This window comes from Mytilus edulis, chromosome 7, assembly GCF_963676685.1.
Source record: "Mytilus edulis chromosome 7, xbMytEdul2.2, whole genome shotgun sequence".
Taxonomy (NCBI): domain Eukaryota; kingdom Metazoa; phylum Mollusca; class Bivalvia; order Mytilida; family Mytilidae; genus Mytilus; species Mytilus edulis.
Window position 1 is genome coordinate 19,242,316 of NC_092350.1, and position 71,916 is coordinate 19,314,231.

The following is a 71,916-nucleotide window of genomic DNA, read 5'->3' on the forward strand; positions in this document are numbered from 1 at the left end:
ATGAAAAGAAAAATGGGTATAATAGGGCAAAACATGTTAACCTGCATCGTAGGGAAAAAACAAGGAGTCCAAACAGCTGACACAAATTCCTGAAATCTGTTCCTTTAATGTATATTTATGATATGTGTAATACATAAATGGCTACCATATCACATCTCAATATTTTTATATAATGTATGTATAAGGAACAAATTTCAGTATTTGTATTTTAAATCATGATTTAACAGTAATGACACGTCTTAAAATATTTAATAATTCTAGAAACCATAAAATCGACAAACTGTTTTTTATACATGTATAAGGCCGTTAGTTTTCTCGTTTGAATTGTTATTTCGGGGCCTTTTATTGCTGACTATGCGGTATGGGCGTTGATCATTGTTGAAGGCCGTACAGTGACCTATAGTTGTTAATTTCTGTGTCATTTGGTCTCTTGATGAGAGTTGTCTCATTGACAAGCATACCACATCTTCTTTTTTATATGTAAACATTTCATTTATATCGATCGTGAAATATATATGAAAAAAAAACCATGTGTATGTCATAACTTGAACAGTTCACCATTATTCTCTATTCTTTATTTTTTCGCACCCCATTATTCCCTTTATATTTTAGCACATCATTATTCTCTATTCCTTATATTTCAACACCCCATTATTCGCGTAATTTGGGGAGGGACAGTACTAAGTGACAGAAACTAATATATATATATTTACTAGGTCTTTCACCATAAATGTCAACAGAGAGAGATAAAGAAAAATCTAGCACCCCATCCCCTTTTAACACTTCTGACCTACCATTTGATTTACTCGTATGATTTATTGTTATGCAATAATCTTATGCAAAATCAACTCAGAACTGGTTTCTCACCTTGTTTGAATGCTGTTTTTTGTCAGTCTATACGATAAACCTGTTTCTGTATCAAAACTGTGCGACACAAAAACCAAATGTGAAAGCCATGATTTATCCAGTAAGCGAATGATGCTATGACGTTGACCATATAATGGCGCAAAAACGTGACGTTAAATTACGAGGCAAGTTTGATAATGTTCAAATGACAGGTGGCGGATCCACTTTGATCGCCAAAATATATCTCGTGTTTCTCACACTTTATATATGATTTTTGATGAATTCACATTGAGGTTAACAGACAAGTTTTTCTCTGACTGTTTATGACGTCTTTACACTAACTCCATTGGATGTTGGATATGTACTGATTGATAATTTAGTCTTATAGATGCATGCTTTTTTTTAGTTGTTAGTGGCTTTGAACTAGCTGCCAGTAACTGCAAGTACTCTCAAATCTGTACTTAGTGTCTTTTTATTGTTGGGGTGTATAAGTACCCGCCAACGTCCACATGTATTTGCAGTACTAGTATTTGTATTTTTATCCATCTGATGAGTTAAGCCTTTTTCAACTGACTTTTATAGTTCGTTCTTATGTTGTACTGTTACACCACTGTCCCAGGTAACGGGAGGGTTGGGATTCCGCCAACATGTTTTACCCCGCCACATTCTGTATGTATATGTCTGTCCCAAGTCAGGAGCCTGTGATTCAGTGGTTGTCGTTTATTTATGTGTTACATACATGTATTTGTTTTTCGTTCATTTTTGTCAAGCCTTCGACTTTTGTCGAAAAAGCGAGACATAGCGATCCTACATTCCGTCGTCGACGGCGGCGGCGGGGTCTATAAATATTCACTCTGTGGTTAAAGTTTTTGAAAATTAAATAACTTTCTTAACCTATCCTGAATTTCTACCAAACTTGGACAGAAGCTTGTTTATGATCATAAAATAGTATCCAGATATAAATAAGAAAAAAATTAACCAGGCAGAAGCTAGCGAACAATAGCTAGCGAACAATAAGCCAGCGAACAATAAGGCGATATATCGAGAAACCAAAAAACAGAATAAGACAACAACGGCCGTTAAATAAAAAAATATTTAAAAAGGCAGAAAATCAGTTAAAATATAGCAATTTAAACTCAATTTAGAAATGGTTTTTATCCAATCTATTGATTTAACAAGTCGCATAACTTTTTAGGCTAATATTCAGTACCACAATAACTATGCATCTATCAACGGATTATTTGTAGGTGTAGGGCCACCTATGCACCCTCTTCAATTTAGAACGTATGTAAAAGTAGTCCTACCCTGTAAAATATAGCACCTTTTATGTCATTGTTTAATCTAGAGCTCAAAATTTGAAAAAAATGTCAAAAAATTAGGAGGGTCGGCCTATTCCAGGGCTTCTAGAGAGAAATAATGAGGGGTGTCACGGGGAATGACTATATAGGTCTTGTAGAGGAGAAACAGGCGCTTCTTTTGCGCTAGGTATCGAAGGGCGCTATGTTCAAAAATCTGAAACTAGAGCTCAAAATTTGAAAAAAATGTCAAAAAATTAGGGGGGGTCGGCCTATTCTAGGATTTCTAGAGAAAAATAATGAGGGGTGTCACGGGGTATGACTATATAGGTCTTGTAGAAGAGAAACAGGCGCTTCTTTTGCGCTAGATATCCAAGGGCGCTATGTTCAAAAATCTGAAACTAGAGCTCAAAATTTGAAAAAAATGTCAAAAAATTAGGGGGGTCGGCCTATTCTAGGACTTCTAGAGAAAAATAATAAGGGGTGTCACGGGGTATGACTATATAGGTCTTGTAGAAGAGAAACAGGCGCTTTTTTTGCACTAGGTATCGAAGGGCGCTATGTTCAAAAATCTGAAACTAGAGCTCAAAATTTGAAAAAAATGTCAAAAAAATAGGGGGGTCGGCCTATTCTAGGACTTCTAGAGAAAAAAAATGAGGGGTGTCACGGGGAATGACTATATAGGTCTTGTAGAGGAGAAACAGGCGCTTCTTTTGCGCTAGGTATCGAAGGGCGCTATGTTCAAAAATCTGAAACTAGAGCTCAAAATTTGAAAAAAATGTCAAAAATTAGGGGGATCGGCCTATTCTAGGACTTCTAGACAAAAATAATGAGGGGTGTCACGGGGTATGACTATATAGGTCTTGTAAAGGAGAAACCGGCGCTTCTTTTGCACTAGGTATCGAAGGGCGCTATGTTCAAAAATCTGAAACTAGAGCTCAAAATTCGAAAAAAATATCAAAAAAATGGGGGTAGGGTCGGCCTATTCCAGGAGTTCTAGAGAAAAATAATGAGGGGTGTCACGGGGTATGACTATATAGGTCTTGTAGAAGAGAAACAGGCGCTTCTTTTGCGCTAGGTATCCAAGAGCGCTATGTTCAAAAATCTGAAACTAGAGCTCAAAATTCGAAAAAAATGTCAAAAAATTAGGGGGGTCGGCCTATTCCAGGGCTTCTAGAGAAAAATAATGAGGGGTGTCACGGGGAATGACTATATAGGTCTTGTAGAAGAGAAACAGGCGCTTCTTTTGCGCTAGGTATCGAAGGGCGCCATGTTCAAAAATCTGAAACTAGAGCTCAAAATTTGAAAAAAATGTCAAAAAATTAGGGGGGTCGGCCTATTCTAGGACTTCTAGAGAAAAATAATGAGGGGTGTCACGAGGAATGACTATATAGGTCTTGTAGAGGAGAAACAGGCGCTTCTTTTGCGCTAGGTATCGAAGGGCGCTATGTTCAAAAATCTGAAACTAGAGCTCAAAATTTGAAAAAAATATCAAAAAATTAGGGGGGTCGGCCTATTCTAGGACTTCTAGAGAAAAATAATGAGGGGTGTCACGGGGTATGACTATATAGGTCTTGTAGAAGAGAAACAGGCGCTTCTTTTGCACTAGGTATCGAAGGGCGCTATGTTCAAAAATCTGAAACTAGAGCTCAAAATTCGAAATAAATGTCCAAAAAATGGAATAGGGTCGGGTCGGCCTATTCAAGGAGTTCTAGAGAAAAATAATGAGGGGTGTCACGGGGTATGACTATATAGGTCTTGTAGAGGAGAAACAGGCGCTTCTTTTGCGCTAGGTATCCAAGGGCACTATGTTCAAAAATCTGAAACTAGAGCTCAAAATTTGAAAAAAATGTCAAAAAATTAGGGGGGTCGGCCTATTCTAGGACTTCTAGAGAAAAATAATGAGGGGTGTCACGGGGAATGACTATATAGGTCTTGTAGAGGAGAAACAGGCGCTTCTTTTGCGCTAGGTATCGAAGGGCGCTATGTTCAAAAATCTGAAACTAGAGCTCAAAATTTGAAAAAAATGTCAAAAATTAGGGGGGTCGGACTATTCTAGGACTTCTAGAGAAAAATAATGAGGGGTGTCACGGGGTTTGACTATATAGGTCTTGTAGAAGAGAAACAGGCGCTTCTTTTGCGCTAGGTATCGAAGGGCGCCATGTTCAAAAATCTGAAACTAGAGCTCAAAATTTGAAAAAAATGTCAAAAAATTAGGGGGGTCGGCCTATTCTAGGACTTCTAGAGAAAAATAATGAGGGGTGTCACGGGGAATGACTATATAGGTCTTGTAGAGGAGAAACAGGCGCTTCTTTTGCGCTAGGTATCGAAGGGCGCTATGTTCAAAAATCTGAAACTAGAGCTCAAAATTTGAAAAAAATGTCAAAAATTAGGGGGGTCGGACTATTCTAGGACTTCTAGAGAAAAATAATGAGGGGTGTCACGGGGTATGACTATATAGGTCTTGTAAAGGAGAAACCGGCGCTACTTTTGCACTAGGTATCGAAGGGCGCTATGTTCAAAAATCTGAAACTAGAGCTCAAAATTCGAAAAAAATATCAAAAAAATGGGGGTAGGGTCGGCCTATTCCAGGAGTTCTAGAGAAAAATAATGAGGGGTGTCACGGGGTATGACTATATAGGTCTTGTAGAAGAGAAACAGGCGCTTCTTTTGCGCTAGGTATCCAAGGGCGCTATGTTCAAAAATCTGAAACTAGAGCTCAAAATTCGAAAAAAATGTCAAAAAATTAGGGGGGTCGGCCTATTCCAGGGCTTCTAAAGAAAAATAATGAGGGGTGTCACGGAGAATGACTATATAGGTCTTGTAGAAGAGAAACAGGCGCTTCTTTTGCGCTAGGTATCGAAGGGCGCTATGTTCAAAAATCTGAAACTAGAGCTCAAAATTTGAAAAAAATGTCAAAAAATTAGGGGGGTCGGCCTATTCTAGGACTTCTAGAGAAAAATAATGAGGGGTGTCACGAGGAATGACTATATAGGTCTTGTAGAGGAGAAACAGGCGCTTCTTTTACGCTAGGTATTGAAGGGCGCTATGTTCAAAAATCTGAAACTACAGCTCAAAATTTGAAAAAAATGTCAAAAAATTAGGGGGGTCGGCCTATTCTAGGACTTCTAGAGAAAAATAATGAGGGGTGTCACGGGGTATGACTATATAGGTCTTGTAGAAGAGAAACAGGCGCTTCTTTTGCACTAGGTATCGAAGGGCGCTATGTTCAAAAATCTGAAACTAGAGCTCAAAATTCGAAATAAATGTCCAAAAAATGGAATAGGGTCGGCCTATTCCAGGAGTTCTAGAGAAAAATAATGAGGGGTGTCACGGGGTATGACTATATAGGTCTTGTAGAAGAGAAACAGGCGCTACTTTTGCACTAGGTATCGAAGGGCGCTATGTTCAAAAATCTGAAACTAGAGCTCAAAATTCGAAAAAAAATCAAAAAAATGGGGGTAGGATCGGCCTATTCCAGGAGTTCTAGAGAAAAATAATGAGGGGTGTCACGGGGTATGACTATATAGGTCTTGTAGAGGAGAAACAGGCGCTTCTTTTGCGCTAGGTATCGAAGGGCGCTATGTTCAAAAATCTGAAACTAGAGCTCAAAATTTGAAAACAATGTCCAAAAAATAGGGGGGTTGGCCTATTCTAGGACTTTTAGAGAAAAATAATGAGGGGTGTCAAGGGGAATGACTATATAGGTCTTGTAGAGGAGAAACAGGCGCTACCTTTGCGCTAGGTATCGAAGAGCGCTATGTTCAAAAATCTGAAACTAGAGCTCAAAATTTGAAAAAAAGGTCAAAAAATTAGGGGGGTCGGCCTATTCCAGGGCTTCTAGAGAAAAATAATGAGGGGTGTCACGGGGAATGACTATATAGGTCTTGTAGAGGAGAAACAGGCGCTTCTTTTGCGCTAGGTATCGAAGGGCGCTATGTTCAAAAATCTGAAACTAGAGCTCAAAATTCGAAAAAAATGTCCAAAAAATGGGCGTAGGGTCGGCCTATTCCAGGGCTTCTAGAGAGAAATAATGAGGGATATCACGGGGTATGACTATATAGGTCTTGTAGAGGAGAAACAGGCGCTACCTTTGCGCTAGGTATCGAAGAGCGCTATGTTCAAAAATCTGAAACTAGAGCTCAAATTTGAAAAAAATGTCAAAAAATTAGGGGGGTCGGCCTATTCCAGGGCTTCTAGAGAAAAATAATGAGGGGTGTCACGGGGAATGACTATATAGGTCTTGTAGAAGAGAAACAGGCGCTTCTTTTGCACTAGGTATCGAAGGGCGCTATGTTCAAAAATCTGAAACTAGAGCTCAAAATTCGAAATAAATGTCCAAAAAATGGAATAGGGTCAGCCTATTCCAGGAGTTCTAGAGAAAAATAATGAGGGGTGTCACGGGGTATGACTATATAGGTCTTGTAGAAGAGAAACAGGCGCTACTTTTGCACTAGGTATCGAAGGGCGCTATGTTCAAAAATCTGAAACTAGAGCTCAAAATTTGAAAAAAAAATCAAAAAAATGGGGGTAGGATCGGCCTATTCCAGGAGTTCTAGAGAAAAATAATGAGGGGTGTCACGGGGTATGACTATATAGGTCTTGTAGAGGAGAAACAGGCGCTTCTTTTGCGCTAGGTATCGAAGGGCGCTATGTTCAAAAATCTGAAACTAGAGCTCAAAATTTGAAAACAATGTCCAAAAAATAGGGGGGTTGGCCTATTCTAGGACTTTTAGAGAAAAATAATGAGGGGTGTCAAGGGGAATGACTATATAGGTCTTGTAGAGGAGAAACAGGCGCTACCTTTGCGCTAGGTATCGAAGAGCGCTATGTTCAAAAATCTGAAACTAGAGCTCAAAATTTGAAAAAAATGTCAAAAAATTAGGGGGGTCGGCCTATTCCAGGGCTTCTAGAGAAAAATAATGAGGGGTGTCAAGGGGAATGACTATATAGGTCTTGTAGAGGAGAAACAGGCGCTTCTTTTGCGCTAGGTATCGAAGGGCGCTATGTTCAAAAATCTGAAACTAGAGCTCAAAATTCGAAAAAAATGTCCAAAAAATGGGGGTAGGGTCGGCCTATTCCAAGGCTTCTAGAGAGAAATAATGAGGGATATCACGGGGTATGACTATATAGGTCTTGTAGAGGAGAAACAGGCGCTACCTTTGCGCTAGGTATCGAAGAGCGCTATGTTCAAAAATCTGAAACTAGAGCTCAAAATTTGAAAAAAATGTCAAAAAATTAGGGGGGTCGGCCTATTCCAGGGCTTCTAGAGAAAAATAATGAGGAGTGTCACGGGGAATGACTATATAGGTCTTGTAGAGGAGAAACAGGCGCTTCTTTTGCGCTAGGTATCGAAGGGCGCTATGTTCAAAAATCTGAAACTAGAGCTCAAAATTTGAAAAAAATGTCAAAAAATTAGGGGGGTCGGCCTATTCTAGGACTTCTAGAGAAAAATAATGAGGGGTGTCACGGGGAATGACTATATAGGTCTTGTAGAGGAAAAACAGGCGCTTCTTTTGCGCTAGGTATCGAAGGGCGCTATATTCAAAAATCTGAAACTAGAGCTCAAAATTTGAAAAAAATGTCAAAAATTAGGGGGGTCGGCCTATTCTAGGACTTCTAGAGAAAAATAATGAGGGGTGTCACGGGGTATGACTATATAGGTCTTGTAGAAGAGAAACAGGCGCTTCTTTTGCGCTAGGTATCCAAGGGCGCTATGTTGAAAAATCTGAAACTAGAGCTCAAAATTTGAAAAAAATGTCAAAAAATTAGGGGGGTCGGCCTATTCTAGGACTTCTAGAGAAAAATAATGAGGAGTGTCACGGGGAATGACTATATAGGTTTGTAGAGGAGAAACAGGCGCTTCTTTTGCGCTAGGTATCGAAGGGCGCTATGTTCAAAAATCTGAAACTAGAGCTCAAAATTTGAAAAAAATGTCAAAAATTAGGGGGTCGGACTATTCTAGGACTTCTAGAGAAAAATAATGAGGGGTGTCACGGGGTATGACTATATAGGTCTTGTAAAGGAGAAACCGGCGCTTCTTTTGCACTAGGTATCGAAGGGCGCTATGTTCAAAAATCTGAAACTAGAGCTCAAAATTCGAAAAAAATATCAAAAAAATGGGGGTAGGGTCGGCCTATTCCAGGAGTTCTAGAGAAAAATAATGAGGGGTGTCACGGGGTATGATTATATAGGTCTTGTAGAAGAGAAAAAGGCGCTTCTTTTGCGCTAGGTATCCAAGGGCGCTATGTTCAAAAATCTGAAACTAGAGCTCAAAATTTGAAAACAATGTCAAAAAAATAGGGGGGTTGGCCTATTCTAGGACTTTTAGAGAAAAATAATGAGGGGTGTCACGGGGTATGACTATATAGGTCTTGTAGAGGAGAAACAGGCGCTTTTTTTGCACTAGGTATCGAAGGGCGCTATGTTCAAAAATCTGAAACTAGAGCTCAAAATTCGAAAAAAATGTCCAAAAAATGGGGGGTGGGTTGGCCTATTCCAGGGCTTCTAGAGAGAAATAATGAGGGATGTCACGGGGTATGACTATATAGGTCTTGTAGAGGAGAAACAGGCGCTACCTTTGCGCTAGGTATCGAAGAGCGCTATGTTCAAAAATCTGAAACTAGAGCTTAAAATTTGAAAAAAATGTCAAAAAATTAGGGGGGTCGGCCTATTCCAGGGCTTCTAGAGAAAAATAATGAGGGGTGTCACGGGGAATGACTATATAGGTCTTGTAGAGGAGAAACAGGCCCTTCTTTTGCGCTAGGTATCGAAGGGCGCTATGTTCAAAAATCTGAAACTAGAGCTCAAAATTCGAAAAAAATGTCAAAAAATGGGGGTAGGGTCGGCCTATTCCAGCAGTTCTAGAGAAAAATAATGAGGGGTGTCACGGGGTATGACTATATAGGTCTTGTAGAAGAGAAACAGGCGCTTCTTTTGCGCTAGGTATCGAAGGGCGCTATGTTCAAAAATCTGAAACTAGAGCTCAAAATTCGAAAAAAATGTCCAAAAAATGGGGGTAGGGTCGGCCTATTCCAGGAGTTCTAGGGAAAAATAATGAGGGATGTCACGGAGAATGACTATATAGGTCTTGTAGAAGAGAAACAGGCGCTTCTTTTGCGCTAGGTATCGAAGGGCGCCATGTTCAAAAATCTGAAACTAGAGCTCAAAATTTGAAAAAAATGTCAAAAAATTAGGGGGGTCGGCCTATTCTAGGACTTCTAGAGAAAAATAATGAGGGGTGTCACGGGAAATGACTATATAGGTCTTGTAGAGGAGAAACAGGCGCTTCTTTTGTGCTAGGTATCGAAGGTCGCTATGTTCAAAAATCTGAAACTAGAGCTCAAAATTTGAAAAAAATGTCAAAAATTAGGGGGGTCGGCCTATTCTAGGACTTCTAGAGAAAAATAATGAGGGGTGTCACGGGGTATGACTATATAGGTCTTGTAAAGGAGAAACCGGCGCTTCTTTTGCACTAGGTATCGAAGGGCGCTATGTTCAAAAATCTGAAACTAGAGCTCAAAATTTGGAAAAAATGTCAAAAAATTAGGGGGGTCGGCCTATTCTAGGACTTCTAGAGAAAAATAATGAGGGGTGTCACGGGGTGTGACTATATAGGTCTTGTAGAGGAGAAACAGGCGCTTCTTTTGTACTAGGTATCGAAGGGCGCTATGTTGAAAAATCTGAAACTAGAGCTCAAAATTTGAAAAAAAATGTCAAAAAATTAGGGGTGTCGGCCTATTCTAGGAGTTCTAGAGAAAAATAATGAGGAGTGTCACGGGGTATGACTATATAGGTCTTGTAGAGGAGAAACAGGCGCTTCTTTTGCGCTAGGTATCGAAGGGCGCTATGTTCAAAAATCTGAAACTAGAGCTCAAAATTTGAAAAAAATGTCAAAAAATTAGGGGGGTCGGCCTATTCTAGGATTTCTAGAGAAAAATAATGAGGGGTGTCACGGGGTATGACTATATAGGTCTTGTAGAGGAGAAACAGGCGCTTCTTTTGCACTAGGTATCGAAGGGCGCTATGTTCAAAAATCTGAAACTAGAGCTCAAAATTTGAAGAAAATGTCAAAAAAATAGGGGGGTCGGCCTATTCTAGGACTTCTAGAGAAAAATAATGAGGGGTGTCACGGGGTATGACTATATAGGTCTTGTAGAGGAGAAACAGGCGCTTCTTTTGCACTAGGTATCGAAGGGCGCTATGTTCAAAAATCTGAAACTAGAGCTCAAAATTTGAAAAAAATGTCCAAAAAATGGGGTTAAGGTCGGCCTATTCCAGGAGTTCTAGAGAAAGATAATGAGGGGTGTCACGGGGTATGACTATATAGGTCTTGTAGAAGAGAAACAGGCTCTTCTTTTGCGCTAGGTATCGAAGGGCACTTTGTTCAAAAATCTGAAACTAGAGCTCAAAATTAAAAAAAAAAAAGGCAAACAATTAGGGGGGTCATCCAGTAGCGGCATAACACAAAAAAAAACTCATCATAAATACCAGACGCGCGTTTCATCTACAAAGACTCATTAGTGACGCTCGAATCAAAATAATGATTGAAAGGCCAAAATAAAGGACGAAGTTGAAGAACATTGAGAACATAACATTCCTAGTAGTTTTTTGTAAAATACAGGTAAGGCAGTCTATTCCTGGTGTAGAAAAACCTTAGTTTTTTCAAAAATTCAAAACGGTGTTAATTTATAAGATTATATCAATGATAAGCCAAGTCAACACAAGTGCTGACTACTGGGCTGGTGATACCCTCGGGGAAATAAATCTCTACCAGCAATGGCGTCGACTCAGTGGTTGCATTTTAAGTTTTAACTCATCATAGATACCAGTATTTAAATTTTATATTTACGCCAGACGCGCATTTCGTCTACAATATATCAGTGAATGTCCTGTGAAGGGAAAACAGGCGCATCGTTTGCGTAAGACTTCAAAAGGTGCTATAGAAAAAGGAAGATGTGGTGTGAGTGCCAATGAGACAACTCTCCATCCAAATAACAATTTAAAAAGTAAACCATTATAGGTTAAAGTATACGGCCTTCAACAACAAGCTATAAAGAGCCCCAACATTACTAGTGTAAAACCATTCAAACGGGAAAACCAACGGTCTAATCTATATAAGCAAAACGAGAAACGAGAAACACGTATATATTACATAAACAAACGACAACTACTGTACATCAGATTCCTGACTTAGGACAGGTGCAAACATTTGCAGCGGGATTAAACGTTTTAATGGATCCAAACCTTCTCCCTTTTTCTGAAACAATAGCATAACATCACAACATAGAAAAACACACGATAAAATATCAATTGGTAGACTTAACTCAATCAAAAAACGTATGATTACACAATGAACGAATATATTTGATCTGCAACATCTGAATACAAATGCATAGTTAATTAAATATTAGAGACAAAAATTCATGAACAAAAAGCTAACAAACAAATTTAAACAAAGCCATGGCAGGACATCACTGAGAAATATTTAACCCTTCGAAAATATTGATCAATATTCACTTTAGAAAAAAACCGGTTTTAAAAAAAATAATTATAATCTTGAAGTTTATACAAATGTAGTAAGAATAATGCTATGTTCAATTTTGTCGAAAGGAACTAAAAACTTTTAATGAAAAACTCAACTGTCAGACAAGAACGCGAAAACCAAAAAAAACATATCATAGTCAGCAAAGACTAATTTGCAATTTCTTGTCATATAAAGTCATAATTTCCCCATCCGAATAACATGATAAAAGAGTTTGTAAAATGTGTTATGTAAATACTGATAAAAAAATGCTGATTACTGGCTGATTTTCTTTTTCAAGGGTATGTTGAAAAGAAAACGACGAAGATAAAAAGAACTTTCGTGCGAATGGCAGCTGGTATATAACCAAATTGGAATTGAAATTAAAAAACACTCTTTATTTTTCTATGATATAATTTGTTAAAATAGAACTAGTTAAACACTATTTAAATATCACCTGAGTTTGATCAATAATTATCGACTCGATAAGTTCTTATCTGCACATGCAGCTACTGTACCCGTACACAGCAAAACATGTGTTTCATCCTCATTGTTTTCAACACTTTAAATAACCAAGTTTATAAAGTTATGTGATTGACACCTTGAAATAGGTCCTCCACAACTCATAACAGCAGCAAGATGGCAGATTATCAGCATGAGAGAGGCAGGAATGTCGCTGTGACAATTGCACGTATTGTCGTTCATCACTTTTCCACTATAAGTCGTTTAGAGAATAAAAATTAGGCAATACACGATATAAAAGACTATCCGAGACCAAAAAGACCCCCTATGCCACCTGCTAGGGAAAATCAAGCATGATGAAGCTTAGTCAGAAAGAAACCCATTGCATACAATACAATCCTGAAAAGAGAGAGGTGGGCATACAGGAGCCTTTTAACAATAATTGTTCGAGATTGAATCATCTCTACTGGTTATTGTGCGATAAGACCATTTCAGGGACGTTTGCTTACGAACAGACACACAGTTATCCGTATCAAATGTAGTGCAGAGCTCGCCAAAATTGGAAATTAGCATCTTGGAGGAAGATCCAATGTTCAAATGGAATTCGGTTCATCTTCCTTGGCCAGATCGTAGCCCGGATTTGAACGATATCGAGCATATTTGGGACACTATTGGGCGGAAAGTGCACAAAAGGACACACCAGTTCAAACACATCATGAAATAAACAATGCCCTTCATCAGAAATGGTTGCTGCTACCTTTACATTACTTTATTAGCCGATTCATGGCAGGAATCAAAAGACGTTGAGATGCGGTAATTCGTTTGATTGGAGGCTGCGCACAAAGTACTAATTCTTTGGCGTATAACGACCAACCATGATGCGAACAGTCATCTGAAGATTAATTTTGAAATACCTGACATTGTAAAGTTCGACTACAGTAAAAGTTGAAAAATGCATTTTTTGTACAAAAAACACTACATTTTGTTATTAAAATTGTGGTTGCCAATGTTATCATAAACTATGTTTCAATAATATCCTACACATATTTTATTATATTTCATCCAAAAAAAGAGGCTGATTTTTCAAGTTTTAAAAAATCAAGGTGCTGCAATACTTTTTTCAATGTGTATATATAATACAGCCGTGCGTAAGATGGGTCCATTAGGGTTGTTAACTAAGCGTCTTTTTGAAATAAGTCACTCGCCTATTGCAAATAAGCAGTCGATGCTCAACATAAGAATACAACGACTCGCAACTATGTGAGTTAAAGAACATAGGTTGTTAACTATGCACTATATAACCGACTTCATCTAGTCAGCCGTTTAACAAACCTCATCTTCACAAAAGTACAAATCGGTCTAGGTGTCTCTATAGAAAAGTTTGTTAAACGGATAAAATATTTCGACGTAAATTCGAGAAACGATGCTTGATCGTTGTTCGTTTGAGTGAAACTTGGATTACAGTTCTGTTTCAACAAAATAAAGAATTCACGTTTATTCTTCGCATCATTTATGTTTTACTTGCCAATATGACTAAGTGCCGCCCAAGACCAAGAAGTTATGATGATCCAGGTTGCTTTTCATTCCATATTCAAGTCAAGCATTTTCATAAAACTATGGACGGAAAAGATTACCGAATTCAACAACAAAGAGATCAAAGTACTATGTATAATACACTGCGTTGATGTCTACTCTATCGATCCCGTAAGATTTGAGGAAACTCGAGTTTTTCTCGATAACTGAGATCATACCATGATGGGGAAGATGAACTAATACTTTAAAGCCAAATATATTCGCACTTGCGTGATTGGTACTTTAGATGATCTCTTAACCAACAAAAACACCACCAAACAGAGACCGACTTAGGACATGTGGCCGCAACTTATAAGAAATATGAAAGATAATAAGGTGAAGTGTAACTTGTATGCAGACATACTAATTATACAGCAGGGTCAGTTCCGCGTGATTACCAATTCCAGAATTTTAACAATGAGGAAAAACAGGGTTCCCGAACTTCTGAATACCGCGTATCGCATCTATAATCGTATAATTGGGGTGATGTAAATGATCTCTTGGAGGAATGGAAAGGTATTCTCAGTCATTTATTTCTTGGTTCAAACAATAAGACATGGAGTCACAACCTCTATTTTCAAACACAAAGGTTCGTGGTTCCATATCCGTTTCTGGGAGACAATTTCAGGGACCAAATTTTCGGCTCTTCATTCACACCATTTGCGAGTATTATCTTCTGGAACAACGATAGTCTGTCGGAAGGATACGCGACTGATCACGTGTTAAAAGAGAGCCATACCACTTGCACGTAAAAGACAACTTGTTAGCTTCAAAAAAAAGAGCAGGCTAATGGCGCTACAAGGCAGCACTCGCACAATAAAAGTAGAAAGGGGTATGATTATTAGTAATTTAACTCATAATAACTTGTTTCCGAAATAACTATGATTAAACTAACATCTCTAGAAGGTCTATATTCTTGATGATTCTCCAAGACTGTAAAGGTTATGAGAATGTAAAGGTTACTACTTGTAACCAGTGATTCAGCGGTTTTCTCTGATAAATCAGAGTAACTACTATGAATATATGCTGCATTCTATTAAACAAGAGATGTCGACGTGCATCAATTTAATTTGCGTGCATGCCGGTGCTATTGAGAGGAGTGACTTGCGTGTACACATTGTCTGTAGGTGAAATTATGATATGTATTCTTAAAAAAACGATAATATTGACGGGTAAGTTATAACTAGATGATTGTGAGGATTGAATAAAAAAAATATAATTTGACAGATTTCTTAATCTTAACGAACATTTACGGATTTGTTTGCTAAATCTCTTCCATCACCTCTTTATAAGAGGAATCTTCTGCAATTTTATCATGATGACCTATATAAATGTCATTTTTTGTGAGTATGAATCTAAAATTTCTCAATTTTTATATCGAAACTATCCAGTTATGTATCCAAAATTATTCTAAAGTCTTGTAAGTGCTCGTTCATTTCCGGAACAAATGGCTTTTAGCTTTGTATTACTTTTCCTTTCTTAAAATAGAAATAAAGGACTTCTTAACTATGTGAGAGATGTATTAATCATAGAAAGATGTCAAAGTGACGTGACATTACATTGAGTGTGGCACATAGTAAACGCCATGTGTGTGGTATTTACGAGAGGTATGAGTATGATGCAACGTATTACCCTCAATTTTTAAGGTTTCAATATCTACTCTAGTTTGTCTCAACACATCTCACTCCGTGAATCTATTCAATTTCTCTTTCTTGTTCTTCTTGTTTTGCTTACCAAACATTCATCACCTGGATCTCAGCTGCCGTTTTATTTTCGTGAAGTTAACAAATCAATGGTTCTGCATGTTTGAATTTGTGGTCATACTTGTCCAGCTTGTTCATTATTTTATTTTCACGTTCTTTTATTGCTGCATCATATTTTATTTGCATCCATTTTATATCCGTTTCATACATGCTTTTGAATGAACCAACATTTCATTACAGAATCCGAAATGGCCCTCAGAGGTTTCAGGATGGTGATATTGTGGTAATTCATGTTCCAGTATCTGAAGAAACTATTCTTGATCGTCCTTTTTATCAATGACCCTTTCTGTTGTTACTTTCCCTGAAAAGTATTATTCAAGTTGGATGACCGTTTCCGATGGATTTGGGCTCTTTTTGGTGAGTCGTCCAAGTTCGTCCCAAAGATGTCCCATTGGCGATAATCTGAAGACAATACTGGCCACGGCAACACTCGAATGCGATTATTCTCCAAAATTCATTAAAATGTGTTTACAACGGGCGTTTTCTGTTTAAAATGTAGTTTAACGATGCCTTCGGAGAAACGGGAGAACTAGTGGAGCCAGAATTTCGTTCCTATACCCTTTTGCATTTAGGTTTCCTTCACTAATTGTCAGATCGGGGCGTTCCTGGTAGGTTATCCATTCCATACCATTAATTCGCCACCCTAAAGCCAATTTGTTTCCTGTACGCACGCATCAAAAAGAATGCCTTGTACCTGCGGCAGACCATGTCTCTGCCATCGATAAATGTCAAGTTGAATTCCGATTCAGCGGTAAAAAGGATTAGTCTCCATGTTAGTCTATGTCATCGAATCCGTACCCTCTCCATTCAACTCGCGACATCCTTCGATTCTGCGTAAGGATAGATCACTTCAACGAACGACGAGCTCTTAGGCTGCCCAGATGAAGTCGGTTACAAACTGTTTGCGCATATAGCCTATTTTTGTTTCTTCCATGAGTTTCTCCAAATCGATTACGGAGATAAATAATGCGGATTTGCCAATCTTCACATAACTTCGTTTCATGTGAGTTGAAACCTCGGGGACGTTAAAATGTTGCACCAGTATCTCTAAGACGAGTCTTTAGCGCCTTTCAAAGTCATTCTAGAGACATTAAATAGTGCTCGATACATTTAATGATCAAAAGGACAACTCAGTTCCATCTCTATAAAGGTAAATGGTTGAAAAAATGCGTATTTGTTTGAAATCGGAAAATTACGTAAAGTTATCTTCGAATTTAAAAGAAAATACTAAATGATCATGAATAGATTATTCAGGTCATTAGTTTTAATCGTGAAAATATTACAAACTAATATATTAAATATATTTTACTTAAAAAGCAAAGTAATGTTTCTTTTTTTATATATACACATGGAAAAAAGTATTGCAAAATATTGATTTTTTAAAACTTGAATAATCAGCCTTTATTTTGGACGGAATATGATAAAATATTTGTAAAATAATATTGAAACATAGTTTATGAAAACATTGGCATTTTAACGAACAAAAAATGTTTGAAAAAAAAAAATATTTATCTAACCACAATTCTAAAAACAAAATGAGGTGTTTTTTTGTACAAAAAACTGCATTTTACAACTTTTACTGTAGTCGAACTTTACAATATGTCAGACATTTCAAAATTAATCTTAAGATGATTGTTCACATCATGGTTAATCGTTATACGCCAAAGAAATAGCACTTTGTGCGCAGTCTCCATTTAAACGGTCAACCGCCACTTAACGTCTTATGATTTCTGCCATAAATCGACTAATTTGTTGCTTAGGTAGCAGCAACCATTTCTGATGAAGGGCATTGTTTATTTCATCACGTGTTTGGACTGGGGTGTCCTTTTGTGCAAATTACGCCCAATAGTGTCCCATAATCCTTGATATGGTTCAAATCCGGGCTATGATTGGACCAAGGAAAATAAACAGAATTCCATTTGAACAATGGATCTTCCTCCACGATGCTTATTTCCAATTTTGGCGAGCTCTGCACTACATTGGATACGGATAACTGTGTGTCTGTTCGTAAGCAAACGTCCCTGAAATGGTCTTATCGCACAATAACCAGAAGGAATGATTCAATCTCGAACAATTATTGTTAAAAGGCTCCTGTATGCCCACCCCTCTCTTTTCAGGATTGTATTGTATGCAATGGGTTTCTTTCTGACTAAGCTTCATCATGCTTGATTTTCCCTAGCAGGTGGCATAGGGGGTCTTTTTGGTCTCGGATAGTCTTTTATATCGTGTATTGCCTGATTTTTATTCTCTAAACGACTAATAGTGGAAAAGTGATGACCGACAATACGTACAGTTGTCACAGCGACATTCCTGCATCTCTCATGCTGATAATCTTCCATCTTGCTGCGGTTAAGAGTTGTGGAGGACCTATTTCAAGGTGTCAATCACATAACTTTATAAACTTGGTTATTTAAAGTGTAGAGGTTTAAACGTATTCGGATGTGTCTACTTTTGTGTTTCAAATGTCTGGTTATGTAAATGTATTTCAGTTGTTTCCTGTAATTAGTTAATACTTCAGCTTTATCATGTACATCTTTTGAATATTCATTTTATTAAATTTACTGTTTGCAAAAGTATAAATTACTCTAAATTATAGGGATTTTCTGGTAACTTAACGGAAAACCCTTGCCGTTTTTGGCACAACCTTTTTGATCTTTTGGTCCTCGATGCTGTTCAACTTTGTACTCGTTTCGGCTTTCAAACTTTTGTATCTGTGCGTCACACATAGGTCTTGTGTGGACAAAATACACTTCTGGCGTATTAAAATTTTGAACTTGTTGCCTTTTGTTGGCTGTTGTTCGTGTGATTCTTTGTCTATTGTGTTCTCCAATTTATTTATATTGTAGTCCTATGTTGTCATTTTGATGTTATATTTCACATGGCCATAAAAGTGCGAGGTTTGGCATGCCACAAAACCAGGTTCAACCCACCATTTTTTCCTTTAAAAATGCCCTGTACCAAGTCAGGAATATGGTCATTGTTATATTATAGTTCGTTTCTGTGTGTATTACATTATAACGTTGTGTCGTTTGTTTTCTCTTATTTTTTAGTGTAAATTCACATTGCGATAAGACGTGTCACGGTACTTGTCTATCCCAAATTCATGTATTTGGTTTTGATGTTATATATATATGTTATATTTGTTATTCTCGTGGGATTTTGTCTATATGTGTTACATTTTAGTGTTATGTCGTTGTTCTCCTCTTATATTTAATGCGTTTCCCTCGGTTTTAGTTTGTTATCCCGATTTTGTTTTTTGTCCATGGATTTATGAGTTTTGAACAGCGGTATACTACTGTTGCCTTTATTGAAAACAATGAGGATGAAACACATGTTTTGCTGTGTACGGGTACAGTAGCTGCATGTGCAGATAAGAACTTATCGAGTCGATAATTATTGATCAAACTCAGGTGATATTTAAATAGTGTTTAACTAGTTCTATTTTAACAAATTATATCATAAAAAAATAAAGAGTGTTTTTTTAATTTCAATTCCAATTTGGTTATATACCAGTTGGCAATCGCACTAAAGTTTTTTTTATCTTCGTCGTTTTCTTTTCGACATACCCTTGAAAAAGAAAATCAGCCAGTAATCAGCATTTTTTTATCAGTATTTACATAACACATTTTACAAAATACTTTTTTCCATGTGTATACATGTACATCTATTTTTATCAGACAACACCCGCACGTGGACGAGGGTACTTATACCGTCTTTACGGTTGTGGAGCTTGTATTGTCATTGATAAAGTTAACTGGTCTGTATGTAGTTTTACTATCATACTTTTTTAACAATGCAGTATTCTTTGCTGATTTTGGTTATCTGGTACAAAACCTCCGATATGAAAAAAACTTTTGAAAGAATAAAAAGTAGACTGTCTATTAAGTATAAAAGTGTATATAGAACTTTAGGTTATATACCAGCTGGTATTCGCACTAAAGTTCTTTCATCTTCGTCGTTTTCTTTTCGAAATACCCTTGAAAAAGAAAATCAGCCAGTAATCAGCATTCTTTTTATCAGTATTTACATAACGCATTTTACAAACTCTTTTATCATGTTATTCGGATGGGGAAATTATGACTTTATATAACAAGATTTTGAAAATTAGTTTTTACTGACTCTGATATGTTGGTTTTTTTTTTTTTTTTGGTTTTCGCGTTCTTGTCTGACAGTTGAGTTTTTATTTTTTTTTAGTTCCTTTCGACAAAATTGAACATAGCACCTTTTGAAGTCTTACGCAAACGATACGCCTGTTTTCCCTTCACAGGACATTCATTGATATATTGTAGACGAAACGCGCGTCTGGCGTAAATATAAAATTAAAATACTGGTATCTTTGATGAGTTAAAACTTAAAATGCAACCTCTGAGTCGATGCCACTGCTGGTAAAGATTTATTTCCCCGAGGGTATCACCATCCCAGTAGTTGGCACTTGTGTGTTGACTTGGCTTATCATTAATATAATCTTATAAATTAAAACCGCTTTGAATTTTTGAAAAAAAACTAAGGTTTTTCTTCACCAGGAATAAACTGTCTTACCTGTATTTGGCAAAACTGCTAGGAATGTTTGGTTCTCAATGATCTTCAACTTCGTCCTTTATTTTGGCCTTTCAACCATTATTTTGATTCGAGCGTCACTACTGAGTCTTTTGTAGACGAAACGCGCGTCTGGTATTGATGATGAGTTTTTTTTTTGTTATGCCGCTGCTGGGTGACCCCCCTAATTTTTTGACATTTTGTTCAAATTTTGAGGTCTAGTTTCAGATTTATGAACATAGTGCCCTTCGATACCTAGCGGAAAAGAAGCGCATGTTTCTCCTCTACAAGACCTTTATAGTCATACCCCGTGGCACTCCTCATTATTTTTCTCTAGAAGCCCTGGAATAGGCCGACCCCCCTAATTTTTTGACATTTTTTTCAAATTTTAAGCTCTAGTTTCAGATTTTTGAACATAGCGCCCTTCGATACCTAGTGCAAAAGAAGCGCCTGTTACTCTTCTACAAGACCTATATAGTCATACCCCGTGACACCCCTCATTTTTTTTCTCTAGAAGTCCTAGAATAGGCCGACCCCCCTAATTTTTTGACATTTTTTTCAAATTTTGAGCTCTAGTTTCAGATTTTTGAACATAGCGCCCTTCGATACCTAGCGCAAAAGAAGCGCCTGTTTCTCTTCTACAAGACCTATATAGTCATTCTCCGTGACACCCCTCATTATTTTTCTCTAGAAGTCCTAGAATAGGCCGACCCCCCTATTTTTTTGACATTTTTTTCAAATTTTTAGCTCTAGTTTCAGATTTTTGACATAGCGCCCTTCGATACCTAGTGCAAAAGAAGCGCCTGTTTCTCTTCTACAAGACCTATATAGTCATACCCCGTGACACCCCTCATTATTTTTCTCTAGAAGTCCTAGAATAGGCCGACCCCCCTAATTTTTTGACATTTTTTTCAAATTTTGTGCTCTAGTTTCAGATTTTTGAACATAGCGCCCTTCGATACCTAGCGCAAAAGAAGCGCCTGTTTCTCCTCTACAAGACCTATATAGTCATTCCCCGTGACACCCCTCATTATTTTTCTCTAGAAGTCCTAGAATAGGCCGACCCCCCTAATTTTTTGACATTTTTTTCGAATTTTGAGCTCTAGTTTCAGATTTTTGAACATAGCGCCCTTCGATACCTAGTGCAAAAGTAGCGCCTGTTTCTCTTCTACAAGACCTATATAGTCATACCCCGTGATACCCCTCATTATTTTTCTCTAGAAGTCCTAGAATAGGCCGACCCCCCTATTTTTTTGACATTTTTTTCAAATTTTGAGCTCTAGTTTCAGATTTTTGAACATAGCGCCCTTCGATACCTAGTGCAAAAGAAGCGCCTGTTTCTCTTCTACAAGACCTATATACACTGGTATTAAAGAGATAATAGTAACTGCAATTACGATTATCCCAATATGGCGACGGTAGATATAGGTAAAATCTTTACACTCGTTTTTCTTAAATGTAGCATGTTTTTGTCAACAGTTACTCAGCTGCAAGGTTTATCTATACCATTACATCATATTTGAATCGTAACGGTGCACTGGAATTGTCTAAGAGCTGTGAAAATAGCTGTTGAAAAATTCGGGATGATAATCGTAACTCTATGGTATTTTTCTTCTTTGATAATCGTAATTTTCTTTATATGATAATAGTAACTGAAACATAATAAATGTGTCTTTCAGCATTTCAATGGTATTTTGTGTGTTAAAAATGTAAATGCCCAGTTAAACGATGACATTAACGCATATAAAAATAAATGAAGAAACTTACAGGTTAATATCTAGGATAAATTTACCTATATATCTCTAATTGATGAGAAAAGGGATGGATTAGCTATATCCCATATTCCAAAAGTGCAATCCTTTCAATTCATTGCTCAAAATGAAAGTCACGTATACCACATTTTCATGTGTCAAAAAAGATATATGCCTGTTTCATTGATTTCAGGAAGGCATTTGATACTATTAATAGAGATGCCCTCTTTTACAAATTGTCTTATTACAACATAGATGGTCCCTTTTTTTAGTATAATGAAAGATATGTATAAAGAGGTTTTGTACTTGGTAAAGATCTCGGAAGGTATCACTGATTTTTTTAATTCCTCAGTTGGGGTAAAACAAGGGTGTATTTTAAGCCCTACATTATTTTCTTTATATATTAATGATTTACCATCTATTTTTGACTCAACATGTGAACCACCCAAGTTAAATGATAATGATATATCATATCTGTTATACGCTGATGATTTAGTTCTTATCAATAAATTCAGCCGTCCATATTTTTCCTTTGGATTCACTTTTTTCTATTTTATACTGATATATGATTTTAAAAATTAAATTCAAATGTTTTGATCAAATTCCCATGTATTTTAGGACGTTTCTTTAAACAGTGTGGATGGTAAAGGATCTAGAATAGTTACCAGTTTATTGTTACTATTGTTTATTGTCACTTTTGTTTTTTGTTACTTTTGTTTTTTGTTACTTTTGTTTATTGTTACTTTTATTTTTTGTATTTATTAGCCTTACCTATAGTCTTACGAAGCATTTGACAGACGAAAAAAAGACCCACAAATATGTATATTGATAAATTACATCAAAGGGCCAAACATGTAGATTATCACAGTCGGAACTGGTTTAATTACAAAGATTTTTATAGATTTTAAAACAAATATTTTGTGCTTCAGAAAAATGCATGAAAATTAAAGGTTAGTGCTAACTTCTTATCTTTCTTCCTAAGAAGTTCCTGCATGAAGTCAGCCTCATAATATAATAAAGAAACAAGTCGGCAAGTAGAGGGGCACAGTTTGTTCCCATTGGAATGCCGACAGTCTGTTGAAAAACACGTCCCCCGAACGTAACAAATATATTGTCAATCAAAAATCAAGCATCTTGATAATATTAGTTTCAGAGAATTTTTTGTTCGAATCAGAGTGATCCTTTACAAAGTAGGATTTATCCCTCCCTAAGACAAGATACTTGTATCTACGTTGGCCATTCTTTTTTACGAAGCAAAGCAATACCAACTCTTTCAATTTGTCTTTTAGTTTGGAATGTGGAATACTAGTGTACAGAGTAGAAAAGTCAAATGTTTTAATACTGTTACAAGATGAAAGAGAGTTAGATTGTATGTACTCTAAAAGATCTTTGGAATTTTTAAGTATCCACATCTGATTCACACCCCCTCTGGAATAGGCAGTTTCACAATAACTTTGAAGCCCGTCTTTGATTGCTGATAAAATAGATGTTAATAATTTAGAAAGAGGTTTCGTGGAGCACTTGGAAGACCCAGCAATATACCGTTGTTTGTAAGGACACTTATGTAGTTTAGGTATCCAATACAGTGATGGCAGATCCAGTTCTTCATCTTTGGTTGAAATTACTATATTTACTATTTACTTCAAATTATTTTTTGTTTACTGTCTTAATCAGAAATCTGATGTAAGGTGACACATGCGTGTCGCCTGACAATTATTGTCATGTATCATAATTTCCATCGCTCATTCACATATTTTGTGGCATACCTAGTTTTATAAATTTCTGTATATTAACAAAGTTAGTGTTTTCCCATTTCCAAATTTCTTGAAGCTTGTTCACCCTTCCAATTTTATAATATACTAGTATGTAGCTGTTTTCATAAGAACAATTAATTATATATGCATAAAAAGAAATGTCATAAGATGTTGGGACGTTTCGTAAATAATTCATCGCCATAATTTCATAATATGCTATCAGATATACGTTTTTAGTGTCAATATCAATAAAACAGTTTCCAGTTACGATTATCTTTTTTATTTTTAAATACCATAATTACAATTATCTTTTTTACGAGTTACGATTATCATCCCGAATTTTTCAACGGCTATTTTCAGAGCGCTTAGACAATTCCAGTGCACCATTACGATTCAAATATGATGAAATGGTATAGATAAACCTTGCAGCTGAGTAACTATTGACAAAAACATGCTACAATTAAGAAAAATGAGTGTAAAGATTTTACCTATATCTACCGTCGCCATATTGGGATAATCGTAATTGCAGTTACGATTATCTCTTTAATACCAGTGTATATAGTCATACCCCGTGACACCCCTCATTATTTTTCTCTAGAAGTCCTAGAATAGGCCGACCCCCTATTTTTTTGACATTTTTTTCAAATTTTGAGCTCTAGTTTCAGATTTTTGAACATAGCGCCCTTCGATACTTAGCGCAAAATAAGCGCCTGTTTCTCCTCTACAAGACCTATATAGTCATTCCCCGTGACACCCCTCATTATTTTTCTCTAGAAGTCCTAGAATAGGCCGACCCCCCTAATTTTTTGACATTTGTTTCAAATTTTGAGCTCTAGTTTCAGATTTTTGAACATAGCGCCCTTCGATACCTAGCGCAAAAGAAGCACCTGTTTCTCTTCTACAAGACCTATATAGTCATACCCCGTGACACCCCTCATTATTTTTCTCTAGAAGTCCTAGAATAGGCCGACCCTATTCCATTTTTTGGACATTTATTTCGAATTTTGAGCCCTAGTTTCAGATTTTTGAACATAGCGCCCTTCGATACCTAGTGCAAAAGAAGCGCCTGTTTCTCTTCTACAAGACCTATATATTCATACCCCGTGACACCCCTCATTATTTTTCTCTAGAAGTCTTAGAATAGTCCGACCCCCCAAATTTTTGGACATTTTTTTCAAATTTTGAGCTCTAGTTTCAGATTTTTGAACATAGCGCCCTTCGATACCTAGCGCAAAAGAAGCGCCTGTTTCTCCTCTACAAGACCTATATAGTCATTCCCCGTGACACCCTCATTATTTTTCTCTAGAAGCCCTAGAACAGGCCGACCCCCCTAATTTTTTGACATTTTTTTCAAATTTTGAGCTCTAGTTTCAGATTTTTGAACATAGCGCCCTTCGATACCTAGCGAAAAAGAAGCGCCTGTTTCTCTTCTACAAGACCTATATATTCATTCTCCGTGACACCCCTCATTATTTTTCTCTAGAACTCCTGGAATAGGCCGACCCCCTTAATTTTTTGACATTTTTTTTCAAATTTTGAGCTCTAGTTTCAGATTTTTAAACATAGCACCCTTCGATACCTAGCGCAAAAGAAGCGCCTGTTTCTCCTCTACAAGACCGATATAGTCATTTCCCGTGACACCCCTCATTATTTTTCTCTAGAAGCCCTGGAATAGGCCGACCCCCCTAATTTTTTGACATTTTTTTCGAATCTTGAGCTCTAGTTTCAGATTTTTGAACATAGCGACCTTCGATATCTAGCGCAAAAGAAGCGCCTGTTTCTCCTCTACAAGACCTATATAGTCATTCCCCGTGAAACCCCTCATTATTTTTCTCTAGAAGTCCTAGAATAGGCCGACCCCCCTAATTTTTTGACATTTTTTTCGAATTTTGAGCTCTAGTTTCAGATTTTTGAACATAGCGCCCTTAGATACCTAGCGCAAAAGAAGCGCCTGTTTCTCTTCTACAAGACCTATATAGTCATATCCCGTGACACCCCTCATTATTTTTCTCTAGAACTCCTGGAATAGGCCGACCCTACCCCCATTTTTTGGACATTTTTTTCGAATTTTGAGCTCTAGTTTCAGATTTTTGAACATAGCGCCCTTCGATACCTAGTGCAAAAGAAACGCCTGTTTCCTTTCTACAAGACCTATATAGTCATACCCCGTGACACCCCTCATTATTTTTCTCTAGAAGTCTTAGAATAGGCCGACCCCCCAAATTTTTTGACATTTTTTTCAAATTTTGAGCTCTAGTTTCAGATTTTTGAACATAGCGCTCTTTGATACCTAGCGCAAAAGAAGCGCCTGTTTCTCCTCTACAAGACCTATATAGTCATACCCCGTGACACCCCTCATTATTTTTCTCTAGAAGTCTTAGAATAGGCCGACCCCCCAAATTTTTTGACATTTTTTTCAAATTTTGAGCTCTAGTTTCAGATTTTTGAACATAGCGCCCTTCGATACCTAGCGCAAAAGAAGCGCCTGTTTCTCTTCTACAAGACCTATATAGTCATACCCCGTGACACCCCTCATTATTTTTCTCTAGAACTCCTGGAATAGGCCAACCCTACCCCCATTTTTTGGATATTTTTTTCGAATTTTGAGCTCTAGTTTCAGATTTTTGAACATAGCGCCCTTCGATGCCTAGCGCAAAAGAAGCGCCTGTTTGACTTCTACAAGACCTATATAGTCATACCCCGTGACACCCCTCATTATTTTTCTCTAGAACTCCTTGAATAGGCCGACCCTACCCCCATTTTTTGGACATTTTTTTCGAATTTTGAGCTCTAGTTTCAGATTTTTGAACATAGCGCCCTTCGATACCTAGCGCAAAAGAAGCGCCTGTTTCTCTTCTACAAGACCGATATAGTCATTCTCCGTGACACCCCTCATTATTTTTCTCTAGAAGCCCTGGAATAGGCCGACCCCCCTAATTTTTTGACATTTTTTTCAAATTTTGAGCTCTAGTTTCAGATTTTTGAACATAGCGCCCTTCGATACCTAGCGCAAAAGAAACGCTTGTTTCTCTTCTACAAGACCTATATAGTCATACCCCGTGACACCCCTCATTATTTTTCTCTAGAACTCCTGGAATAGGCCGACCCTACCCCCATTTTTTGGACATTTTTTTCGAACTTTGAGCTCTAGTTTCAGATTTTTGAACATAGCGCCCTTCGATACTTAGTGCAAAAGAAGCGCCTGTTTCTCCTCTACAAGACATATATAGTCATACCCCGTGACACCCCTCATTATTTTTCTCTAGAAGTCCTAGAATAGGCAGACCCCCCTAATTTTTTGACATTTTTTTCAAATTTTGAGCTCTAGTTTCAGATTTTTGAACATAGCGCCCTTCGATACCTAGCGCAAAAGAAGCGCCTGTTTCTCCTCTACAAGACCTATATAGTCATTCCCCGTGACACCCCTCATTATTTTTCTCTAGAAGCCCTGGAATAGGCCGACCCTCCTAATATTTTGACATTTTTTTCAAATTTTGAGCTCTAGATTAAACAATGACATAAAAGGTGCTATATTTTACAGGGTAGGACTACTTTTACATACGTTCTAAATTGAAGAGGGTGCATAGGTGGCCCTACACCTACAAATAATCCGTTGATAGATGCATAGTTATTGTGGTACTGAATATTAGCCTAAAAAGTTATGCGACTTGTTAAATCAATAGATTGGATAAAAACCATTTCAAAATTGAGTTTAAATTGCTATATTTTAACTGATTTTCTGCCTTTTTAAATATTTTTTTATTTAACGGCCGTTGTTGTCTTATTTTGTTTTTTGGTTTCTCGATATATCGCCTTATTGTTCGCTGGCTTATTGTTCGCTAGCTATTGTTCGCTAGCTTCTGCCTGGTAAAAAATTAATCATTTTTTCCCTGAATTTTACTTACAAATGGACTTTCCTTGCAGAAAAACTATCCTTGATTTGTACAAAACTTAGACAAAAGCTTGTTTATGATCAAAAGCTAGTGTCTAGAAGGAAATTTTATTAACATTTTGTACCTGTCTTTTCGTATTTTACTAATAAATTATTATAGACTTAGTTTTTCTTCCAGTTAATATTACATTACTTATAGTCTGCAGTTAAAGATTTGAAAACATTTATTAAATTCATAAACTATCATGGATTTTTACCAAACTTGGAAACTGTACCTATACGCCTTAATTTAAGTCCAAATTTTTAGTATTCGTATTGTCATCTTAGAAAGTCATAGTGATTAAAATACTACAATAGGGAACAATGTGACAATGGTTGAATTTAGTAGTTTCAACCCTGTGGTTATGACCCGTGTATATAGCAAAATTCTAAATACACCGTATGGTCATGGTGCGCCTGTTAGATGCGGAACGTACAGTTAAGGTAATAGGTAACAGGTGAATATACTATTGGTATCGGTATCGGATTCGACGCGGAACTTGTTAATTATTGGCAATATTAATTATGTGGACTGCAAAAGGGTCTGGAGTGGTGTAATTTTTAATCAACACCAATGTCCTATATTAGCTATATATAAAGTTGAATTCTTTGATTTGCCGTTTTTACCTGATGAAGGCTGACAAATTGGACCTCGTCAACTTAGTATTAAAGATGTATTGACTTGACTATAAGCCAACAGCCCCTACCTTTCCCATGAATATGAAATCAACATATTTTTTACCAATAAACTGTTGTTATAAGTCTCGCTTTTTCGTAATTTTGATGGTATCATGCACATGTTGAATTGAATTGCCGTTTCCTTATCTGTAAACTCTAAAAAGTCAATGAACCGTGAATGAAGTCACAGGGTCAAATAATCTTCATGGACAAGAGAAATGCAAATGCATACCGAATATCATTGATTGATCGTCACTCCCCTTAGATTGAATTGATCTCAAACTTTAACATGTAAACTAAGCGAAAGTTTCAAAGTCAAGTGTTTATCATTCTTCTTATGTTGTTCCTTTTAATTCTTTGGTTTAGTTTCATAAATATACGCAGAATTGGCAAGTACCTGTTTGCATATTTTAATTTTAAAACACCCCTATAGCCTGTAAGGCCTGTACTCTTTTTTTTTTATCCAAGGAAAATTATAGCAGTATTTATCATAACTCAATTTGCAATGTTCAATGAAGATTTGGATATAATGAAAAATGCTTTGCTGTTCGTCGATGGTCGTATTCGCTCACGAATTTGTCCTTAGAACAAAATTAAAATTCCTAAACTTACTGCACAGTATAAAAAAAGGGAGAAACCTACCAAAAAGACAAAATAGAAAATGAACTTATATGGCAAGAAAACTTAAGATTGAAAACACGACCCCATGAAAAACCGGGGTGATTTCAAGCGATCCGGAAGAGTAAGCAGATCTTCATCCACATGTGACAGCCGTCTTGTTGCTCTTAATTAAGTACAAAAACTGTGACAGGTATTATTCGGTTGGTCACACTCGTTGTAAAGGAGGACGAGCTTGTAGTTAAGACGGTCGTCATCTATGAAACATATATGCCATAACGCTCAATTCGTATTGTTTTAAAAAAGTTAAAATAGTATAGTGTTAACTTTGTGTCAAAATGCTTATTGAGATTATCCACGGTGTAATGCAAAGACATTTCACCTTTCATATGACCGATGTTTCTTATTAGAAGCAGACGATATACTTTGCTATTATTTCTAAAAGTGAAAAGACAACATTTAAAGTCAATAAATTGATTTGGACAAGAATCCAACAACAGCCTCACGCACTCGTGGTGTTCAATAGTTCACTAATTTTTTTGTCAAGCTAAGAATAATATTTTCGCATGTTCCGAACAGTAAACCTGTAAATATCGATATCGATATATCGATCGTTAATCATTGGATGGCGGCCATGTTGAACTGTAAAATCGGGTGCTGATTTTTTTTTCATGTTTAAGGTCGGTTCAAGTGTTAGATTAAACATAAGAGGATCTGGTATAAATGAAATGAGACATCTCTGGAACCAAACCCAAAATGACGAAGCTAAATTTGAAGCGTAGGTGGCTATGTCGAAAATAATTTATCAGGTAACGATAACTTTCAACAGAAATAGGTTTCATTTCCCGCCAATTTTTCAATGGTTTTTATCTCGAAAGCAAAGTATATTTCATCATCATTTTTTTTTTAAACAAGGAGAAACATTTTCTTATGAATTATTCAAAAATGCTTCAACATTTGCATACATTTGAATACATCGTGGCAAATGTACAGTGACGGCGGCTATGCTGAATACTACCGTTCGAAAATAGTAATGGCACCATTTGAAATCTATTTTTAAACAGAATGAGTACGTATATCCAGAAAAACTGTTTTGTTCTTGTTTTTATTGTAGAACGTTGCAAATTTAGAAATTTTAGTATGGAGAGAATTATACTTCCTTGTCTTGAAACCCAATATATTTAGTTATTATTATATGACCAAAAGTTAGAAAAAAGTAATCCATCAACAGATATGTACATATATATTTCACGGTGTGGCGAACCTATACTTTAAAATACTTGTACTCAATGAATCATATCTCAATGCAACATGAGAGAAATTACTGCATTGAAATTTGATATAGAATTATGTATTTGTCCCAGTAAGGTATAAATTAACGAAATAAGACGTTTTTGCGCATTATAATAACAAAACTAAGTGTTATTTGCCAGTCCTACTTTCCCGAGAAGATCTTAATAAAATGTAATGTTAAAGAGCAGTCGGATTAAATTCTGAATAAATTTCTTACATTTTATAATTGAATAGCTAAGAAGGATTTGAAAAGCAAATGTTATAATATTTTTAACGTCTGTAAATTATGTACAATAGATAGATACATTGCAGAATTAACTGCGCAATTAAAACAAAACACGATGTATTTTAATCAATATAGCACCACTTACATACTAGTTTGTCAATTTAAAAATATAAAATGCCTTAATGAGTTGCTGCATAATACGCATCTAAAATGTCAGCATATACATTTTTCTGGTCTATTTCCTGTGATAAATCAGATTTCTTCGTGAATGTTTTCATGAAATTAGTACAGTTTCCAAACAAGACGGTTACCCCAACCTGTTTATATTCGGAGTTGATCTGTATTAAAGCCTTCTTACCATTCATGTCGATATAGTTCATAGACGAACAGTCAATAATAATATGGGTAAGAGGTACGACGGGTTTTCCGTTTTCTTGATTTATTTTTGACAAGGAAATTCCTTTTTCATTGTTACCGTCATCTTTGCTCGGATTAATGATAATTTCAACATTTAAATCCGGTTGTTTTCTATAGGCTTTCGGATTTAAAGTCTCTTTGTATAGATCCTTGATGAATTTATCAGAGGTAGCAAAGTAAAGAGATGATTCCATTCGAAATATTGCAACTTTCGGGTTACATAATGGAAAATCGTGAGTCTTTTGATCAAGAAGACGATCTTCTTGCTGAACTTTTCCAATGGTATACGACGATGATTTTTGACTTTGTACAACAACTGTTAAAAGACAAAGTTGAACTCCTACATACAAAGCGTAAGGAAAATCAATAAAGACACCACTTATAACTGTACCAACAAAGATAACGAAATCATAACGGTTTACTCGCCATAGCATCGGTAGGTCCTTGAACTGATATAACAGATTTTTAATAGCTGCTATGATTATACTTGCAAGAACAGCTTTTGGTAATGATTCAACATATTTTCCTATGAACATAATCACAAGAAATACAATAACAGCTGATACTATACCATTTAATGTTGTTTTTGCTCCCATACTACTCAAAACAATTGTACGAGGTGGTGCAACGCATGCTGGAAAGCAGGAGAAAAAAGAGCCACCTAGATTTGCAATGCCATATGCGACGAGTTCTTGATTGTCGTCAACTGAATATCCGTGTTTCACTTCACAAAGTCGGGCCATTGAAATCGTAAGCACAAACACGATTGTAGCTACGACAGCACTATGTCCTATGATATTTACAGACACTAGAGGGAACTGGGGCGTTGGCAGTCTAGCTGGTATTTCTCCTACTACACCTATACCAAAGTTGTCATGAAATTTTGCAAAGTACGAAATAATTGTTGCTACGACAACTAAAATAAAATCGATTGGTATTGGCATTTTCATTCTGTTTTTACATCTCTCATTAATGACATCTTTTACCAATACGAGTATTATTAGGCATGTTATAGAGACTAAAAATGTAGCAACATGAAATTTTGGAAATGCTTTAAATATTTCAATATATACATAGATCAGCTTTCCTGGTTTGTTGATAGGTTGAATTGTTATACCAAGGGCATTAGGGATTTGACTGGACATGATGTGAATTGCACCGGTTGTCGTAAAAGCCGCAATGAACGAAGATGACAAATAAGATGTAATGAAACCCATTCGGAACAACCCCATGATGAACAGCAACAATCCAACAATAAATGACGAACCTGCTGCTACTGACGCTTTGTACTCTAAATCAGAATTTTCGGTGTCCTGTAAAGATGTTAGATTATTATCCATGGAACCGTTAAGGGTTGACTTATGACCTGTCAAATCATACTGTTCTAACTGCAATTCTACCAGTTCTGCTGTCAAAATAGCAATCACAGCATTTGTTCCAATCGAAACGTGCTGCGATGTTCCGAAAAAAGCATACAGGAGCACAGGAAAGCAGGATGTGTACAACCCATACGCCGGTGATAATGATGCTAAGATGCCCAATGCAAGTCCCAGAGGTACATGAAGGCAAGCTACAGATAAGCCACTTATAATATCATCTAAAATATACACACGGAACTTGTATGTTTTTAAGACATTTATGATTGGAAATAATGACAGTAATAACTGGCATTTTTTTGAAAGTTTGCATTTGTCTTTAAATTTCTCCGTAAATGACTTAGGCGAGGGCTTCGGTTTGCCATAACATTCAGTCAACTCAGACTGTGTTTTCATATATCTGGAAAGCTGTAAAACGAGAGACGACATCTTGCAGACGCCGTCGGTAGACGAATTTGACCCAGTAGAATTTATTACCTAAAACGGAAAGAAATAACAGAGTAAACTTTTTAATTTTTACTAAGTATACATCGAAACCATAAAAAGGATATATACATCTTATGTCAAACTCTAAATATTTCAGGAGTCTATAAAAATATGGATAAATTAAACAGCCTATCAAAGATATGCAACTGAAACCAACTTCCTTATTTGACAAATGTCCGTTATTTATTTACAATCACAAAATTTCTCTATGCTGTTCAACTCTTGTGCTGTTATCCTCCGAAGTAAACTTAAATACTTAATTGATAAAGGAAGCCACTGAGGTACTAACCCCATCCTTTTCATGTTATTTAGATTTTAAACATGTATAACTTTTCATATATTGCGTAGATAAAAATGTGTACCTTTTCATAAATTGCGAAGTTAAACATGTATACCTTTTCATATATTGTGTAGTTAAAAATGAATACCTTGTTATATATTGCGAAGTTGAAAATGTATACATTTTCATATATTGCAAAGTTGAAAATGTATACATTTTCATATATTCCGTAGTTAAAATTGTCACCTTTTTATATATTGCGTAGTTAAAAATGTAACCTTTTCATATATTGCGAAGTAAAACATGTATACCTTTTTATTTATTGCGAAGTTGAAAATGTATATCTTTTTAAATATTGCGAAGTTGAAAATGTATACATTTTCACATATATTGCGATGTTAATAATGTATACCATTTCATATATTGCGTAGTTAAAAATGTATACCTTTTTATATATTGCGAAGTTGAAAATGTATATATTTTCATATATCGCGAAGTCAAAAATGTATACCTTTTCATATTATAATGCGATGTTAAAAATGTAACATTTTCATATATAATGCATAGTTAAAAATGTAACTATATATATTACGTAGTTAAAAATGTAACCTTTTCATATATTGTGGATTTAAAAATGTAATCTTTTTCATATATTGCGTAGTAAAAATATGTACCTTTTCATATATATCGAGTTTAAAAATGTATACCTTTTCATATATTGCGTAGTTAAAAATGTTTAGACAATATACGTATAGTGTCTTGAAATATGAAATTTATTTGTATGAGGCTTAGAAACGGGAAAATGCGAGGTTCTACCGAGCATTTTCCCGTTTCGTGCCGAATACAAATAAATTTCATATTTCAAGACACTATACGTATATTGTTTTTATACTGAAATCGATAAAATAATAAAAAAATAATAAAAATATGAAACAAATATTATTAAAAAAAAGTGTTTGGAATTTCCCCCTTGGGGTACCATTTTGGGGTATTTCCCTATGAGCGTAGTCTAGGCGGTAAGCATTGACAATTTACGGAATTAGAAAGGGAAAAGGAATTTAATTAATAGCATTTGATAAACATGGTATATAAATTACCAATTTGAAGACATAACAGGTTTAAATTCATAAAAGTTTGACCATTGTTACTACACGTTGTCATGGTTGTGACGTGACGTTGTAAGTAGGCGGGGCTTATAGGTGAGTTGAGGTCATTGACGTATAAAGCTAACGTTTATACGTATAGCTTTATCTGTATAGTAAAATAGCTGATTGCAGTATAAATACCTTTTCATATATTGCGAAGTTAAAAATGTTTACCTTTTCATATATTGCGTAGTGAAAAATGTACACCTTTTCATATATTGTGAAGTTAATATATATATATTTTTATATATTGCGAAGTTAAAAATTTATACCTTTTCATATATTGCGTAGTAAAAAATGTATACTTTTAGTAGAGTAGTGGTTTGTTACACCCCTCCCCAATATCATACATGGACATGACTCATTAACGGCAGATATCTTTATTTGGGGTTTATAATATGATGGGGTTTATAAATTTTAGGAATATAATTACCACGTTATAAACACCTGTTGGGGGTCATAATCTTAATGTCATCAAAGTCCGTTGGTTCAAAATACATTTACCTGTGTTTTCTTCTTCTATTAATAGATGTAATCATAAAGATGATTACTATATATAGAAATCAGTCTCGGTTTTTTTTTATCTATGCAATTGATGTAAAATGTCAAACGTTCTTTCAAAAGAAATTAAAATGGTGAGTAAAATATCAATGAAAAAAAATAAAAACAGTTTTCCCCTTCATTATTTTTATTTACTTTTTTTGTTTTGTCTTTAATTTTTCCTTTCTTAACTGTGAAATTGTAAAATATATTTTCGCCCTCAAATTTATTATAATAAACATTTTTTTAAATAGTTTTCCCCCCGTGTGTTTAATATTTTACTTCTCTTATCTTTATCTTTATTTTATTTTCTTAGCCGTGGATTATAAAATATCATAATGTGTTATTTTTGTTGAATATTGTTTTTATTTCGCCCCCAATTTATTATGGTAAAAAAATATTTGTGTCGCCCCCAACTTTATAATAGTTTAAATCTAATTCTTTGTAGGTTCGCTTTCTATCCGATGAAACAATTAAAGAAATCCACCCCATGATAGTTTGGTCGTTTGCAAACCGCGAGGCACGAAAAGGGCATCGGATGACATACGCCGTTGATGTCGCTCAATTTAGGCGACGTATTTTTACAATGGAGAAGATATGTACCCCCAATATTGTCCCAGGACCACATACAAAGGGTGTATAAAAACTTACGATCTTCAGATATTATAACCCCAATCCGTAGATTTTCAGCCCCTAGCACCTGTTCTCGCAGATAATTATAATTACACGTCTGGAATTGTTCAGTGTATCAGAATAAGAAGTACAATTCAATCGCCAACATGCAGGAAGCACACAGACAGTCCTTACAGAGACATTACGTGAAATTGGTAAAAGAAACACCAACTGATCCTGTTGTTGATCATTTACATCAGAACGGGATCCTGACAGATGAGATGAGGGAAGAAATTTTACAGAATTCAAACTCTTATTCGAAAACTAGACAACCCATTACAAGGGGCCAATGGGCATTTGAATGTTTTTGTACAGCACTGGCTGATGAAGGCAATATAAAAAAAGATGTGGTATGATTGCCAATGAGACAACTGTCCACAAGAGACCAAAATGACACAGACATTAACAACTATAGGTCACCGTAGGGTCTTCAACAATGAGCAAAGCTCATACCGCATAGTCAGCTATAAAATGCCCAGATAAGACAATGTAAAACAATTCAAACGAGAAAACTAACGGCCTTATTTATATATATAAAAAAATGAAAGAAAAACAAATATGTAACACATAAACAAACGACAACCACTGAATTACGGCCTCCTGACCTTGGACAGGTACAAACATTAATAATGTCAAGTTTAGTACATATTTTGAAAGAGTCAAAATAAAGTCAAGTTTAGTAAATATTTTGAAAGAGTCAAAGATTGAATCAGAAGTATCAAAAGATAGAGCCATGTTACCTATAGGAGGTAATATATTTGTCGTCGTCAATGAATGGCGTGAGAAGGTGTTGTTTCACATCCGTAATTACGAAAAGAATTCAGCAGACACATATGTTCCTACAAAAAAGGGAATCGCACTGGATTTGAACCAATTGCAGCCATTAGAAATATATGTTAACGAAATCAAAGAGGCTATAAGTCAGATGATTGATGACGTTACAGCCCGGGGGTTCCTGAAATGACTTCTTGGTAGAGGTGTGTTCGTTTCTGTTAACAAAACGTACCCAACTGTTGATGTCAGACAACGCTGGAAGATCCCTGAAACCAATTAGATAGTTTCAACAAAGAAGGGTATTTCTCTCACATATGCCAAGTGGGAAACTTTAAAAGGGAACTTTCCTGACGTCAGAGAGAGTGTTCCTGCAATAGAAGATACGACCCCTTGTATTTTATCAGAAGACCATCAACACCAAGGAGGGATGCTTATGTGTTCAAACTGTAACCCATTCGCCGAACCGTTATGAAGGACGAGGAATAAAAACGTTAAAATTGTCTGAGTGATCAATTGCGTCTCCTGTTGGTTCAGAACACAACATGAATTCACGAGACAGCGTTCGAATCTGAAGAACGAAACGAACCTTTTAGGCTTAATATGGGGCGTAAAATGCCGTTTCAGTTAAGTTTGGCGTCCAACATTTCCTCCATGTATGAAAAATATGCAATGCATTTAGGACTGGTGTCGTTGTACTGGTTGCTCTGATGTCATCAAGTTTAGCTGTAACCAGTGAAATATCCCGGAGAGTATCCTATTAGCAGACAGATTGTAAATGAATTTCGATAGATCATACGAACAGACATATGATGATGATGAACAATAGGACATGTAGATATTTTGAACAATGTGATCTCCCGGGATACTATAAAATCACTGTATGTTCAATCAGAAAACAAGTCTGGGTGGATAAAAGAGATTTAAAAAAGTGCGGTATAGAGTTCAACCCTAAACAATGGAAACATTTGCAGAGATTGAATCCAAATATAAACAGTGCTATGAAAAGAGCTGGTGAAGAACTGAGACAAAAGACATGATAAATTTGTTTGATTATGATTATTTATGTATTTTTTTCATTTTGTAGATAATAAATAAATTTTGGTAAAAAAAAAGATTAAATGTTTTGTATTTATTAAAACTGTTACGAAAGCTTTGTGTCATTCGGTATACAAAGACAAAAGCAGTCACAAAATGGAAATATGCAACAGAAATAACAAAATCTAAAAAAAAACGTATGGAAGTATCTTTCGAACCAGGAGGTAAACACGTATTATTCTCTTAACGTCATGAAATGTGCAATTGTCGAGAGAAGCATTCGAACTGTTAAGTCCATTTATTCATGTATTTCAGACACAACCAAACGTATAAGCTCGTAAATGTCATTCAAGATATGGTCAAGGGGTGTGACGCAAGGCAGCATCGTACACTTGGTGGTTTCGCACCGGTTGATGTGACTAAACGCAATGCAGATGAAATGTGTTTAAGCGCCTATCTTGCTCGAAACCCTAAAAACAACAGAGATCAAAAGAAGGAAAAAAGGCGTTAGGTTTAAAGTAAATGATCATCCATTTCAACGTGGATATCTACAGAAATGGACAAAGAAGATATTCAAGATTTCACGTCGGTATTTTCTACAAAATCTTAGTCTGTATAAGGTCTTTGGCCTTCAAAATGAAGAAATTGAAGGGACCTTCCAAGATAATGAAGTTCAGAAAGTACGGAAGGATGGCGATACCATATGGAAAATAGAAAAGGTTGTTAAAAGACGACAAAATAATGGTGTTAAACAGGTATTGGTTCGCTGGCTCTGCTACCCTAAACAAATGACTCATGGGTTCCCGCGTTGGACATCCAGAAATAAAAAAAATAACACAACTTCTTTTAACAAAACGTCATTTTTTTTCTCCATCAAAATGAGTATGCGTATGGTTCTCAAGTCGTCCGATGGTTCCGATTTGTTTGAAAAGAACATGGCTCACAATTTCACTGTACATTGGATAGGCATATAAATCTTAAAGCATACTGGGTAGTGGCATTGACAGAAATCGATCTGACTTATAAAAGCTCGTCAAAATATATAGAAAATGTTTACGTCTATTCAAACATTTGTGAAGAGAGTTTTGTCGGATCTACTGATAAACCAATCCTACGTAAAAATTTACATCAGTAAAGACGCAACGGAAGCACATGTCATCAACAAGAAAAAACACTACAGGTCATATATGATCTTTAACAATGCTTATTATGTTCCTGTACGTTTGGGGCAATTGAGCCAAGTTCATATCTTTTTAAACGTCGACACGGGGCAACCGCGTTCAGTTGTCAATTTGGAAGGCTGTGTAACACTTTACTTAAAAAAGTATTCCTTTCTGTAGAGATGTCTAAATCTGCCTACACCAGTGATGCATTGGTATGACAAGAGGCCATAAATCAAGCGAAGTTTAAAAAAAACAACACAATAATCAATTAGGAAAGGGTTTCCTAGACGTTACGGCAAAAACTTACATAAACTTTCCTCCTCAAGATGTATCTACAGTAGATTTTTTCGTTTCTGGACAAGGTCCCAAATACGTGGATGACCGTTGGTTTTCCCGTTTGAATGGTTTTACACTAGTAATATTTGGGCCCTTTATAGCTTGTTGTTTGGTGTGAGGCAAGGCTCTGTGTTGAAGACCGTACATTGACCTATAATGGTTTACTTTTTTAAATTGTTATTTGGAATGAGAGTTGTCTCATTGGCACTCACACCACATCTTCCTATATCTATATAAGACTAAGTAGATTATATGTTCGTGCAAAACTTGTCAAGCCGATGGAACGGCACTTGACGATACAGATATGTCGAGTATTGTAAACTTGCCTCTTCAAGCTATGTGGGCATAAATGGGTGTGTATATGAATAATAAACTAGTGTCTTTGAATACGCCAAACTACCCATGGAGAGCCTATTTTAACACTATTCTTACCAGTGGTACCGATGAACAGAAATCACAACTTCAGTCACAATTGTTCATGAAAGATTCCGGTGATTTAGCGTCTACGGATGGGAAGGGTGGACCAAACAGTGGATTAATTATTCGTCACGATTTAATCAAGAACAGCAGAGAATTTAAAATGGAGGGACCGCTGTTTGAAGATATGTTTTCACTGGATCGACATTTATTACAAGGCGTTGATTTGTATATAAAACTTTATCGTTGTAGCGACCATGCAGTTTTTTTTGTCATTTCGGGTGAAGACGCCCTCACCTACAAGTAACAGTTGTTAGATTGTGTTTATAAGGTATGTAAAATTAAAGTCGATCCAAGCATTATTGTTAACCATATGAAACAGATAGAAACCAAACCTGTCCGTTACTATTTTCAAAGGACGGACGTGAAACGAAACACTATCAATAAAGACTCAAAGGAGTTTATTTGGGACACTATGTTCAACATCCGCCCAAGTACTCTGGTCTTAGGGCTAATCTCCCAAGAAATTGGAAATGGTACGAACGGTACTAACCCCTTCTTTTTCAACCATTACAATGATGCTGATGTAGGACTGTACGTAAACGGAGAGAGCGTTCCAGCGAGACCGTTAAAGCTTGATTTTGGTGATAATCGACAATATGAAACGGCAAACACTAACTTATTTGAGGCCTGTGAAAAAATGAATAGAGACGCAGCACTCACAATTACTAGAGAAGACTATGGAAAAGAGAACATGCTTTTCCATTGGACCCGAAAGGACTTAGAGATGACTATATAATCTTGGTGAAGCATGGGAATATGAGAGCTGAAATAAAATGCAAGACGGTACTACCCTCTGCCGTCACGTGCATATCATTTGGAGTTTTCGATTCGTTTCTAGAGATAGACCATTCCCGCAACGTTCGCTATATACAGTCATGAATGGGAAGGAACTATAATGTGCCATTTGATCCAATTCATGTATAACATGGCAAGTGAAAGGAATATTTGCAAAGAACAATTTACAAACAGGGAAAATACATTACCCTCAGTGTCTACATCGTTAACAACCATACGGGTGATATGCAAGGAAACATTGGATGGCAATTGTGTTACAAAGTTAATCACACGGGGTGTTTTTTCAACAGTTTTGAAAAACCACCGGAATTCTATAGAGAAGAATTAAAACATTTTCTGAACTGTAACGTGAAACAATACGAGTGTTTTAATGTTCAAGTGCAACCAAAGTCGTCTTCTCATTGTGGATTGTTTGTGTTAACTTTTCTCATGTTGAATATATGTTTTTAATATTGGTTAGATTGTATTGTCAATATTTTTTATTCAAACGTTTATGCTAACGACCATTTTGTATTTAATTTTGTCAACACTTATTATAGTTTGTGTCAACAAAATATATATGCATGTGTCCATCGTGTTAAATTATCTGTTCTGCATCAAATGCTCTCATACCTTATCCGGACGTCAAGCTGACAACTTCACGCGATATTTTACCTTTTCAAAGTCCTTGCACTTTCATGATATTGGGAGCGACTCAAAGTGGAAAAACTACATTTCTTATGAAATTACTAAGACAAGCATCTGTCATGTTTAATACCCCAACGGTACAAGTAGTTTACTGTTATACGAAGTTTCAACAATAAAATTGAGAATGGAAATGGGGAATGTGTCAAAGAGACAACAACCCGACCAAATAAAAAACAACAGCAGAGGGTCACAAACAGGTCTTCAATGTAGCGAGAAATTCCCGCACCCGGAGGCGTCCTTCAGCTGGCCCCTAAACAAATATATACTAGTACAGTGATAATGAACGCCATACTAATTTCCAAATTGTACACAAGAAACTAAAATTAAAATAATACAAGACTAACAAAGGCCAGAGGCTCCTGACTTGGGACAGGCGCAAAAATGCGGCGAGGTTAAACATGTTTGTGAGATCTCAACCCTCCCCCTATACCTCTAACCAATGTAGTAAAGTAAACGCATAACAATACGCACATTAAAATTCAGTTCAAGAGAAATCCGAGTCTGATGTCAGAAGATGTAACCAAAGAAAATAAACAAAATGACAATAATACATAAATAACAACAGACTACTAGCAGTTAACTGACATGCCAGCTTCAGACTTCAATTAAACTGACTGAATGATTATGATTTCATCATATGAACATCAGGCACAATCCTTCCCGTTAGGGGTTTAGTATCATACTATCATAACATATATGAGAAGAACCCATTTTTGACCAAGTTCAACAAACTATACCCAATGTTTTAATGTAAGAGGGCTTCCCAACACAAAGTGACATTATTGAATGGACCAACCAGGACAAGCACACACTCCTTGTTCTGGATGGCATGATGAAATAGATCAGTAAGAGTGACGAGGCTTCACACCTGGCAACCGCGCTATCACATCATAGGAACTGTTCGGTGATTTTCATAACCCCAAACCTGTTTGAAAAGTAACACATTTCAGATCGATAACTGTAAATACCCACATTTTTGTACTCATGGCCAATAACAGCGATAAAAAAAACTTCTCGCCTTTGCAAGTCAGGCATTCCCTGATGAGACGAAATATTTCAAAGAGGTCTATGATAAAGCCATCAGTTGTGTTTCAGTTGGGGATATCTTGTATGTGACTTATCCCCTTATACAGCTAAAAAGTATCGCTTGCGTACTTCTATATTTCCAACCGTTACGTCACCATTGTATTTGCCTCAAAGAAATAAAACCGGAGACGAGCAGACGTACAGCACCAGTTGACAAAAAAAATGCCGTCAAGGATCACCTCATACAGTATATTTCTGAAATTCATATATGAAGCTAACCCTAGACAACAGAAAGTGTTAATTCAGGCAGCTTCGAATGATCTAATGGATATGCTATCGGAAATAGCATTAGATATATATAGAGGAAGCTTACGGTCAGCCCCTTTCATATAAGAAAGCTTAGATCTTACATCCTACACATTCGTTCCTTGTCATCCAGATCGATCACATACACACGGAAAGTAATATTTTAGTGAGACATCCTACACTGACTTGCCTTTTAATTAAACCGGTTTTGTTATTTCTGATCGAACAGTAATGACACAAGAGCTGAATACTCATGTCTAGGAAAAGATACGAACGTCTCATGAATCAACCAGAAAACTCACCATCAAACAGACTTGGGGGGAAAAGAAAGATTGAAAAACGACCACGACAAAAAACCCATAGCTAATTTTATGCCAATGATAGATCGTTTTTTACCCCCGAAATTAAAGGAACGTTCGACCGATCTTTAAAGATTCGTTTTAGCTCAAGACAACAACCAGTTAAATCATAACGAACAAGACGAATTATTATTAAACGGGAAAACGATGACTGGCTCGCACATTGTAAATCTTATTCACCACTTCGTGTCAGCACGCCATAGAAGAAAACCAATTGGAAGTACGGAGTTTCAAGACCTTTTGAGGAAACTGAATGTACCTGAATGAGATTATTTGCAGAACGGAGGTTAAACCTTTAATACAGACGGGAGGCTTATTCGTACAGGGGAAGGGAAGGAGAAACGTCATTCCTGGCATATCACACAAAAAAAGAACAGATTCATTGGATAAAGTACTGACTTTATTTTTACAACATATACAATATTTTTATTCAATAAAATCATCGTGTAATAGCCTTTTTCTTTCATTCTATATATACCCATAAGGGACTGTATCGAAATTGTCAAGAATAACACGTTTGTCATACGCGAATTTATACTTCTTTGTTTTTCTTTTCTGCTGAATATTTTTCTCTTGTGAGGTAGTCGACTTATTTAAGTTGGATTTTGTTCCCCTTCTTTCACATGGAAAAACATTTTTTTACAGCCATGCCAAAGACACTGAAACAGAAGACAAAACAGTAAATGACAGTTCATTTTTTTATATGAGTAAACGGTTATCAATGACACCCCAATGGTAACGTTTCCAACAATACGCGTATCTAAGTTATCCGTTCAAACGCGTATAAATAACCTGCGCGCAGCGGCGGCGGGCGGCATCCCCAAAACTCAGACTTCATTGGTCTTTTTGCTACGGAGGGGAAGGCCGCCCGCCGCCGCTGCGCGCAGGTTATTTATACGCGTTTTAACGGATAACTTAGATACGCGTATTGTTGGAAACGTTACCATTGGGGTGTCATTGATAACCGTTTACTCATATAAAAAAATGAACTGTCATTTACTGTTTTGTCTTCTGTTTCAGTGTCTTTGGCATGGCTGTAAAAAAATGTTTTTCCATGTGAAAGAAGGGGAACAAAATCCAACTTAAATAAGTCGACTACCTCACAAGAGAAAAATATTCAGCAGAAAAGAAAAACAAAGAAGTATAAATTCGCGTATGACAAACGTGTTATTCTTGACAATTTCGATACAGTCCCTTATGGGTATATATAGAATGAAAGAAAAAGGCTATTACAAGATGATTTTATTGAATAAAAATATTGTATATGTTGTAAAAATAAAGTCAGTACTTTATCCAATGAATCTGTTCTTTTTTTGTGTGATATGCCAGGAATGACGTTTCTCCTTCCCTTCCCCTGTACGAATAAGCCTCCCGTCTGTATTAAAGGTTTAACCTCCGTTCTGCAAATAATCTCATTCAGGTACATTCAGTTTCCTCAAAAGGTCTTGAAACTCCGTACTTCCAATTGGTTTTTTTCTATGGCGTGCTGACACGAAGTGGTGAATAAGATTTACAATGTGCGAGCCAGTCATCGTTTTCCCGTTTAATAATAATTCGTCTTGTTCGTTATGATTTAACTGGTTGTTGTCTTGAGCTAAAACGAATCTTTAAAGATCGGTCGAACGTTCCTTTAATTTCGGGGGTAAAAAACGATCTATCATTGGCATAAAATTAGCTATGGGTTTTTTGTCGTGGTCGTTTTTCAATCTTTCTTTTCCCCCCAAGTCTGTTTGATGGTGAGTTTTCTGGTTGATTCATGAGACGTTCGTATCTTTTCCTAGACATGAGTATTCAGCTCTTGTGTCATTACTGTTCGATCAGAAATAACAAAACCGGTTTAATTAAAAGGCAAGTCAGTGTAGGATGTCTCACTAAAATATTACTTTCCGTGTGTATGTGATCGATCTGGATGACAAGGAACGAATGTGTAGGATGTAAGATCTAAGCTTTCTTATATGAAAGGGGCTGACCGTAAGCTTCCTCTATATATATATAATGCTATTTCCGATAGCATATCCATTAGATCATTCGAAGCTGCCTGAATTAACACTTTCTGTTGTCTAGGGTTAGCTTCATATATGAATTTCAGAAATATACTGTATGAGGTGATCCTTGACGGCATTTTTTTTGTCAACTGGTGCTGTACGTCTGCTCGTCTCCGGTTTTATTTCTTTGAGGCAAATACAATGGTGACGTAACGGTTGGAAATATAGAAGTACGCAAGCGATACTTTTTAGCTGTATTATGGGATAAGTCACATACAAGATATCCCCAACTGAAACACAACTGATGGCTTTATCATAGACCTCTTTGAAATATTTCGTCTCATCAGGGAATGCCTGACTTGCAAAGGCGAGAAGTTTTTTTTATCGCTGTTATTGGCCATGAGTACAAAAATGTGGGTATTTACAGTTATCGATCTGAAATGTGTTACTTTTCAAACAGGTTTGGGGTTATGAAAATCACCGAACAGTTCCTATGATGTGATAGCGCGGTTGCCAGGTGTGAAGCCTCGTCACTCTTACTGATCTATTTCATCATGCCATCCAGAACAAGGAGTGTGTGCTTGTCCTGGTTGGTCCATTCAATAATGTCATTTTGTGTTGGGAAGCCCTCTTACATTAAAACATTGGGTATAGTTTGTTGAACTTGGTCAAAAATGGGTTCTTCTCATATATGTTATGATAGTATGATACTAAACCCCTAACGGGAAGGATTGTGCCTGATGTTCATATGATGAAATCATAATCATTCAGTCAGTTTAATTGAAGTCTGAAGCTGGCATGTCAGTTAACTGCTAGTAGTCTGTTGTTATTTATGTATTATTGTCATTTTGTTTATTTTCTTTGGTTACATCTTCTGACATCAGACTCGGATTTCTCTTGAACTGAATTTTAATGTGCGTATTGTTATGCGTTTACTTTACTACATTGGTTAGAGGTATAGGGGGAGGGTTGAGATCTCACAAACATGTTTAACCTCGCCGCATTTTTGCGCCTGTCCCAAGTCAGGAGCCTCTGGCCTTTGTTAGTCTTGTATTATTTTAATTTTAGTTTCTTGTGTACAATTTGGAAATTAGTATGGCGTTCATTATCACTGTACTAGTATATATTTGTTTAGGGGCCAGCTGAAGGACGCCTCCGGGTGCGGGAATTTCTCGCTACATTGAAGACCTGTTTGTGACCCTCTGCTGTTGTTTTTTATTTGGTCGGGTTGTTGTCTCTTTGACACATTCCCCATTTCCATTCTCAATTTTATTGTTGAAACTTCGTATAACAGTAAACTACTTGTACCGTTGGGGTATTAAACATGACAGATGCTTGTCTTAGTAATTTCATAAGAAATGTAGTTTTTCCACTTTGAGTCGCTCCCAATATCATGAAAGTGCAAGGACTTTGAAAAGGTAAAATATCGCGTGAAGTTGTCAGCTTGACGTCCGGATAAGGTATGAGAGCATTTGATGCAGAACAGATAATTTAACACGATGGACACATGCATATATATTTTGTTGACACAAACTATAATAAGTGTTGACAAAATTAAATACAAAATGGTCGTTAGCATAAACGTTTGAATAAAAAATATTGACAATACAATCTAACCAATATTAAAAACATATATTCAACATGAGAAAAGTTAACACAAACAATCCACAATGAGAAGACGACTTTGGTTGCACTTGAACATTAAAACACTCGTATTGTTTCACGTTACAGTTCAGAAAATGTTTTAATTCTTCTCTATAGAATTCCGGTGGTTTTTCAAAACTGTTGAAAAAACACCCCGTGTGATTAACTTTGTAACACAATTGCCATCCAATGTTTTCCTTGCATATCACCCGTATGGTTGTTAACGATGTAGACACTGAGGGTAATGTATTTTCCCTGTTTGTAAATTGTTCTTTGCAAATATTCCTTTCACTTGCCATGTTATACATGAATTGGATCAAATGGCACATTATAGTTCCTTCCCATTCATGACTGTATATAGCGAACGTTGCGGGAATGGTCTATCTCTAGAAACGAATCGAATACTCCAAATGATATGCACGTGACGGCAGAGGGTAGTACCGTCTTGCATTTTATTTCGGGTCTCATATTCCCATGCTTCACCAAGATTATATAGTCATCTCTAAGTCCTTTCGGGTCCAATGGAAAAGCATGTTCTCTTTTCCATAGTCTTCTCTAGTAATTGTGAGTGCTGCGTCTCTATTCATTTTTTCACAGGCCTCAAATAAGTTAGCGTTTGCCGTTTCATATTGTCGATTATCACCAAAATCAAGCTTTAACGGTCTCGCTGGAACGCTCTCTCCGTTTACGTACAGTCCTACATCAGCATCATTGTAATGGTTGAAAAAGAAGGGGTTAGACTAGTACCGTTCGTACCATTTCCAATTTCTTGGGAGATTAGCCCTAAGACCAGAGTACTTGGGCGGATGTTGAACATAGTGTCCCAAATAAACTCCTTTGAGTCTTTATTGATAGTGTTTCGTTTCACGTCCGTCCTTTGAAAATAGTAACGGACAGGTTTGGTTTCTATCTGTTTCATATGGTTAACAATAATGCTTGGATCGACTTTAATTTTACATACCTTATAAACACAATCTAACAACTGTTACTTGTAGGTGAGGGCGTCTTCACCCGAAATGACAAAAAAACTGCATGGTCGCTACAACGATAAAGTTTTATATACAAATCAACGCCTTGTAATAAATGTCGATCCAGTGAAAACATATCTTCAAACAGCGGTCCCTCCATTTTAAATTCTCTGCTGTTCTTGATTAAATCGTGACGAATAATTAATCCACTGTTTGGTCCACCCTTCCCATCCGTAGACGCTAAATCACCGGAATCTTTCATGAACAATTGTGACAGAAGTTGTGATTTCTGTTCATCGGTACCACTGGTAAGAATAGTGTTAAAATAGGCTCTCCATGGGTAGTTTGGCGTATTCAAAGACACTAGTTTATTATTCATATACACACCCATTTATGCCCACATAGCTTGAAGAGGCAAGTTTACAATACTCGACATATCTGTATCGTCAAGTGCCGTTCCATCGGCTTGACAAGTTTTGCACGAACATATAATCTACTTAGTCTTATATAGATATAGGAAGATGTGGTGTGAGTGCCAATGAGACAACTCTCATTCCAAATAACAATTTAAAAAAGTAAACCATTATAGGTCAATGTACGGTCTTCAACACAGAGCCTTGCCTCACACCAAACAACAAGCTATAAAGGGCCCAAATATTACTAGTGTAAAACCATTCAAACGGGAAAACCAACGGTCATCCACGTATTTGGATCTTGTCCAGAAACGAAAAAATCTACTGTAGATACATCTTGAGGAGGAAAGTTTATGTAAGTTTTTGCCGTAACGTCTAGGAAACCCTTTCCTAATTGATTATTGTGTTGTTTTTTTTAAACTTCGCTTGATTTATGGCCTCTTGTCATACCAATGCATCACTGGTGTAGGCAGATTTAGACATCTCTACAGAAAGGAATACTTTTTTAAGTAAAGTGTTACACAGCCTTCCAAATTGACAACTGAACGCGGTTGCCCCTTGTCGACGTTTAAAAAGATATGAACTTGGCTCAATTGCCCCAAACGTACAGGAACATAATAAGCATTGTTAAAGATCATATATGACCTGTAGTGTTTTTTCTTGTTGATGACATGTGCTTCCGTTGCGTCTTTACTGATGTAAATTTTTACGTAGGATTGGTTTATCAGTAGATCCGACAAAACTCTCTTCACAAATGTTTGAATAGACGTAAACATTTTCTATATATTTTGACGAGCTTTTATAAGTCAGATCGATTTCTGTCAATGCCACTACCCAGTATGCTTTAAGATTTATATGCCTATCCAATGTACAGTGAAATTGTGAGCCATGTTCTTTTCAAACAAATCGGAACCATCGGACGACTTGAGAACCATACGCATACTCATTTTGATGGAGAAAAAAAATGACGTTTTGTTAAAAGAAGTTGTGTTATTTTTTTTATTTCTGGATGTCCAACGCGGGAACCCATGAGTCATTTGTTTAGGGTAGCAGAGCCAGCGAACCAATACCTGTTTAACACCATTATTTTGTCGTCTTTTAACAACCTTTTCTATTTTCCATATGGTATCGCCATCCTTCCGTACTTTCTGAACTTCATTATCTTGGAAGGTCCCTTCAATTTCTTCATTTTGAAGGCCAAAGACCTTATACAGACTAAGATTTTGTAGAAAATACCGACGTGAAATCTTGAATATCTTCTTTGTCCATTTCTGTAGATATCCACGTTGAAATGGATGATCATTTATTTTAAACCTAACGCCTTTTTTCCTTCTTTTGATCTCTGTTGTTTTTAGGGTTTCGAGCAAGATAGGCGCTTAAACACATTTCATCTGCATTGCGTTTAGTCACATCAACCGGGGCGAAACCACCAAGTGTACGATGTTGCCTTGCGTCACACCCCTTGACCATATCTTGAATGACATTTACGAGCTTATACGTTTGGTTGTGTCTGAAATACCTGAATAAATGGACTTAACAGTTCGAATGCTTCTCTCGACAATTGCACATTTCATGACGTTAAGAGAATAATACGTGTTTACCTCCTGTTTCGAAAGATACTTCCATACGTTTTTTTTTAGATTTTGTTATTTCTGTTGCATATTTCCATTTTGTGACTGCTTTTGTCTTTGTATACCGAATGACACAAAGCTTTCGTAACAGTTTTAATAAATACAAAACATTTAATCTTTTTTTTTACCAAAATTTATTTATTATCTACAAAATGAAAAAAATACATAAATAATCATAATCAAACAAATTTATCATGTCTTTTGTCTCAGTTCTTCACCAGCTCTTTTCATAGCACTGTTTATATTTGGATTCAATCTCTGCAAATGTTTCCATTGTTTAGGGTTGAACTCTATACCGCACTTTTTTAAATCTCTTTTATTTTGTTTTCTGATTGAACATACAGTGATTTTATAGTATCCCGGGAGATCACATTGTTCAAAATATCTACATGTCCTATTGTTTATCATCATCATATGTCTGTTCGTATGATCTATCGAAATTCTTTTACAATCTGTCTGCTAATTGGATACTCTCCGGGATATTTCACTGGTTACAGCTAAACTTGATGACATCAGAGCAACCAGTACAACGACACCAGTCCTAAATGCATTGTATATTTTTCATACATGGAGGAAATGTTGGACGCCAAACTTAACTGAAACGGCATTTTACGCCCCATATTAAGCCTAAAAGGTTCGTTTCGTTCTTCAGACTCGAACGCTGTCTCGTGAATTCATGTTGTGTTCTGAACCAACAGGAGACGCAATTGATCACTCAGACAATTTTAACGTTTTTATTCCTCGTCCTTCATAACGGTTCGGCGAATGGGTTACAGTTTGAACACATAAGCATCCCTCCTTGGTGTTGATGGTCTTCTGATAAAATACAAGGGGTCGTATCTTCTATTGCAGGAACACTCTCTCTGACGTCAGGAAAGTTCCCTTTCAAAGTTTCCCACTTGGCATATGTGAGAGAAATACCCTTCTTTGTTGAAACTATCTAATTGGTTTCAGGGATCTTCCAGCGTTGTCTGACATCAACAGTTGGGTACGTTTTGTTAACAGAAACGAACACACCTCTACCAAGATGAAAAGCCATTTCAGGAACCCCCGGGCTGTAACGTCATCAATCATCTGACTTATAGCCTCTTTGATTTCGTTAACATATATTTCTAATGGCTGCAATTGGTTCAAATCCAGTGCGATTCCCTTTTTTGTAGGAACATATGTGTCTGCTGAATTCTTTTCGTAATTACGGATGTGAAACAACACCTTCTCACGCCATTCATTGACGACGACAAATATATTACCTCCTATAGGTAACATGGCTCTATCTTTTGATACTTCTGATTCAATCTTTGACTCTTTCAAAATATTTACTAAACTTGACTTTATTTTGACTCTTTCAAAATATGTACTAAACTTGACATTATTAATGTTCGTACCTGTCCAAGGTCAGGAGGCCGTAATTCAGTGGTTGTCGCTTGTTTATGTGTTACATATTTGTTTTTCTTTCATTTTTTTATATATATAAATAAGGCCGTTAGTTTTCTCGTTTGAATTGTTTTACATTGTCTTATCTGGGCATTTTATAGCTGACTATGCGGTATGAGCTTTGCTCATTGTTGAAGACCCTACGGTGACCTATAGTTGTTAATGTCTGTGTCATTTTGGTCTCTTGTGGACAGTTGTCTCATTGGCAATCATACCACATCTTTTTTATATTGCCTTCATCAGCCAGTGCTGTACAAAAACATTCAAATGCCCATTGGCCCCTTGTAATGGGTTGTCTAGTTTTCGAATAAGAGTTTGAATTCTGTAAAATTTCTTCCCTCATCTCATCTGTCAGGATCCCGTTCTGATGTAAATGATCAACAACAGGATCAGTTGGTGTTTCTTTTACCAATTTCACGTAATGTCTCTGTAAGGACTGTCTGTGTGCTTCCTGCATGTTGGCGATTGAATTGTACTTCTTATTCTGATACACTGAACAATTCCAAACGTGTAATTATAATTATCTGCGAGAACAGGTGCTAGGGGCTGAAAATCTACGGATTGGGGTTATAATATCTGAAGATCGTAAGTTTTTATACACCCTTTGTATGTGGTCCTGGGACAATATTGGGGGTACATATCTTCTCCATTGTAAAAATACGTCGCCTAAATTGAGCGACATCAACGGCGTATGTCATCCGATGCCCTTTTCGTGCCTCGCGGTTTGCAAACGACCAAACTATCATGGGGTGGATTTCTTTAATTGTTTCATCGGATAGAAAGCGAACCTACAAAGAATTAGATTTAAACTATTATAAAGTTGGGGGCGACACAAATATTTTTTTACCATAATAAATTGGGGGCGAAATAAAAACAATATTCAACAAAAATAACACATTATGATATTTTATAATCCACGGCTAAGAAAATAAAATAAAGATAAAGATAAGAGAAGTAAAATATTAAACACACGGGGGAAAAACTATTTAAAAAAATGTTTATTATAATAAATTTGAGGGCGAAAATATATTTTACAATTTCACAGTTAAGAAAGGAAAAATTAAAGACAAAACAAAAAAAGTAAATAAAAATAATGAAGGGGAAAACTGTTTTTATTTTTTTTCATTGATATTTTACTCACCATTTTAATTTCTTTTGAAAGAACGTTTGACATTTTACATCAATTGCATAGATAAAAAAAAACCGAGACTGATTTCTATATATAGTAATCATCTTTATGATTACATCTATTAATAGAAGAAGAAAACACAGGTAAATGTATTTTGAACCAACGGACTTTGATGACATTAAGATTATGACCCCCAACAGGTGTTTATAACGTGGTAATTATATTCCTAAAATTTATAAACCCCATCATATTATAAACCCCAAATAAAGATATCTGCCGTTAATGAGTCATGTCCATGTATGATATTGGGGAGGGGTGTAACAAACCACTACTCTACTACTTTTTCATATATTGCGTAGTTGAAAAAAGAATACCTTTTCATATATTGCATAGTCAAAAATGTAACCTTTGTATATATTGCATAGTCAAAAATGTAACCTTTTCATATATTGCGTAGTTGTAAAAGTAAACATTTTCATATATTGCGAAGTTAAAAATGTATACCTTCTCATACAGAGCATAGTAAAAATGTAACCTTTTCATATATTGCGTAGTTAGAAATGTAACCTTTTCATATATTGCGAAGTTAAAACTGTATACCTTTTCATATATTGCGTAGTTAAAAATGTATACTTTTTCATAAATTGCGAAGTTAAAAATGTATACCTTTTCATATATTGCGCAGTGAAAAATGTACACCTTTTCATATATTGCGAAGTTGAAAATGTATACATTTTCGTACATAGCGAAGTTAAAAATGCATACCTTTTCATATATTGCGTAGTTGAAAACGTATACCTTTTCCCATTTTGTTTGGGTTTCATAAGTGAGTTTACAATATAAGAGTAGAATACCAAAATGTCAAAAGAGAGATAATTTGTTGAGAAAAACACAACTGGAAACATGTCCTCAGCTGTGAAAAAGTGTCCATGTTATCATTGCGCGGACACATTTTACCATTTGATTGATTTGGTCCTTGAACAGTAAATATGCTGATGGAGGATTAAATAATGTTCTTTATGAAATAATGTTTACATTTTTGTTTTGGTATCTGTGCTTTGACTCTCTTTCTAACTGATTTAGATTTGAGGCTGATTTCATTTTAGACCAGCAGTTTATGAAATATAGCTAACATTATATTTATACTAAAATGTAAAATGTAGTGAAACCTGATATGTCTGATATAAAATTCGTCCTTTAGTCATCTTCGCAAGCTAAGAGTTACAATCCAGCAGAGGAGGTGACTGGATCGTAATACTCGGCTAACGAAGATGTCCTTTAGTGGACAGAATTTTACAGCAACCGTTATTTCATACCCCCATTATGTCCTATAAGGCAAGTAGTCATCAAAATGTTTGACTATAAGTGAATTTTAAAATAATTTACTCTGTGAAAAATTGTCCAGGCGGACACACACTTAAATATTACACATTTTACCTGTGCATCCACAAACAAATTGATAAATTATATAATTTGCCAAGGTTATTGAAATAATATAAATGTCAAAGAAATGCGCTTTAATTAAAGTAACTATCATAAATCACCAAAGATGTGTAAACTATACTGTTTTATTAGAAATGTACTGTTCTGTAATATCAATTTATTAACGAAACTAGCTATTCACCATGTTCACACTTACCAGTTAATATATGTGATATCTAAGTGAGTGGATATACATGCATTGTCCGTAAACAGACGAAACGTTTCTGATTTATTTAGCTTATTATGTTTTTCTACATGTTTATGTCTGTTCATTTTTGTGAAGACATTGTTATAATCAAACATGTTGACATGAACATATTGATTTCTTACGGAAATGTATGTATGTACTTACTTTTTACGTGTGGTTACATCTTAGTTACAATTCACTGTTTCATCAGCTGTGTATACACATGCTGGAAAGTTAAAAAAAAAAGTTACGTTTTATTATCCAGAGTTGCGAGGCTTTGTTGACAATTTTATAAATAGAATACACTTCCGATAGTTATATAATAACATTTTTTTTTAATTTTAAATATATTATAAATTAAATACATTAAATAGATTCTTTTTGTATAAATAGTTTAGTTTAAACTTTAAAAATGCATATAACACAAATGATAAAAAAGAAAATAAACGCATACAATGAATACATAAATATTCATGATTCCAAATGGTGGGAATTATAAACACGGTGGCAAAAATACATAGATATTTTAAAGAACTTTGCTATACAACTGATATTTGTACTTAGACTATCTAGATTCAAAGGTTTTCAGATAATTAAGTCATGCCCAAGGGTATGACTACAAATATACTAATGTACTGGAACATATAAAATAAATCATTTATTAGTTTCTGACTTGATATATTAAACATGAATAAATGATCAACTAGGACAGCCAACACTGATATAGACTACAATGTATATAGTCAAGGATCTATAATACTTAGATAATGTATACTGTCCAGGACTTACTGGACAGACAGAACATTGTTTGTTGCTTATTATCTGCTTTAATTATATGTGAGAATCCGCTAGAGAAATTCATATAATAATATAAGTTAGAGATCATATATAGAATTACGCTTGTGTCATAATCAGGTTTCCCATTGAAATCTTGCCATTTCTCAGTAGAATAAACAAATACCCTTTGCAAGGTCGTATGATGTTCATATCTCAATACGTTATACTCAAAATCTGCTCCATCCGAGTAATGATTAAGAGCAACAGGAATTGATACTGTACAAATTGAAGTGTTATGATCACCATTACGAAACAGATCAATTCGATTTTTTTATGTTTCGACTCACGAAAAAACTCGTTTTTGCGGTTAAAGATTAAAAAAATTCAGAATAATTGCCTGCGACTTTCACTTTATTAACCAATAATTTTAAATTCAACTTTATAAATTTGAGTTATACATACAGTAATGACTTACAAGTATCTTTACTTTTAAAATATTGTGTGAAAAGATGTTAGACTGGATCAGTCTAGTAAGAGAGCACACAACAACAATAATTCAAAGGTTCAAGAAAAACAATGGCTGACCTGGTAAAGAGTTTTGTTTAATTTCATTAAGCTGGTTCAGTTACAGTTCCTTTTATCGTTCTACAGACAGGACTAACATTAAAAAGAATGTAGTTTGTTTTTATCACTGAAAGGTACTTACTGTTTGAAAGCCGGAAGCCAAAACATATACAAAGTCACGCTGTAGAACGATGATACTATTTTACGCTGATTAACTTTAATAGGTATTATAAAGTTGCTGTCCATTGTAATAATATAAGAAAATTATATCTTTCAAGTTATTATACAATCACTGCATAGTGATACAAAAAACAGCTGATCTGTAAATTTAAAGATTGTGTCCTATGTGCCGTGATGACATGTTAACTAAGATTTGCTTTCCCTTATGCATGTCTAAAACCACCCTCGGTATAACATAAAAGAATTTTTGGTTTAAATTGGTTTAAACTTTGTATTTGTTTTGTTTTGGTCTTCGAACTGCCGGTTTGCGCACCAACTCGGTGCTGACATGATTTTTACAAATTTGTTTGTTATTGTCCATCTATAAATTCATAAATTATGAAACAAAGATGCATTTAGTTATTTTTTATGTCCTTTTATGTCACAAATTGCTCTTCAACTGTTTCGGTTCATTTAAATCCTTAGTTTTCGAATATTCGGCTTTGATCGTAGTTCATTTAGGTAAATCCATAAAATCTGTCAGGACGCATAAAATTCAAAATGTGTTTTCATTTTTTTTAAACACACGTCTCGCTTACCTATAAAAAAAACCTGGTATATTTTCTTTTATGCTTTTTATACAGATTTTCGATTCACATTGCGGATAATGCAGAGATGACATAAGAAGCTTATCTACTTTTCTTATCCGGTCTGACTACGTCTGGACTTAATCCAAATTATAAGTTAAACTTTTGATGAGCTATGTCATAGGTCGTCTTACGTCGTTGTTGTCAGGCTTGCATCTGTCGTTGTATACTTATTCAAAATCTTCTTAAAACCCCTAGACTTAAATGAACTTAAGGGTGTGTTTTTAGTTCCTGCTAATCAGCCATGCAAAAGTAAGGCAACAGTAGATTAACTATGTTCATATTGTCTAAGGGGAAACAGCTCATGGTGAAAACCATAAAATGATAGAATGTCATGATTTCTAAAAGGAGCGAGAGTGGATACGTAAATAGAATAAGCGTCTCCTGCTATGCGTACAAAACCCGCCATGCAAATCAAAATTGAATCATCGGGTATATGACATGTTCTGTAAATGCACAGACCAGACGACTATTCTTGTATTATAAGATCTAAAATTACGACAAAATATAAATAGTGAGGGTAGACACACTCAGCAATCTTATGATGCTGAAAGTTAAACTTATGTGTTATCGATTTCAGTTGTTCTTTCACGTAACTCTATCGGAGCAGTTTTAGTATCCTGAACCCCATCCTTATAAATGAAATTCTTAAAGTGTTACCATGATTAAACGTACCTATCAATTTAGAGATGTAAACGCAAAACGATTGCGCAAAGGGAAAATTGATAATTGGAAAGTTAAAATCATCACATTTTTCATATTGTTCTAGTTTGAAGTCATCCATCTTAGTTTTCTCTTCTTATGGAATGAAATAATTCTGTGGAATTTATACAACATAGGAGCCTTCAAAAATGCGTATTGGAGATTCCCCTCCATGTCAGTTACTGTATTGATATCATTTTGTTTTAAGACACTCAGTCTGTTCCCTGTGTTCCGGCATAACTTATCAATTGAGATATGTAAACGCCATACGACTGCCCGAAGGGAAAATTGACATTTGGGAAGGTAAAATTATCACAATTATCATATATTATAGTTTGAAGTCATTCATATGTGTCAATATCGAATAAGAGGCAAAACGATACTCACAGTAACTCATATATTATATATGCATAGAAACACTATATGATATATGATACAAATATGTATACTTCTTGCACACATTAATCCTTTTATTATTGAATGACTATCATACATGAATTCAGTGGGAATAAAACAACATACAAACCGTCGAAAATGCGTATAAGAGATTTCACTCCATGATAGTATTCATGTCATTTATTTTTAGACACTGTTCTACGGCCTCGAATCTACAAATACTAATCGACTAATATTCTAAGAGTAAATATTAAGTCAATGTCAGGTAATCCCTTCCTATCTGACATGTATAATTTGCAAGAATCTTATATACTATACTAATATAAAGATGTGAAGAAATACTTAACGTCGTAGGTGCCGTCAAATTAACATCCTTATGTGTCCTATTTTTCTACTGTTGTCTTAGACGAGACAAATACTCTTTATGTGCGTGTCACAAGCAAGGAACATTTGGTTGATTGGTTATTGTAAGTTGTGGCCTCTCATGCTTGTTTTTCGATTGAAGTTCTTAACTTAAATCAGGCTATTAGGTTTTGTTGTACGTGTACTATTTCCCGTTTTACATCCAGGGTCTTCTATACTATAGTTCATATGTATTACGGTAAGTGTTTTTGCTCATTATTAAAGGTCGAAATGTGACTTGTAGATTTTTTATCCTTGCATCTTTGACTTGATAGTTGGCCATCATACATCTTATTGTATCTTTATCTCTAAACACAAATAAATCAAACATACCAAATATTTATCGAATTCGAAAATGATATTTACCCTTAGTCCAAAGTATTTTAAAAAAACTAATGATTTACTACCTCAGAAATTTTTTACTTAGCTGTATTTTGTAGAACCTTTCGGAATTTTAGGGTCCTCAATGCTCTTTAACTTCATTCTGTTATTTATGTGTCAACTTTATTTAAGCTTAACTGAGAAGTTCATTGTAGATAAAACAACCTGTCAAAATAATACGCCTGGTGTCGTTGATAAGTAATTGATTTTTGTTTCACTGGTGAGTTAATTGTAGAATACCTTTATAAGGAATACTCAAATCCACCTTCATCAGAAACGCTTAAACCTACCGTCATAAGGAACGCTGAAACCTACTGTCATCAGGAACGCTTGGAGACATATACATACTTAAATACTTCAGGATCTATACGATATTAATCGTATTAACATGAAGATAGGATTTTATGAATTATGTTACATTCTATATATTGTTTTGTATTACAATATAAACTATCTTAAGAAACTGTGGGTTTTAAAAACTAATTCTCCGCAGGAGGATTATTGCTCATTCGAATACTTATAAAACAAGTCTTCATCTGAATGATAAATAAACTCATCATAGAAACCAGGATTAAATTTTGTATTTACACCAAACGCGCGTTTCGTCTACAAAAGACTCTTCAGTGACGCTCACATCCAAAAAAGTTAAAAAGGCGACGTTTAAGAGCATTGAGGACCAAAATTCCTAAAAGTTGTGCCAAATACAGCTAAGGTAATAGCCTCTTCTTGTTATATTCTAGTGTTAATGAGGTTTTGAATACTAGTACCATTTAATGATAATTTTATGCATGCGTAGTTATGCACAAAAGTTACTTATTGTCTAGCTTTTCAGATAAATACCACCCCCACCAATATGGTCCTAAGTTAAAGTTAAAGTAGTGTAGCTATTCTTCACTTTTTATGACTTGCTGCGAAAAAGGCATCTAAAATGTCAGCATACACATTATTCATGTCTATTTCCTGTGATAAATCCGATTTCTCTATGAACGTTTTCATGAAATTAGTACAGTTTCCAAGCATGACGGTAACACCAACTGGTATGAATTCGGAGTGAATCTGTATTAAAGCTTTCATACCGTTCATGTCAATATAGTTCATAGACGAACAGTCAATAATAATATGCGTAATTGGTACGACGGGTATTTCGTTTTCATGATTTGCTTTTGACAGCGAAACTCTTTCATCACTGCTACCGCTATTTTCGCTCTGATCAACATTAATTTCAACGTTTAAGTCAGGTTGTTTTCGATAGGCTTTCGGATTAAATGTTGCTTTGTACAATTTTTTTACAAATTTATCAGCTGTGGCAAAATAAAGAGATGATTCCATTCGAAATATTGCTATTTTCGGGTTACATAATGGAATGTCGTGAGTCTTTTGATCAAGAAGGCGACCCTCCTGCTCAAGTTTTCTAATGGTATACGAAGATGACTTTTGACTTTGCACAACAACTGTCAAAAAACAAAGTAGCACTCCTACATACAAAGCGTAAGGAAAATCAATAAGGACACCACACAGTACTGTACCAACAAAGATAACAAAATCATAACGGTTTACTCGCCACAACATCGGTAGGTCCTTAAACTGATATAACAGATTTTTAATAGCTGCTATGATTATACTTGCAAGAACAGCTTTAGGTAATGATTCAACATATTCTCCAATGAAAAGTATTACAAGCAATACAAAAACAGCTGAAACCATCCCGCTTAATGTTGTCTTTGCTCCCATTGTACTCAAAACAATTGTACGAGGTGGAGCAACGCAAGCTGGGAAGCAGGAGAAAAACGAACTACCTAGATTTGAAATACCATATGCGACGAGTTCTTGATTATCGTCAACTGAATATCCGTGTTTCACCTCACAAAGTCGGGCCATCGAAATCGTAAGCACAAACACGATTATACCAATGACAGCACTTTGTCCTATAATATCTACAGATACTCGGGGTAGCTTCGGAGTTGGCAGTCCTGCAGGTATTTTACCTACTACACCTATACCGAAGTTTTCATGTAATTGTGTATAGGAAGAAATAAATGTTGATAAGACAACCAAAATTAAATCAATTGGTATTGGCATTTTCATTTTGTTTTTGTATCTCTCATTTATGACATCTTTCACCAATACGAGTATAAGTAGGCATATTATAGAGACTAGGAATGTAGCAACATGAATGTGTGGAAACGCTTTGAATATTTCAATATATACATATATAAGTTTTCCTGGTTTGTTAACGGGTTGCACTGTTATGCCAAGAGCATTAGGGATTTGGCTGGAAATGATATGAATAGCACCGGTTGTTGTAAAAGCTGCAATGAAAGAAGATGACAAATAAGATGTAATAAACCCCATTCGGCACAAACCCATGATGAACAGCAACAATCCAACAATAAATGACGAACCTGCTGCTACTGACGCCTTGTATTCTAAACCTGAAATTGCGATGTCCGGTGAAATTGTTGTTAAATGATCATTCGTGGAACCGTTTAAGGCTGACTTAATACCTGTCAAACCATATTGGTCTAACTGCAATTCTACCATTTCTGCTGTCAAAATAGCAATCACAGCATTTGTTCCGAGCGATACGTGGTGAGACGTTCCGAAAAGAACATACAGAAGCACAGGGAAAATTGACGTATACAATCCATACGCCGGTGATAATGATGCTAATATGCCCAATGCAAGTCCCTGTGGTACATGAAGGCAAGCTACTGACAAGCCACTTATTACATCATCAAAGATGTACACCCGGAATTTATACGTTCTTAAGACATTTATGACTGGAAATAGTGCTAGTAAATATGAATTTAACTTGGGAAATGTGCATTTGTCTTTTATATTCTCCGACAATGACTTAGACGAGTGCGGTGGTCTGCCATAATATTCATATAGTTCGGACTGTGTTTTCACAGATCTGGTAAGCAGTAAAACGTCAGAGGACATCTCTGGCCGACGCCGGTAATAGAATTTGAATAAGGTTGAAAATATTACCTAAAAAATACAAATAACAAAGTAAACTTTTCAATCATAGCGAAACCATAAAAAGGATATATCGATCTTACGTCGATCTCTAAATAGTTCATTCAGAGGCTATAAATTGAAGTTGTAAATAATTTAAACAGTATATCAAAGATCTTCAGCTTACATCAACTTTCTAATTTGACAAAATGACATTATCTTTTCACCATTAAGAAATTTAACTAAGTGGTTCAACTTATGTTCTGTTATCATGCAAAAACAAACATTGCACTGTTTTCACACTCGCACACAGACATACAATAATTATTGCGCTGTTTATCTCATTTGTACATGTGAATCAACATACTATTTAGCTAGAATTTGACTTAAAACTGTTATTACAATTATTAACAAAAAATGTGTTACATTATTCTTACTTTATCCATGATCAAGTGAGTGGGTATGCATTGCAAGCTCCGTTTTTAAAAATAGATGTAAGTGAACCTTCTAGTTTATATAGCTTATTTAATTGTGAAAAATGTCTACATATCTGTGCTTTTTTGGTAATAAATTGTGAAAAACAGGAAGGGCGACATAAAAATATTGATTACTTAGGGAAATTAAAGTACTTACTGTTTTACGTGTGGTTACATCTTAGTTTTCATTAGCTGTGTATACAAAATAAAAATAGTTACGTTTTATTATATAGTTGCGAGGCCAATAGCATGACAATTTTATCAATAGATTACACTTACTATGGATATGATCAAAATTGATTTTTTTAATATATTCACAATCTTTAGGTGAAATGCATTGAACAGATTTTTTTGGGGTATAAACTTAAAGATAAAAAAAAAAGCAAATAATACAAATGACATAAATGGGAATAAATGCATAAAATGAAATATCCGCACTGTTTTATAATGATGGGATGTATAGGTTAATAAATATGATTAAACACATATAAGCACCACTACTTAAAGGACAGTGACAAAACTACATTGACAATGAAAATAACAATATTGTCAAAAATAAATTAAAATTTATTGAAAAATATACTGAAAAACTTTTCTATTCGATAATTGTACTAACTAAGTTCAAAGGGTGCTCCCAAGGGTAAGACTATCAAAATATATAAATACTGAAAAGTCTTTAAAACAAATAACAAGAGATAATCAGTTACCAGTATCTTATTAAAAATATATGTGAAACATGAATAAAATGCTCCACTGTGAAAATCAACACTTAAGTCATGGATATACAATGTATGTTTTTGTATAATTAATGCATTTCAAGTATTACAGAATTCCAAGAACATTCTTTAGGGAAAACGGTACTATTTATTCTGCCATAGGCGACAATACTAACAATTCCTAAATTTACCACTTTTTATAATTAAAACCTGGATAAAACAGTTATGTGTGGTGTTAGTGCTTTATTATTCTATTTTAAAAATCGAAGTCAGAAAGTATCATGACCAATTTCCAACGGAGCTTGTTTATGTTATCCATGCCCACCGTCATTTTACACCAAATTTATGAAATTTTGGAAGACTTTTCGAATAATTCTCTAGAAAATATTTCAATAAGTTTTAAATTTAAAAAAAAAATTAAATTGTAAATATACACACTGCAGTTATTCATAGATAATTATTAAAATATATTGTACCCTTACATCCAATCACATCCTAATTTGACTTCCTTCACCTGCCTTGGTTACACAACCTAATGCTAGGAAAATGTAATAGTACCATTTTCCCTTTATAGATTTTCATTTAGCTTCAGTTATTTGACTCTCAACTGAAGAAGTTGATATTAAAAATTTAATTAAAACTCATATATTGCATTACGCTACCTTTAAATAAAATGAATACAGTATAGACAGATACAAAATATAGACGACTTCCAACTTTGTTATTGGAAAACAGTGACGCAAACAGTTTTCTAATTGCCATCTTTTCATTTCTCAGTAGAATAAACATATATCCTCTGACGTATACATCTCAATATATTATTCGGACTTCGTAAACATGTTTTTTTACGCAATATCTGCCCAGACTGGGATATAAGGAAGACCAACGGAATTTTACAATGTAAAAGATTTATCGTTACAAAAAATGGAAACGGTTGACTATATTCCGACTCATGAAAATTACGTTTCAGCGATTAATATGTCAAAATAACAGAATAGTTACCCGATCTGTAAATTTGCCTATTATTTACTTTTCCTGTGGTAACATTTTTACCTATGATTGCCTACTGTAATGCATAGTTATCTAAAGACAGCTTTAAATTTGCATAACTAAATGGAATTTTGACTTCCAAACTCGCATTTGATTTGGCTTTTGAACTGTTTTAGTGCTTTTCAATTATTCGTATTTAAAATTTAAATTTTGGATCCTCAATACTCTTCAACTTTGTACTTGTTTAGACTTATAACTATTTTGATCTGAGCGTGACTGATGAGTCTAACGTAGAAGAAACGCGCGTCTAGCGTATTAAAATATAATACTGGTAGCTTTGATAACTATCAAGCGTTCATGATGAGAAGCTAAATCCAGAAAAGTCTCATGACGCATGCATTTATTTCTTTTTCATTTTTCCTATATAACTAAGTCGATACCGTTGATTGTGTATTATCAGTCCCCGAGAGTACCATCAACTCAGTAGTCACTACTTCCAATGTGACGTGATTTATAACAAACCTTTTCACAGTTGTCTGTTTATAAATTTAGAGTCTGAGATTATAGATAAACTAAAAGTAACGACTTCTTTTTTTTTTGTCATATTGCTCTTCAAATATTTCGGTTCCTATATATTTGTGGCTTTTAAATAATCGGTGACAGTTCCTGGTAAAGGGTGCTCCGGAAAAGCGGTCAAAACGCATAGAATGTATAACTGTTTTTATTTTGATGAAACAAACGTCTGGTGTACTAAATTATAAGCTTGGTATCTTTCATGATAGCGTTACTGATCCAAATGGATGATGGCCGTAATAGCATTCAAGGGTAATGTTTCTTCAGACATTTCTACCAACGTGACTTATGATTTTAACTGATAACAGAACGAATTTTGTAAAACTACGCGGATATTATCGAGTGCAAAATAAAATTTCGTATCCCGTGTTATATATACGAATTTCTTCAATAGATATTAATGAAAATAATGTTCAAGCACATAGAAAAGTTATATGACAATGTTTAGTCATGAGAAACGTATATTTTAATTAAACAAAAAATCAAGAATACCAAGTTTGGAGTTAAAATCTGATATCTGTCGTTTTGTGCTTTTATTTTACATATTTGTTTGTTTTTATAGTGACAAGGATTATAACACAATGTTGACTGCTGGACCCCTATTTGTGACAGTTTAGCTATTTTGTCTGTTTGTGTTGCTAACACATGGTTGTCGAAATAATGGAATTTGATGTGAATGACAAACCATTGAGAGGTTTGTCTAGCTATTTAACCATGCATTTGATGTGTTTGGTACAACTTTTTTGGAATTTCGGATCCTCAATGCTCTTCAACTTTGTACTTGTTTGACTTAATAAATATTTTGATATGAACGTCACTGATGAGTCTTATGAAGACGAAACGCGCGTCTGGCGTACTGAATTATAATCCTGGTTCTTTTGATAACTATTTGGGTTTTTTATTTTGTCATTTGATTAGGGACTTTCTGTTTTGAATTTCCCTGGGACCAAATACGTTGGTTATCATCTTGAGGTTGTTGTCAGATCTAATAAAGGTAACAGTAGTATACTGCTATTTGAAATTCATAAATCGATTAAGAACAAACAAATCCGTGTTACAAACTAAAATGAGGGAAACACATCAAATATAAGAGGAGAACTAAGACACAACAGAAACACAACACTAAAATGTAACACACACAGAAACGAACTTTAATATTACAATGGCCATTTTCCTGACTTTGTACAGGAATTTTTTTAGAAAAATATTGGGGTTGAATCTGGTTTTGGAGCTAGCCAAACCTTCTAAATTCGCACAAAACATATTGCTAGTGAGTTTAGACACAGACACATGTTATCATAACTAACACTGCATTGGCTATTTCCGGTGAAACGGTTGAAACATTCTTAACCATGGAACCGCTAATAGCTCAGTGATGACCAGGCAAATAAAACCGTTCTATCGATTCTACCAGTTCTGCTGTCAAAATAACAATCACAGCATTTGTTCCAATCGATACACGGTAAAAAATTCCGAACGTAACATACAGAAGCACGTGTACAACCCATACACTGGCGATAATGGTGCTAATATGCCTATAACGAGTTCCTGGGTTACACGTAGACAAGCTACAGAAAAACTCACTTATTATTTCATCTAAGATGTACTTCCGGAATTTATAAGTTCTAAGAACATTTATGAAGGTAAATAATGATAGTATCAAGGAGAATAATTTGGACATAAGATTGAGAATGGAAATGGGGAACGTGTAAAAGAGACAACAACCCCACCACAGAGCAAATAATAGCCGAAGGCCACCAATGGGTCTTCAATGCAGCAATCTGTGATCTCAACCCTCCCAGTATACCTCTAGTCAATGTAGAAAAACAAAACATATCAATACGCACAGTAAAACTCAGTTTGAAAGAAGTCCGAGTCCGATGTCAGAATAGAAAGAAACTAAACAAAATGATAATAATCATAAATAACCAAAGGACTTCTAGCAGTTACTGACATGCCAGCTCTAGACCTCAATTAAACTGATTGAAAGATTATGTCTTCATCATATGAATATCAAGCACAATCCTATCCATTAGGGGTATTGTATTATAGCATCATTAACAGAATTTAACCCGTATCATGCCAATAACTGATTTTAGAATAAATGTGGGTTTTTTTCCGATGCAAAGACCCTATAAGTGAATCAATATCTAGGCCAGAATATGCAATCTTAAATGACCTGACAACAATATCGTAACCATATACCGGTACCTTCTTTATAAGTCTGTTGAAGGTTTTGTTAGCTTTTGAGGTGAATGCCGACATTTTTGTGCTTTGTAAAGAATACTACCATAAAAAATGGATGTTTAATACCTGAACGACTACATTTGTTTTCAATAATGTCAAAAAATGTCTCGACGAGCGCCGTAGTTTACCTTTCAATTTGTACAACTCAGACTGTGTTTTCAGATATCTGGAAAGCTGTAAAACGTCAAACGACATCTCAACTCCGTCGTTAAATGAATTTGAAACCAGGGGAAATTATAACAAGGGGAAAAACAAAATAAACTTTACTAAATTTAAGCGACATTTTAAGAGAACATATAGCATTTAAAAAAAAACATTTAATTTCAGATATGTGAACACTACTCAGGTACCTATACTAAGGACGTCAAGTCATGGTTAAAGATCTTTTAGATTTGAGGCAGCAAAAGTATAAAACTCCTTTCACCCTGAATCTAGAACTATGACCTCTTATGACCACTTTTATAAATTATTTGTGTTGAGGTCAAAACTGAAATTTTTTTCTGTTACGAGCAAGGAGAATAACACATTCGGATTTTTTAAGTTTATCTTTGTCCATTTCGAGCTTTACCATTTTATGAATAGTTCTCCCTCCCACACCATGCCATTCGACATTTGAAAGTTTTGCCAAATTGAAGTCTAAAAGAGGGACGAAAGATACCAAAGGGACAGTCAAACTCATAAATCTAAAACAAACTGACAACGCCATGGCTAAAAATGAAAAAGACAAACAGAAAAACAATAGTACACATGACACAACATAGAAAACTAAAGAATAAACAACACGAACCCCACCAAAAACTAGGGGTGATCTCAGGTGCTCCGGAAGGGTAAGCAGATCCTGCTCTACATGTGGCACCCGTCGCGTTGCTTATGTGATTACAAATCCGGTAAATAGTCTAATTTGGTAGGTCACTAATTGGTGTCTATGATCGTTTCCTGGTTTCAGGTAGTTGTGAAGCCTATGGTTAATGAAATTATCTAGTATAAGTGTGTTTAAAGGCATGCCTCGATTAAGACATTTAATAAAATTGAGTGTCACAAAATTTCTGTTCGTTCTTCTTTCAGTAGCTATTCAATGCAATATATTAAAACATGCGCTGGAAGTAGCGCCCCCGAATCAATAACCAAATTCTTAAAATTTTCAATTCAGATGTACACAATAAAGTCACTTATGCTGCACATAAGAGTGTTTATTTTTGGCCATTTAATCTATTTATTTATTTTCGATTCTTAGTTTTTCAGTAGTTTATGATATTTCAGTATGAGTATTGACCCTGAAGGTTCAGAAAAAAGCAATGATTTGTGTTCATTACATGTAAATTCGTATTAGTGTGGTTTTTTTTATTAGTAATTGCATGAAGCGGAAAACTTTTTAAATGATAGTCGGTCAGAGCTCACGTTTTTTCTGTTACTGTGTTCATATGTACAAATAAAATTAACTAACATATATAGTGTTCGTTTATTTTTGTATATTGTATCATTCAATTCAACGAGGAGTCATTTCGATTGCATATGTGATTTTTTTTTATTGTACAAGATATAGTAAATTAATTGAAAACAGTGTCAATAACCATAAAAAAAAACGAAACATCGATGTCTTTAAAACAAGCCAATAAACTAACCAGGCTTACAAAGTACTACAACTTTAGTAATTTAGCAAAAAACCAAATTATATTTTACAAAATGGTTCCGCTTATTCTTGTTTTCAAGAGAAAAGAAAATAATTAATGCATCTGCATCAACAGAAAATAATTAGCTACACGATGATCTGAGCTTCATTTAATCTGTCATCCCAGTTATTGCAATTCAATTCAATATTTTATTTTATTTACGTCTCACCTTATGTATAAAATTACACAATACATTTATAAAAGATACATTTTGTATACATTAGCCAATCTGTACGTTTTTATGAGAGACGATTATCACTTAATAGTGAAAAAATGCATCATGTTAGGTAAAAGTTCACAAGTCAGAGTGGATAGTTTAGAGTTGACACATTTCAATAACGGATCATCTCAAAAGTATGAATGTTATACTAAGAAGACCATTACCAGCTTTAATAATATTGCATTCAAAACATTTTTTTAGCAAAAAATTCAGTAAACAATTGATAATTATCTGGTATCGAGCATATAATGTGCGTTGAATATTGTCACTGGTGATCACAGTAGTAATAAATAAACGAAAACAACATTCTGGAATATGCGTCGCATTACATTATGAAACTATCAATCAATCAATCAATGAACCATTCAATCCAAGAAACGAACAAGCCTATTCAATTGATTAATGAACGCCAATTCCAGCCAAAAAATGATCAAATTGATTTTTTTTACTCAAATAGGCAGAACAGTTTTATTTTGACCTTCCCAAGTCACTGCTATTTTCCGTTAAAACACAAGCGTTTGACCTTGCGTTGACGTGCGTAAAATATATTTGGATGCTTTTCATCAGAATGACATATTTTTCAAAAAAATAAATTGCATGATTTGTGATGTTTCTCAAATTTATAGAGAACGCGTTCACTATTTATTGCAAATAAATTTGAAAAAGTAAGAATTGAAAAATCAAATCCTACCTCTTGTTCCATTCATGAAAATATCATGAACTCGTACAGTGTACAGTATAAGCCACAAAATTGTGTAAAAATAAATAAAAGAACATCATTTTATTGAAGAAAAGAAAATCATAATTCAAATTTGACTTGGCCTTTTAGTATAATATTTGAAGAGAAGACTAAAGATAAACCATAACTATAACTGTTTATCCATAAACAAGAGTAATGGTATAATTTCTAAAAGACTTTTTAACTTCAAATCTAGAATTACCATCCATGTTATCATAAACAATAGTTATTGTTACGTAATAAAAATTGCGTATGCGTACAGATTGCACAAGGACAAATTTGAACAGGTAAACAATTAAAGTAGTAGCAATAATTACGTCATTAAATCGAGTTGCGTAATATTTAATAACAATGACCAGTCCATATCAAATAAAGTGTTAGAGGGTAATTGGGAAGGGGCGACGATAGTTTTTTTAATACAATATCTTGTTAGTACTATAAAATATTCACCAACCATACTTGTTGTAAAATATTCAGACACCTGTATGTATGTATTAGCATCTCTCATAAGGGTATTTAAAGCAAAAGAAAGTTTGGAATTCAAAATCAACAAAATATTGGACTTTATACAGAATATTTACCTTCTTAAAGCATTGATTTATTAACATATAATACAGGGATACATGAAAATATTGCAAATCATTTCATTCTGATTTATTAAGAGGTATTACCATGAAATGCGTTTGAGTGAACCATGGTAGAGCAAACATTGAATCACTTCACAAAATTCTTTCACACACTATACAAATTTTTGTATTTCTAAGAAGCAATATTAAGAAAGTTATGTTTGTGCCGAGTTAATCAATAATTGAATTAACACTTTTGAGACAATAATTTATCTAAATATCTTAACTGACTGTAGATTCTCGTCTTTAAATTGTGAAAATTATTCTAACATCATACATGTCTAATTAAACATCATAGATGCATATACTTTATGTATACAGAAACCCTACTAGAATTAATCTTTTGCAAGCAAGTGAGTTGGATTGTACTGAAAACTCTGAAAAAAAGTGTGAGTAAATTCACATGAGCGTACTGATTTTGGATTTTAAAGTACTTACTTTTTCACGTATGGTTACATCATAGTTACAATGCATTTCACCAGGTTTGTATACACAAGCTTGATAAAAAAAATTGCGTTTTATAATTCAGAACTGCGCAGCATTGTTTACGCTTCTGTCATTCATAATCAAAATGGGAGATGCATGTTTCGTCTAAAAATATGCTACATTTGGGCCAATGGCAATTCGACATTCAGGCTAAATGTTAAAGGCGACATGAAGGCTAATCATTTCATGTATAACAGGTAATTTCCATGTTAAGTATCTATACTAGTCACAAAAGAAACGATACACAAGTATGAAATGTAATAAATAGGAAAGAATTAAACTATCCAATAAAAAAGATTTGCAAAGCAAATTCAAATGAATAAAATAATCTGACCAAATTTACAAGTTGGAAAATACCGAGTTATTGAACACAGGCGTCAAATTTATTTTGCGGAAAATGATGACAAAAGTCGGCACTTAATTTCAAAGATGAGAATCAAGTTTTCAAATATCTGCAAATGCAATCAAAATTTTGGGCAGACCATGTTTAATTTCAAAGTTTAAAGTTCTAATATCAATTTTAGAATTTTCGGGTGACTATACAACTTTTGAATTTTCTGGTGACTATACAACTTTTGAATTTTCGGGTGAAAATACAAATTTTGAAATATTACAAAATATTGTTTTTGCTTTTTTGCCTGAAATCAATGGTTTAGGTTATATAAAAACACTTTGTAAACATAAGAACTATTAAGCATTATTGACCTTGGTATAGTGTACCCTTATATATGCAAAATACATTGCAGTGTGTCGGTTTTTTTTTGTTGTTGCCTAGTATATATTTTAATTATATAATAATATTCTATGTGCAATAAATGACATTTTATTTATATTACCATTTTTGGTTTTAATGTTACACTTCGGTGTTGACATGACCATCTATTATATGGTAATTTTTATAATCTACTGCTTGCAAAAGTAAAAATTATTCTAATTTCTAAGTATTTCCATATCTCAGGCATAGATAACCTTAGCAGTATTTGGCACTTTTTAGAATTTTGGGTCATCAATGCTCTTCAACTTTGTACTTGTTTGACTTTCTTTACTATTTTGATCTCAGTGTCACTGGCGAGTCTTATGTCGACGGAATGAACGTATGGTGTATTAAATTATAAGCCTAGTACCTTGATAATTATAAGCATGTCGAAATGTCCCATTGTAATGTTTATTTGTGTATTTTCTCTGTACTGAATGTTCTTGCATTTATTTGTACTTTAGTCCTGTCATGTTATGTTGTCATTTTAGTGTTATATTTAATATTGCCCTAAAAGAGCGAGGTTTGACTAGACGAAACACCAGGTTCAACCCACCATTTTTCCTTAAATGTCCTGTTCCAAGTCTAGAAAAATGCAGTTGTTATCTTATAGTTCGTTTCTCTGTGTGTTGTATTGTTGTTTTAACTTTTTGTTGGACTTCACTGTTTCTGTTGTTTCGTTGGTTTCCTCTTATAGTTGATGTGGTTACCTCAGTTTGTTTTAGTTTGTAACCCGGATTTGTTTTCTCTAAATCGATTTATGACTTTCGAACAGCGGTATATAGATAAACTCATCATAGATATCAGGATTAAATTTTGTATTTACGCCAGACGCGCGTTTCGTCTACAAAACACTCATCAGTAACGCTCGAATCCAAAAAACAAAGTTAAAAAGGCCAAATAAAGTACGAAGTTGAAGAGCATTGAAGACCAAAATTTCCTAAAGGTTTTGCCAAATACAGCCTAGGTAATCTATTCCTGAGGTAGAAAAGCCTTAGTACTTCAAAAATTCAAAGGTTGTGTTAACAGTTGATTTATGAATATGACCATACCAATGATAATTCATGTTGGCACAAAAGTGCTGACCACTGGGCTGGTGATACCATAGGGAATTAAAACTCCACTAGCAGTGGCATCGACCCAAATGTTGTAAATAAAGTCATCATAGATACCAGGATTAAATTACTACTGTTGCCTTTATTTACCAATCAGTTTTCCAGATAGTGTTTGCTTTCTGATCGCCACACGATTGTGACAGTTTGAGTAAGACAAGTCGTTATAGCCCTAAATACCATTTTATTTTTTTACATGTACATACATATTGGTTAATAAAATACATATAAGCGTGGGAACAAATAACATCAGCTATAAAAAAAAACTATTGAAAATGGAAATGAAAATGTGCCAAAGAGACGACAACCCGACTAATGTGTAAGGAGTAAGTATATTTATAAATATAGCTGAAAGAAAGTAGATTGACAAATATAGTCAAATGACCTTTGTAAGTATTGTATGTTTTTTTTTAAATTTTAGTCCATTATATACGTTTCGGAGTGTAGCGTGACGTCCACTTTCACTGAAATAGTACACGTTTTTTTAAGGGCAAGCTGCAGCCCGCCTCCGGGTTCGACATTTTCTAGCTGTGATAAAGACCCATTGATTGCCTTGTTCTGCTTTTTGTTCTTTGGTCGGGTTGTTTTCTCTTTGACACATTCCTTATTTCCATTCTCAATTCAATTTTATAATTCCAAAAATGTGCGCGGAAAATAGCTTAAAGTATATTCGTAAACAACTAACCTCAATAGGTTTTGTGGTAAGGTGTTCCAAATGGTAGGAAGGTTAAAATACTTCAAAACTATAACGTCTTTAATAGTAGAAGCCCAAAAGATAATCATTCAGTTACTACTATCTGCTTGAGATCAAATGATTCACTATTAAAATCAACACAAGTCAAAGATCTAGTTCATGGATAAGTTATACATTAGGCAAGTTGGTCTGATAGGGATTATAGCTTTTACTTAGGTTTGTTTTGGGTAATATAAGTCCCTTCAACTGTTCTTATATATTCTTTGCTTTTAAATAGTCGGCTTTGAGCGTTTGTGGTGAATGTTAATCCAGAAAAGGCTTCAGACTGCTGAAATTTAAAACGTGCTGTTTTAATTTTTTTAGTATCTGCATTTCTTATTGGAGAAACCGCTAAACAAATTTCTTATAAAAATAAAAATTTGTATACATATATATAATTGCGCTACATGAGTAAGAGTATAGATTGGTAAAGAAATATAGGAAATCACTTAGCTGCCAAATTAGTAAAAAGTAAAAAAGCAAAACAAAACAGACCACTATGGAAAATTCAAACCGAAAAATCCTTTATTAAATGGCAAAAGCTCACACACATCAAACAATAAGAAAACAACTGTCATATTCCTGACTTG

General features: G+C 35.0%; 3 protein-coding genes across 6 annotated transcripts in view; all 3 read right to left on the minus strand.

Moving 5' to 3' along the window:
• LOC139480940 (sulfate transporter-like) overlaps positions 1 to 989 on the minus strand; it is an 8,259-nt gene extending 7,270 nt beyond the window's left edge. Inside the window, exon 1 of one of the 2 annotated variants that reach the window (XM_071263923.1) lies at positions 868 to 989. The gene's annotated coding sequence lies outside the window, so the exon portion shown is untranslated. The remainder of the gene's footprint in view (positions 1 to 867) is intronic. The other variant, XM_071263924.1, reaches the window with a different exon arrangement.
• Positions 990 to 28,458: 27,469 nt separating this feature from the next.
• LOC139480941 (prestin-like) lies at positions 28,459 to 54,632 on the minus strand. 2 transcript variants are annotated; one of them, XM_071263925.1, is made up of 3 exons: positions 54,482 to 54,632; positions 53,164 to 53,224; positions 28,459 to 32,518 (listed from the first exon to the last, which is right to left on the minus strand). In XM_071263925.1, exon 3 carries the CDS (start codon positions 32,468 to 32,470, stop codon positions 30,428 to 30,430), a length of 2,043 nt encoding a protein of 680 aa, XP_071120026.1. In that variant the 5' UTR covers positions 32,471 to 32,518; positions 53,164 to 53,224; positions 54,482 to 54,632; the 3' UTR covers positions 28,459 to 30,427. The 2 variants fall into 2 exon arrangements, with proteins under 2 accessions (XP_071120026.1, XP_071120027.1); XM_071263926.1 differs by lacking the exon at positions 54,482 to 54,632 and adding an exon at positions 54,361 to 54,475.
• Positions 54,633 to 56,932: 2,300 nt separating this feature from the next.
• On the minus strand, positions 56,933 to 68,834 carry LOC139480942 (sulfate transporter-like). Of its 2 annotated transcripts, none has more exons than XM_071263928.1 (2): positions 68,655 to 68,834; positions 56,933 to 60,017 (listed from the first exon to the last, which is right to left on the minus strand). In XM_071263928.1, the coding sequence occupies exon 2, from the start codon at positions 59,967 to 59,969 to the stop codon at positions 57,918 to 57,920; it is 2,052 nt and encodes a 683-aa protein (XP_071120029.1). In that variant the 5' UTR covers positions 59,970 to 60,017; positions 68,655 to 68,834; the 3' UTR covers positions 56,933 to 57,917. The 2 variants fall into 2 exon arrangements, with proteins under 2 accessions (XP_071120029.1, XP_071120028.1); XM_071263927.1 differs by lacking the exon at positions 68,655 to 68,834 and adding an exon at positions 60,618 to 60,674.
• Positions 68,835 to 71,916: the final 3,082 nt, after the last annotated feature.

Coding starts and splice junctions, on each gene's coding strand:
- LOC139480941 (XM_071263925.1), bottom strand. CDS start 32,470: ATGTCGTCTCTCGTTTTACAGCTTTCCAGATATATGAAAACACAGTCT.
- LOC139480942 (XM_071263928.1), bottom strand. CDS start 59,969: ATGTCCTCTGACGTTTTACTGCTTACCAGATCTGTGAAAACACAGTCC.